The sequence below is a fragment of the Amblyraja radiata genome, chromosome 19 (assembly GCF_010909765.2).
Source record: "Amblyraja radiata isolate CabotCenter1 chromosome 19, sAmbRad1.1.pri, whole genome shotgun sequence".
Taxonomy (NCBI): Eukaryota; Metazoa; Chordata; class Chondrichthyes; order Rajiformes; family Rajidae; genus Amblyraja; species Amblyraja radiata.
This window is the reverse complement of record NC_045974.1, coordinates 2,496,615-2,568,703: the sequence shown is the minus strand read 5'-3', so window position 1 is coordinate 2,568,703 and position 72,089 is coordinate 2,496,615. Positions and strand designations below refer to the sequence as shown.

Sequence of the window (72,089 nt, the reverse complement as noted above, 5' to 3'; positions counted from 1 at the left end):
CCTTCTACTTCCTGTAACTTATTGACCTCTAATCGCTTACATGGATTATAGTAATTTATTACCACTATTTTCCTCCTCTCAGACCATACTTCTATTACCACATATTCCTGTTCCTGCTCAATTCCTAATACCTTGTATGGTATCCCTTTTTTAATGAAAGTGGCACAACCCCCTCCTCCCCCATTTCCCCTATCACATCTCACTGCAACATAATCATATAGAACAAAATCTAAACTTGGTTTCAACCAGGTTTCCTGGATACATACGACATCTGGTGTTTCCTTCCTACTGTCTATGAATTGCTTAAAGTCTTGCCCATTGGCTAACAAGCTTCTTGCATTCCATTGTAGGATTAACATTAATATTATTAACCCACACATGTTGACTCTTGGCTCGCCTGGATACTGAGACCATCATGTATTTCCTCCCACTTCAATCCTGCCATGCCCAAGTGGTGGACTGCAGCCTTTACAATGATTTGGATCCTTTCTGTTTTGGATTTTACTTCTGCTGTCGCATTTATTACTCCTGCTATAAATATAACCAGGTTTTTCTTTTCTTTCCATATACTCTTTTCTTTTTCTTTTATTGTTTCCATTATGCCCATATCTTGCTCCCTCCTGATCCTTCTTTCATTCATCTGTTTTGTAGGGTCAGCCTTTTTTGCTGCCTCTGCATAGGAGACCTTTTCCTTCACTCTTATGTTTTGTACTTCAGCTTCACGTTTCATCACCTCACAGCCCCAGTAAGCCACACTATGCTCTCCTCTACAATTACAGCACTTTGGTCTGACCCCCTCTCCACACTGACCATATTCATGGTCCCCACTACACCTTGCGCATGTCCTCTCCCCCTTGCACATTTTAGCTATATGCCCAAATTTCTGACATTTGAAGCACCTCATTGGTTTGGGTATGTACTCTCTTACACTATATCGCATGAATCCAAAATGGACCACTTTTGGAAGGGATTCTGTCTTGAATTCGACCAGGACTCACTCAGTTTCCTCTTTCTTTGCTCCTTTGGTCATTCTTTTGGCATTCATAATTAATTCACATTTCTTTCTGAGTTCCTGAACCAGTTCACTCATATTGACTTTGAGAGGGATTCCATAGATAACCCCTTTACACCCTGCCCTCCTCCGTTCTCCCACTCTCACTACTTTGATTCTTTTGATTTTGTCAATCTTGTTCATTTTCATTGCCTTTTCAACTTGAGCCTCACTGTTGCACCCTATTAGCATGTTTGCATCTTCCAGCACTCTTGCATACTTTTCTTCCCCAACCTGGGCTCTGATTATTGTTGTCAGCTTCATTGGCTCTATCTTCTTTACTCCTCCTTCTCCTTCAAACCTCACCACTACATTTAACGACATTTCCTTTTCTGGTTCCTTGTCTTCACTCTCCGATCCACCAATATTGCTTTTCCTTCTTTTACGGCTGCTCTTCCTGGGGCTACCCCGTGCTCCCACGGTTTCCCACTCCTTCTCAACATTTCCTTCATTATCCTCTCCTCCACTGGCCTCCATACCACTAGACCCACTCATGCCTGTCATTTTGTAACAGCAGGGAATATTGCCAGAGCACCGTTTACCGGACCTGTACAGGCCGTCGGCAAAATCGTGCCCTGTTCTGCCGATCCCAGGAACAAGTTCGAAATGAAGCGGCAAGGAAGGTTGCCGGAACCATCCCCTGATAAGGATTAGCAATGACTCTCAGCCTTATTGCTGTGTGGATCTTCTACACACGTGCTGGTAATCAGGTGGAGCACCTGTGCAGGGTGTCAAGTGGGAAGAACCACATCACTCACTGTTTATCAAAGTAACAATAACACCACTGACACCTTCACACTCTCACTTCTTCACCTCACTCAATAAAATATCCAGTTGTCACAAAATATACTTCAGCAGACAATATAGGTTGTTCAACATTATTTAATTACTTGTGATTCAACACATAAAATAACATCAGGGCATGGTGGCGGAGCGGTAGAGTTGCTGCCTCACAGCGAATACAGCGCCGGGGTCCGGGGTTCGATCCCGACTACCGGTGCTGTCTGTACGGAGTTTGTACGTACTCCCCCATGACCACCTAGGGGTTCCCCCGGGTGCTCCAGTTTCCTCCCACACTCCAAGGATGTGCAGGTTAGTAGGTATATTGGCTTGGAGTAAAATGTAAACATTATCTCTAGTGTGTGTAGGGAAGTGTTATTAGTGTGTGTGGGGATCGCTGGTTGGTGTGGGCTGAAGGGCCTGATTCCGTGCTGTATCTCTTATAGGACTTTGGTGTTTAAGAAGGAACTGCAGATGCTGGAAAATCGAATGGGTGAGGCAGCATCTATGTAGTGAAGGAAATAGGCAACGTTTCAGGTTGAGACCCTCCTTCAGACTGATGTGAGGGTGGGGCGGGAAGAAGAAGAAAGGAAGAGGTGGAGCCAGAGGGCTGAGGGAGAGCTGAGAAGGGGAGGAGAAAGTAGGGACTACCTGAAATTAGAGAAGTCAATGTTCATACCGCTGGGGTGTAAACTGCCCAAGCGAAATATGAGGTGCTGCTCCTCCAATTTACTGTGGTCCTCACTCTGGCCATGGAGGAGGCCCAGGACAGAAAAGTCGGATTGGGAATGGGAGGAGGAGTTGAAGTGCTGAGCCACCCACCGGGAGATCAGGTTGGTTATTGCCAACCGAGTGGAGGTGTTCGGCGAAACGATCGCCAAGCCTTACCTCTTGGTCACCTAAGCGGATGCAATAGATGAGGTTGGAGGAGATGCAGGTGAACCTCTGCCGCACCTGGAAAGACTGCTTGGGTCCTTGGATGGAGTCGAGGGGGGAGGTAAAGCGACAAGTGTAGCAATTGTTGTGGTTGCAAGGGAAAGTGCCCGGAGAGGGGGTGGTTCAGGAGGGAAGGGACGAATTGATTGCAATTTGGAGTAATCACTCCGTGACAGTGTACTACTGATGTGGAGGCTTTGGAGAGGGTGCAGAGGTGTTTGTCGGGAATGTTGCCGGGATTAGAGCGTATTTGCCAAAGGGAGAGGTTGGACAGACGGGTTTTTTTCTCTGGAATATCGGAAGTTGTAGAGAGACCTAATAGAAGTATATATAATCCTTAGAGGTAGAGTAAACAGTCTGGACCTTTATCCCAGCATGTCAAAAACTAGAGGGCAGAGCTTTAAGTTGCTCACCACTACACGGAAAGACAATACATAATGACAATACATGATTACAATGAAGTCCTCTGCAGAGTACAGATGCATGATAAAGGGAATAACGTTTAGTGCAAGATAAAGTCAGCTAAAAGATCGTCAGAGAGTGTCCAATGAGGTCGATAGTAGCTCAGGCCACCCTCTCTAGTTGGTGACAGGATGGTTCAGTTGCCTGAAAACATTTGGGAAGAAACTGTCCCTGAATCTGGAGGTGTGGGTTTTCACACTTCTGTACCTCAAGCCTGATGGGAGAGGGGAGAAACAAATCTAGTTTATTATATTGTTCACAGTGTACTATGTTTACATACCCCGTTGTGTGCTGCTGAAAGTAAGAATGTCGTTGTTTTATTGTCGTACGTCCAGGTAGAACAATCTGGACTCTTCAGAAGAGGGTGAGACTCATCCTGGATTATGCGGCTGGCAGAGTATGATCGATAATAGACAACAGGTGCAGGAGTAGGCCATTCGGCCCTTCGAGCCAGCACTGCCATTCAATGTGATCATGGCTGATCATCCCCAATCAGTACCCCGTTCCTGCCTTCTCCCCATATCCCCTGACTCTGCTATCTTTAAGAGCTCTATCGATTATGTTTTATTATTAATGTTTAACGTTTTATGTGTCATTCCTTATTGTCACTATATGTCATGTTGTCACTTGCGGGTAGAGCGCCAAGGCAAATTCCTTGTATGTGAATACTTGGCCAATAAGCCTATTCATTCATGTGTCTATGTGTGCCTGTGCAAAGCAAGGGGCGATGCACACTATAGATTGGTATCGTCAGGGTACAATTGCTCTACACACCTCTCCTCCTCCCTCACAGCTGGGTGAGGCCGAGGGTGAGATGGTGATTAGTTGTCCAGGGAATTCCTTCGACGGATTACAGCAAAGTGACGCTTCATTTCCCCATTGATTGTCGCACAGAGGGCAGATAATACAAAGCAGCCAAACTAATCAATGCACTCGATCCCAGCAATGGCGAGGAGCATTGCACAAAGCAGTCGCTGAAAGTGTTGAACGGTGCCTTAAACAGCGAGGCAGCCGTGTCTGATGATTGATTCACAGAAACAGCTTTTTGGACTTACCTTCATCAAGCTGTTGATTTTTGAGTCAAATTCTGTTTATTCTGTTATGCCTCTCATAATTTTATATCTTTCTATCAGGTCTATGTGAATGCAGGGTGACTTGGACAGGTTGGGGGAGTGGGCAGATGAAGTTTAATGCGGATAAATGTGAGGTTATCCACTTTGGTATCAAAAACTGGAAGGCAGGTTACTATCTAAATGGTGTCAAGTTGGGAAAATGGGAAGTACAATGGGATCTGGGGGTCCTTGTTCACCAGTCTATGAAAGTAAGCATGCAGGTACAGCAGGCAGTGAAGAAAGCGAATGGCATGTTGGCCTTTATAACAAGAGGAATCGAATATAGGAGCAAAGAGGTCCTTCTGCAGTTGCACAGTCTATTGTCATATCTACCTCCTCTAGCAGCTTGTTCCATACACACACCCACCACCCTTTGTGTGAAAAAGTTACCCCTCAGATTCCTATTAAATCTTTTCCCTTCACCTTAAAGTGAGAGAGCACAGAGGAGATTTACTAGAATGTTGCCTGGGTTTCAGCACCTAAGTTACAGAGAAAGGTTGAACAAGATAGGTCTTTACTCTTTGGAGCGCAGAAGGTTAAGGGGGGACTTGATAGAGGCCTTAAAAATGATGAGAGGGATAGACAGATTTGACGTGGATAAGCTTTTTCCATTGAGAGTAGGGAAGATTCAAACAAGAGGACATGATTTGAGAATTAAGGGACAAAAGTTTCGGGGCAACATGAGGGGGAACTTCTTTACTCAGAGAGTGGTAGCTGTGTGGAATGAGCTTCCAGTGGAAGTGGTGGAGGCAGGTTCGATTTTATCATTTAAAAATAAATTGGATAGGTATATGGACGGGAAAGGAACGGAGGGTTATGGTCTGAGGGCAGGTAGATGGGACTAGGTGAGAGTAATGCCCCTGTCCCACTTAGGAAACCTGAACGGAAACCTCTGGAGACTTTGCTCTGGCATGGTAGACAAAAGTGCTGGAGAAACTCCGCGGGTGCAGCAGCATCTATGGAGCGAAGGAAATAGGCAACGTTTCGGGCCGAAACCCTTCTGGGTTTCGGCCCGAAACGTTGCCTATTTCCTTCAGGGTTTCCGGCCTGAAACGTTGCCTATTTCCTTCGCTCCATCGATGCTGCTGCACCCGGTGAGTTTCTCCAGCACTTTTGTCTACCTTCGATTTTCCAGCATCTGCAGTTCTTTCTTAAACACTAATGCCCCTTGTCCCACTTAGGAAACCTGAACGGAAACCTCTGGAGACTTTGCGCCTCACCCAAGGTTTCCGTGCGGTTCCCGGAGGTTTTTGTCAGTCTCCCTACCTGCTTCCACTACCTGCAACCTCCGGCAACCACCTGCAACCAACGGGAACCGCACGGAAACCTTGGGTGGGGCGCAAAGTCTCCAGAGGTTTCCGTTCAGGTTTCCTAAGTGGGACAGGGGCATAAGTGTTCGGCACGTACTAGAAGGGCCGAGATGGCCTGTTTCCGTGCTGTAATTGTTATATGGTATGGTTAAACCAATGTCCTCTGGTCCTCGATTCCCCTACCTTGTGGACGCTCAAACGTATTGTCCATCGGGCAAGATTATCTTTGTACGCATTGATTGTAAAATGTTGTAATAAATGAAAATGCTGCCCGATTCTCTCACATGTGTGAGCGAGTGAAGATTAATTTCTCTTCTCGAGCGTGCCTTCCATTTTCTCTTTAGAGCTCTCCAAAGAACTGCTGGAAATTATCTTTCCATTTTACATCAACGCTACATTTCACAGATGAGATCGTCTGACATATTTGTTCCTGAGTCCTTTGAAGTGAGTCCCTTTCAATGGCAATTACAGTTGTTTACTACAAAGATGCAATTCTCAAACAAATCTTCCTGTCCTAACTGTTCCACACTCCCTTTGAAGAGTAATTCTATTAACCATTATCGCTCGCTGCTAGAGTTAATGTGCTACTCTGTCTACATTTATTGTACTGGCCACTGAATATATACTTTAATCCTTCTTGCTTGATGTCTTCCCAGACATTTATTTCCTTTAAGGCGCACTTTTTTGCTCGTAATATACAGACATCGGACAGGTTGTGCCTTTTTTTTTCAGAAGCAAGGAACTGCAGACGCTTGTTTACAAAGAAAGACACAAAGCGCTGGAGTAACTCAGCGGGTCAGGCAGCATCTCTGGAGAACGTGGATAGGTGAAGTTTCACAAAGTGCTGGAGTAACTCAGCGGGTCAGGCAGCATCTGTGGAGAACATGGATAGGTGACGTTTCACAGAGTGCTGGAGTAACTCAGCGGGTCAGGCAGCATCTGTGGAGAACATGGATAGGTGACGTTTCACAGAGTGCTGGAGTAACTCAGCGGGTCAGGCAGCATCTGTGGAGAACATGGATAGGTGACGTTTCACAGAGTGCTGGAGTAACTCAGCGGATCAGGCAGCATCTCTGGAGAACATGGATGGATAGGTGACGTTTCGGGTCGTGACCCTTCTCCAGACTGGAACAGTCAGATTTTTTCCCCCAGGATGGAAAAATCAACCACTAGAGGGCACAGCTATAAGATTAAAGGAAATGTGCGGGGCAAGTCTTTTTACACAGTGCCTGGAATGGTGGAGGCGGGTATGAGTGATAATAGTAAGAAAGTTTTGGAAAGCCACATGGATATGCAGGGAATGGAGGGATATGGATCATTGGCAGGTAGATAAGAGTTGGTCGTGCCATCGTGTTAGGCACGGACATTGTGGGCCGAAGGGCCTGTTCCTATGCTGTACTGTTCTATATTCTCTGTGGAATCAACTCCTGGGTCCTGTGTAAGGCATCACCAGCGGCGGGATGCCTTAAACAGGTCCTAAAGATCTGAGTTGGTAATATTCCCCTCATGAGTCCAGTACCCTCGCCTGAAGGTCTTGACCCGAGACGTCACCCAGAGATGCTGCCTGACCTGCTGAGTTACTCCTACGTTTTGTGTCTGCGCCCATCACCCAGTTCAATTATCTGCTTGTAGAATCTGCTTTAGGGTTTGTCTTTCAGCTGTGTTTTGAGCGACGCACCCCTTTCATTCCACAGAGAAGTGATCCATTAGTGTTGGGACCATCCCACAGGTCCCCAGCTTTGTCACCAGCTGCGGGGCTGTGGACGTTTATATGTTGAACGAGGTCTGAAGGAGGGTCTCGACCCGAAACTATTGAGGGAATGCAGCGTAGGTTCACAAGGTTAATTCCCGGGATGGTGGGACTGTCATATGCTGAGAGAATGGAGTGGCTGGGCTTGTATACTCTGGAATTTAGAAGGATGAGAGGGTTTTTATTGAAACATTTAAGATTATTAAGGATTTGAACATTGTTAGAGGCAGGAAACATGTTCCTGATGTTGGGGGAGTCCAGAACCAGGGGCCACAGTTTAAGAATAAGGGGTAAGCCATTTTGAACAGAGATGAGGAAATATTTTTTCACACAGGGAGTTGTGAGTGTGGAATTCTCTGCCTCAGAGGGCGGTGGAGGCCGGTTCACTGGATACTTTCAAGAGAGAGTTAGATAGGGCTCTTAAAGATAGCGGAGTCAACTTCCCTTATCATTATTAGGTAGAATAAATGCAATAAAAATGATCTTCCTACCACAATTACTATACCTATTTCAATCTATACCGGTATATATACCAAAATACTTTTTTTAAAAATTAGACTCTAATATTACTAATTATATTTGGGACTATAGATCACATAGAATCACAAAAAAACACTTATGTAAACCAAAAGAGGTCGGGGGACTTTCACTTCCGAATTTTATGTATTATTACTGGGCAGTGCATATTAAGAATATGATTTATTGGTTGGATAGTGCTACCCAACAGACAGAATGGATAAAAATGGAGAAGGAGGATTGCCATCCTAGTAATATAGGAACGATCCTCTTCTCCCCAAAAAAACTGAATAACACAATATATAAGAAGAACCCAATTATATATGGTACAATAAGAATTTGGAAACAAATAAAATTATCTTTAAAATTAAGAAATCTATCACTGTTAATGCCAATAGCGAATAACCCTTTATTTAAACCATCTCTTATTGATAAGACATATAACCAATGGGAAAGTCTCGGAATTAGAAGGATCGGGGATATGTATGAAATGGGAAACTTACTATCATTCCAACAATTACAATTAAAATTTAAATTGAAAAACAACCAATATTTTAAATATCTTCAGATTTGCGATTTTGTGAAAAAATATATACAAGGATATCAAAAAGTAACTCCTGACTTATTGGAAGAGGCAATGAATATTGAAGCTGACTCACAAAAATTAATATCATATTTATATAATAGTATTCTAAATATAGACCTACCATCGACAGAGGTACTTAGAGAAGAGTGGGAACGGGAACTAATGATAAAAATTACGAAGGTTAAATGGGAAAAATACCTGATATATATTCACAAATGTTCAATTAATGTAAGACATAATTTAATTCAATTTAAAATTGTACATAGATTATATTACTCAAAAACAAGATTGAACAAATTTTATCCAAATATATCCGCCACTTGTGATAAATGTCTAGCCCAAAAGGCAACTATAACACACTCCTTAGTCTCCTGCATAAAACTTTATAGATTTTGGAATGATATTTTTGAAATATTTACAAAATTATTCAAGACAAGAATGGAACCTAATACTGAAATTATTATATTTGGCGTAATGGAAGATGGGAATAAATTGAACACATCTCAAAATCTATTCCTTAACTATGGTTTAATAATAGCAAAAAAATTAATTCTTAAATTTTGGAAGGGTACATCAATACCAACGCTTAAAATGTGGATTGCAAGTATGTTGGACACCGCTCATCTTGAGGAAATGCGATTCCTCCTAATGGATAAATCAGACCAATTCATAACGAGTTGGTCTCCATTCGTCGTTTTTTTGGAATCATATGGTGCAACACAATTGTAAAAAAATAACAGTTTCAGGACTGGACGAGGGTTGGTCAAGACTATAAATAATGATCTCCTCTTTTTTTTTTTTTTTTTTTTTTTTTCTTTTCTTCTCTCTATTCTCTCTCTCAACCTTTTTCATTTACTCGTTTTCTTTTTTCACACACTATATATTTCACATCTTTCTATCCTTTACTATCTAACTTCTTTTTCTTATTCTAATCTTTTTTCAGTGTAACAAAAAAAAAAAAAAGAAGTTGTACATAAAATGTATTATGAAAATATATATTAGGCACTTTGGTGCCATATGACTGTACTTACTTCTAATAAAATAAAATATTTTAAAAAAAAAAGATAGCGGAGTCAGGGGATATGGGGAGAGAGCAGGAACGGGGTACTGATTGGAGATGATCACATTGAATGGCGGTGTTGGCTAGAAGGGCCAAGTGGCCTACTCCTGCACCTATTGTTTATTGTCTATTGAAACATTACCCTTTCCTCTCCAGAGATGCTGCCTGTCCCGCAGAGTTACTCCAGCTGTTTGTGTCTACCTTCGAAATCTTCATTCTATTTTGTTTAAAGTTGGAATTCTTTATTTTTTAACTACCTTCACTGTCAACGTTATCTTTGTCAGGCAGAGTGAAGTACATTCCCCAGCAATGTGTCTGCTCTGAAACGACTCATCTGACAATGATTATTATTCCAAAACTGTACTGGCTCAATGAAGTGGAGACAATTCATGCTGGTCTTTCACTGTCAGGATGACAGCACGCCAACCGAAACACAAATCCCCTGTTTGAAACAATACAGTAGATATGAGAGAGTGAACGATTCCTTCTCAAGTTTAGAGATACAGCGCGGAATCAGGCACTTCGGCCCACGAGTCCGCGCCGACCAGCGATCCCCGCACATTACCCTAACACACATTAGGGACAATTTACAATTATACCAAGCCAATTAACCTACAAACCTGTACGCCTTTGGCGTGTGGGAGGAAACCGGAGATCCCGGAGAAAACCCACGCAGGCCACAGAGAGAACGTGCAAACTCCGCGGCCAGGATTCTTCAGGTCTGAAGAAGGGTGTTGGCCTGAAACGTTGCCTATTTCCTTCGCTCAATAGATGCTGCTGCACCCGCTGAGTTTCTCCAGCACTTTTGTCGGCCAGGATCGAACCCGGGTCTTTGGCGCTGTGAGGCGGCAACTCTACCACTGCGCCACCGTGGATTTAAATGAGCAGTATCCAATGAGGCATGATCGGGCTAACTATTAGCTCAAGAGTGATGTGGGCAGCATCGTAAATAGTGATATGGTGATCACTAATTGCAGCAGGATCTTGAACAGCCGGGCAAGTGTGCTGAGGAGTGGCTAGTGGAGTTCATTGGAGGTAAGTGGGAGGTGGTGCATTTTAGGAAGTCAAACCTGGGCTGGACCTTCACAGGACCAACAACCACCAGGCTATTAAACACTACAACCTCCAAATAGGCTCCAAACTATATAGGCCCAAGGATATTATTTTTGACTTTGCAGTACTATATATAGTCTGTTTTGTTTTTTTAATATACACCAAGCTTTTTTTGTTGTTGTTTATTATGGGTTTTACAGAGTAACATGTTTACATCTCTGGAGAGAAGGAATGGGTAACGTCTCTGGTCGAGATCCTTCTTCAGAAAAGGAGGGTCTCGACCCATTCCTTCTCTCCAGAGATGCTGCCTGTCCCGCTGAGTTACACCAGCCTATTGTGTCTATCTTTGGTTTAAACCAGCATCTGCAGTTCCTTCCTGCACATGTTTACATATCTGTGGTGCTGCAGCAAGGAAGAATTTCAATTGTCCTGTTTCGGGACAAATTACAATAAAAACACTGGATTCTCTTGGCACTTGAATGACAGGGCCCAGGGCACAGTTGTAGAGCAGAGACATCTCGGAGTGAAGGTACATAGTTCCCTGAAGGTGACTCAACCGCCCGGAAAGATGTTGTAAAACTGGCAAGGGTGCAGAGAATGTGTAGGAACGAACTGCCCAATGCTTGTTTAAACCGAAGATACACACAGAAATCTGGAGTAACTCAGGCAGCATCTGTGGAGAAAAGGAATCTGTGATTTTTCAGATCGAGACCCTTCTTCAGAGATGATTTACGAGCACGTTGCCAGGACTCGAGGGCCTGAGCTACAAGGAGGGGCTGGACAAGCTGGGACTTTATTCCATGGAGCGCAGGAGGTTGAGGGGTGATTGTATAGAGGTGTATAAAATCATGATGGGCTTAGATTGAGTCGACCCCTTTTGCCCAGAGGAGGGGAATCGAGAACCAGAGGACAGGGGTTTAAGGTGAGGGGGGAGGGGAAGGGGGGGAGAGGGGGGAGGAGAAGAGGGGAGGAGAAGAGGGAGGGAGAGGGGGGGGGAGGGGAGGAGGGGGGAGGGGGAGGGAGAGGATGGGGAGGGGGAAGAGGAATGGGGAGGGGGGGAATGGGAGGAGGAGGGAGAGGAGGAGGGAGAGGAGGAGAGGAGAGGGGGGGAGAGGGGGGGAAGGGAAGAGGGGGGAGGTGGTGGGGGGGGGGGGAGATTTAGTAGGAGCAACAGCAACGTTTTTACAGAAAGGATGGTGGGTGTATGCAACAAGCTGCCAGAGGAGGTAGTTAAGTCATAGAATCATACACTACAGAAGCAGGCCCTTCGGCCCAACTCATCCATGCCGACCAAGATGCCTCATCCAAGCTAGTCCCATTGACCCACATTTGTCCCATATCCTTCTACACCTTTCCTATCCACGCCTTTTAAATGTTGTTATAGTTCCTTCCTCAACTACTTCCACCCATCGGCAGCTCGTTCCATACACCCACCCCCCTCTGTGTGAAACAGTTGCCCCTCAGGTTCCTATTAAATCTTTCCCCTCTCACTGTAACCTTTCCCCTTTCCCCTCTCACCTTAAACCTTCCCCCTCTCACTGTAACCTTTCCCCTCTCACCTTTAACCTTTCCCCGCTCACCTTTAACCTTTCCCCTCTCACCTTTAACCTTTCCCCTCTCACCTTTAACCTTTCCCCTCTCACCGTTAACCTTTCCCCTCTCACCTTTAACCTTTCCCCTCTCACCTTTAGCCTTTCCCCTCTCACCTTAAACCTTTCCCCTCTCACCTTTAACCTTTCCCCTCTCACCTTAAACCTTTCCCCTCTCACCTTAAACCTTTCCCCTCTCACCTTTAACCTTTCCCCTCTCACCTTAAATATTGCCTCCTCCCTCCAACCATTGCTCATATTTCCGAAGAATTGCTGGTTTTGTATTAAATGCTTTCTGTTCCACGACGGCAGTTTAAAATATCAATTTGCAACCTTTGTCAATGTCCTTCATCATTTGGAGTGTCTTGGTGCCACATTTGAATCATGTTAGTTATTCTCTCTGAAGCACCCTTTCTACGCTGTTCTGTATTCATGCCCCATCAGGCCGACATTATTGATCTAAGAATCGTCACCTTGTGTGAACTTCCTCCACTCGATCAGAGCCCAAGTGTGACAATGAAACACACCGAGGAACGAAGTTGTCACAAGGACAACACTGGCACCGTTTCCCACTGGGATTGTTCAAGTGCCTGGAGCCTCATTAAACATGCCCTGTGGTATTCTAAACTTCCCACCAGGAACACACATTAGAGCTGACAGCATCACTGTCTCTCTCCACCCCACCTCCCTTCCCAGTTCTCCAACCAGTCTCACTGCCTCCGACTACATTTTATCTCTGTTTAAGAAGGAACTGCAGATGCTGGAAAATCGAAGGTACACAAAAATGCTGGAGAAACTCAGCGGGTGCAGCAGCATCTATGGAGCGAAGGAAATAGGCAACGTTTCGGCCCGAAACCCTTCTGGGTTTCGGCCCGAAACTTTGCCTATTTCCTTCAGGGTTTCAGCCTGAAACATTGCCTATTTCCTTCGCTCCATAGATGCTGCTGCACCCGCTGAGTTTCTCCAGCATTTTTGTCTACCTTACATTTTACCTCTGTTTGCTTTGTTGTTACCTTCTCCCAAGTAACACTCATCTATTCTACATCTCCTTTGATCTCCAGACCCCTTGTCCTGTTTTCACCAGCCAGAGGAGGTAGTTGAGGCTGGGACTATCCCAACGTTTAAGAAACAGTTAGACAGGTACTTAGATAGGACAGGTTTGGAGGGATATGGACCAAGCGCAGGTAGGTGGGACTAGTGTAGGTGGGACATTGTTGGCCGATGTGGGCGAGTTGGGCCGAAGGGCCTGTTTCCACACTGTATCACTTTATGACTAGTGTAGCTGGGACACGTTGGCCAGTATGGGCGAGTTGGGCTGAAGGGCCTGTTTCCACACTGTATCACTTTATGACTAGTGTAGCTGGGACATGTTGGCCAGTATGGGCAAGTTGGGCCGAAGGGCCTGTTTCCACACTGTATCACTCTATGACTAGTGTAGCTGGGACACGTTGGCCAGTATGGGCAAGTTGGGCCGAAGGGCCTGTTTCCACACTGTATCACTCTATGACTAGTGTAGCTGGGACACGTTGGCCAGTATGGGCGAGTTGGGCTGAAGGGCCTGTTTCCACGTTATATCACTCTATGACTCCTTACTTCCTTATCTCTCTACCCTGACATCAGTCAGAACTTCTTTGTGTACACGGCGTGCACAGCCTAGTAGGACCACTTGTACTATTTGATCTCATTTGATTGTGCAATTTGATTGCAATTGTTGAAACAGGGCGGACCACGTGAAGGTTGCAATCTCCCACCCCATCAGTCAGAAGAAGGGTCTCGACCCAGAAACGGCACCCCTTCCTTCTCTCCAGAGATGCTGCCTGACCCGCTGAGTTACTCCAGCATTTTGTGTCTACCTTCGTCAAACCATAATCAGGCTGGAAACCGATGGGACCCAAATTGCAGATTATTTTTGTGGCCCAGGGGTTTTGAATGAAAATCAAACCTTTTGGTCACCTAGGTGTAGGAAGGATGTTAAGGTGGAAATGGTGCAGAGAAGATTTACGAGGATGTTGCCGGGACTCAAGGGGCCTGAGCTGTAGGGAGAGGTTGGGCAGGCTGGGTCTCTATTCCTTGCAGCGCAGGAGGATGAGAGGACATTTTTCACACAGAGAGTGGTGAATCTGTGGAATTCTCTGCCACAGAAGGTAGTTGAGGCCAGTTCATTAGCTATATTTAAGAGGGAGTTAGATGTGGCCCTTGTGGCTAAAGGGATCAGGGGGTATGGAGAGAAGGCAGGTACAGGATACTGAGTTGGATGATCAGCCATGATCATATTGAATGGCGGTGCAGGCTTGAAGGGCCGAATGGCCCACTCCTGCACCTATTTTCTATGTTTCTATGAGATCGTATTGAGGTGTATAAAATCATGAGGGGAATAGATTGGTCTTTCACCCCAGAGTAGGGGAATCAAGAACCAGAGGACATGCAGGTAGGTTCAAGGTGAGAGGGGAAAGATTTAATAGGAACCTGAGGGGTAACTTGTTCACTCAGAGGGCAATGGGTGTATGGAACGAGCTGTCGGAGTTGATCGTTGGGGCTGGAACCTAGGACACAGGAGCAGAATTAGCCTTTCATCTCCTCTAGCTTGGTTTGGGAACAGCTTTGCCTAAAAGCCCTGTCCCGCGGTACGAGTTCATTCAAAGAGTTCTCCCGAGTTTGCCCTGATTCGAACTCGGAGATTTACGGTAATGGCCGCTCGCTCTCCTGGACATTTTTCATCATGTTGAAAAATCTTCACGAGTCTTCCCGTGCTTACCTGCCGTTAGCGAGTCTTCCCGAGTACCTGCCGTTAGCGCTATGAGCCGCTAAGAGACGTATCCGAGCTCCGACGTACCCGCTACGTTCATTCTCCGTGCTTACCGCGAGTTTGATTTTTTTAAAACTCGGGAGAGCTCTTGGAATGAACTCGTACCGTGGCCCAGGGCCATAAGACCGCAAGAAATTGCAAGTTGTAGATGTAGCCCAGTCCATCACACAGACCACACTCCCCACCATTGTAGATGTAGCCCAGTCCATCACACAGACCACACTCCCCACCATTGTAGATGTAGCCCAGTCCCACACACACCACACTCCCCACCCAACATTGTAGATGTAGCCCAGTCCATCACACAGACCACACTCCCCACCATTGTAGATGTAGCCCAGTCCATCACACAGACCACACTCCCCACCATTGTAGATGTAGCCCAGTCCATCACACAGACCACACTCCCCACCATTGTAGATGTAGCCCAGTCCACCACACAGACCACACTCCCCACCATTGTAGATGTAGCCCAGTCCATCACACACACCACACTCCCCACCATTGTAGATGTAGCCCAGTCCATCACACAGACCACACTCCCCACCATTGTAGATGTAGCCCAGTCCATCACACACACCACACTCCCCACCATCGACTCCATCTACACTTCACGCTGCCTGGTAAAACCAGCCGACATAATCAAAGACTTGTCCCTGTCCCACCCCGGCCATTCCTTCTTCTCTCTGCTCCCGTCCGGCAGAAGATACAGAAGCTTGAAAGCGCGCACCACCAGACTCAGGAACAGCTTCTTCCCCTCTGTTATCAGGCTTCTGAACGGGCCTTCCATAAGCTAGGGCACTGTCCGATTCACCTCTACCCCATTGCGGACATTGGTCTGTGGAACTGATGCGCTACAATGCTGAGAACTATATTCTGCACTCTGTATCTTCCCCTTTGCTCCACCTGTTGTACTGGAGTTTGACTTGATTGTATTGATGTGTGGTATTTTTTGATCAGTTGGAACAGCGTGCAGAATGAAGCTTTTCATTGCACGTGACAATACTAAATCTGAACCTGAACCTGAGTTTATTTGTGTTTTTTGTATATATCCTCACCACCAACCAGTCTCTTCAGTTTCCATGGCGATGGAATCTCATTTCATTTTCACCGTGCTGGCATGAGTTTGGATACGAGGTTGAGATGGCGGTGTGTGCGTGAGAGAATGCTACGGTCAATGAGCGTTGGTATCAGAGATTGCACTGATATCCCGTGAACAAAGCTGATCACGGAAGGTACAACTCGGATGATTGCCAGCACAACAGAGAATGATCTGAAAGTCAAATGGTCTGAATAAGGGGGAGGGAGTAACTCAGCGGGTCAGGCAGCATCTCTAGTGAAAAAGGATGGGTGATATTTCAGAGGTAGACAAACGTGCTGGAGAAACTCAGCGGGTGCAGCAGCATCTATGGAGCGAAGGAAATAGGCAACGTTTCGGGCCGAAACCCTGAAGGAAATAGGCAACGTTTCGGGCCGAAACCCGGTAGGGTTTCGGCCCGAAACGTTGCCTATTTCCTTCGCTCCATAGATGCTGCTGCACCCGCTGAGTTTCTCCAGCACTTTTGTCTACCTCTGAAATATCACCCATCCTTTTTCACTAGAGATGGCGTTGCCTATTTCCTTCGCTCCATAGATGCTGCTGCACCCGCTGAGTTTCTCCAGCACTTTTGTCTACCTCTGAAATATCACCCATCCTTTTTCACTAGAGATGGCGTTGCCTATTTCCTTCGCTCCATAGATGCTGCTGCACCCGCTGAGTTTCTCCAGCATTTTTGTCTACCTTCGATTTTCCAGCATCTGCAGTTCCTTCTTAAACACTGGGTGATATTTCGGGTCGGGTCCGAAATCCCAACCGGTAAGATCACCCATCCTTCCTCTCCAGAGATGCTGCCTGTCCCGCTGAGTTACTCCAGCACTTTGTGTCTATCTTTGTGGTTACCAGCATCTGCAGTTCTTAGCTTGTACTGGGGCGATTTTTATTTATATGTTCTATTTAAATTAATAGGATTTAAAATTGGGTGGCGACTAATGGACTCCACTAACATAGTGTTTGCGATTGCCAAAAAAAATTAACAGCGCCCAAAGCACAAAATTAAAATTATTCTCAGCAATTCTATCCATTTAGAGTTTAAAGATACAGTGCAGAAACAGGCCCTTCAGCCCATCGAGTCCTCACCGACAACTGATTCACACTGGCTTAAGAAGGAACTGCAGATGCTGGAAAATCGAAGGTACACAAAAATGCTGGAGAAACTCAGCGGGTGCAGCAGCATCTATGGAGCGAAGGAAATAGGCAACGTTTCGGGCCAAAACCCTTCTTCAGACTGATGGGGGGGCGGAGAGAATTCAATGTTCATGCCCCCAGGATGCAGACTCCCCAAGCGGAATTTGAGGTGCTGCTCCTCCAATTTCCGGTGTTGCTCACTCTGGCCATGGAGGAGACCCAGGACAGAAAGGTCGGATACGGAGTGGGAGGGGGAGTTGAAGTGCTGAGCCACCGGGAGGTCAGGTTGGTTAAGGCGGACTGAGCGGAGGTGTTCGGCGAAACGATCGCCAAGCCTACGCTTGGTCTCACCGATATAGATCTGCTGACATCTAGAGCAGCGGATGCAGTAGATGAGGTTGGAGGAGATGCAGGTGAACCTCTGATTCACACTGGTTTATGTGTGGGATAGAATTAGTGTATGGGAGGTTGCTGGTCGGCACAGACTAGGTGGGCCAAAGGGCCTGTATCTTTAAAATTAAATAAATAAAACAGGTTCTGTGTGATCCCACTTTCTCATCCCCTCCCTACACACTAGGTGGCAATTCACAGCGGGCTAATTAACCAACAAACCCGCACGTCTTTGGGAAGTGCGAGGAAAAACCGGAGAACCCGGAGGAAACCCACGCGGTCACGGGGAGAACGTGCAAACTCCACCCAGACAGATTTGTTCATGAAAAAAAATCAGAATCACCAGCCGTGACTATGACATTGTAAATAATGACACAGACGGGACGGTTCACAGAAACGTAAATGCTTTATACCTATTTTCAAACACCATAAAAACTAAACAAAGACACAACACATTACATCAAAATCTACACAAATTGGTACAGTGCCATCATAGTTATGTGGCCAGCCCAGTCATCCAGGGACCTGGGCGATTCATCCAGTGTTTAACGTTGTTGTGCATGTGTGAATTCAGTTTTAAAGTAATGTGGAAATTAAAATCTGTTGCCGTTATTGGATAGAGTGGAGCTGGTAAATTGTCATCAAATCCTGCTGACTCAGCGCTGTCCTTTGGTCAACTTTCTCCTTCAACTCAGCCCTCTGCGATCTCTCCATCACACCCACATGAGTCCACTCACGCCATCACGTGGCACTGCGACTCTGTCATTACCAGCAGAAACCTTGTGGTGGGAGATTGCAACCTTCACGTGGTCCGCCCTGTTTCGACTAATGCAATCAACTCGACGTGCACAAACGGAAGATCAAATAGAACAAGTGGTCCAACAACTTTAGGCTGTGCACGCCACATGAAAGAAGAGGCAGAAATCTTCATCCCAGTGACGATGAACTAAATGCACTGGTTCTGACATTTTTTCTCCAACACACTGACACAAAAGAACTCGATTTGCAGAATAACAATGCAAAAATAGAAGAATTGCGTCCTGTTTTCTCGGGAGAGCGAGTGTTTCTGACTTGCCGTGTAGCACCCACCGAATATGTCCATGAGATATTCCACAGCAAACAACGGCAACTCATATAAACGGTGTAGAAACAAAGGAACTGCAGATGCTGGTTTACAAAAACACACACACACACACACACACACAAAGTGCTGGAGTAACTCAGCGAGTCGGGCAGCATCTCCGGAGAACATGGACAGGCGACGTTTCGGGTCAGGACCCTTCTTCAGTCTTAAACGTCACCCATCTATAATTTAACATTGTCACCTCATATAAGCTCTGAACTACACAGACTATTATTGTTAATATTGCACCATTATTGTCTGTTTGTTGTTATGTGTATGTGGGTGTGTGTGATCATTTACATCTGCTCTGTATGTAAGTGTATGAGTGAGTTTGTGTGTATATATACACACACTGAACCTTTTTCTCATTTATTATATTGTTTGCAGTGTACTATGTTTACATATTCTGTTGTGCTGCTGCAAGTAAGAATTTCATTCGAAAGAAACATGGAAAATAGGTGCAGGTGTAGGCCATTCAGCCCTTCGAGCCAGCACCACCATTCAATATGATCATGGCTGATCATCCAAAATCAGTACCCCGTTCCGGCTTTTTCCCCATATCCCTTGATTCCCTTAGCCCTAAGAGCTAAATCCAACTCTCTCTTGAAAACTGGGACATATGACAAAAAAACACTCTTAAGGTAATGTTCATAAGGAATAGTATAATTGGGCCATTCGGCCCATCAAGTCTACTCCGCCATTCAATCATGGCTGATCTATCTCTCCCTCCAAACCCCATTCTCCTGCCTTCTCTGAAACATGTACTAATGAATAAGTTATCTGTCTCTGACTTAAAAATATCCACTGACTTGGTCTCCACAGCCCTCTGTGGCAGTGAATTCCACAGATTCACCACCATCTGACTAAATAAATGTCTCCACATCTCCTTCCTAAAAGAATGTCCTTTAATTCTGAGGCTGGTCCTAGACTCTCCCACTAGTGGCAACATCTTCTCCACTCTTGACTCTTGATCCATGTTCTCTAGAGATGCTGCCTGACCCGCTGAGTTACTCCAGCACTCTGTGAAACGTCACCTATCCATGTTCTCCACAGATGCTGCCTGACCCACTGAGTTATGGTGCAGCAGCATCTATGGAGCTAAGGAAATAGGCAACGTTTCGGGCCGAAATCCTTCTGGAAATAGGCAACGTTTCGGGCCGAAACCCTTATGGGTTTTGGCCCGAAACGTTGCCTATTTCCTTGGCTCCATAGATGCTGCCTGACCCGCTGAGTTACTCCAGCACTCGGTGAAACGTCACCTATCCATGTTCTCCGCAGGTGCTGCCTGACCCGCTGAGTTACTCCAGCACTTTGTGAAACGTCACCTATCCATGTTCTCCACAGATGCTGCTGCACCCGCTGAGTTACTCCAGCACTCTGTGAAACGTCACCTATCCATGTTCTCCACAGATGCTGCTGCACCCGCTGAGTTACTCCAGCACTCTGGAGCTTTTTTCCATATAAATGACAGTGCCAGGTTTGACCAACCTGCTGTCCATTGAAGAACCGTGGACAGGCTACAGCAATGTTTGAACATCACAATCTCATTCCATGTTGAACCTAGATCCAATAACATTCTAGTCCCACAAACTACAGGCCCTATATTCTGTGCCATGGTTATGCAATGATAAAAAATAACTGATATAAATGTCTGTACATCATACAGTTTACATTATATAGTATTGTTTTGCTGTGTATAAATATAAGTTGTCATTCTTGCTCTTTTAACACATATAAATATGGTACATACAGATTTCTAACCAGTCCAGTAGTTAGTACACACAACAATCACTGATTTGAGATAAAATAGTATTCTTAAATTTATTATTCATAATTTATTAATCCTAAAGTTGAACGTTCCCTATTGATAACTGTGGAGTCATGAATATTTTGTCTTGTTCTAGTGGTTTGTCATTAATGTGTCATTTGTTAAAAGAAACTTCCAGTGTGCAATAATGTCCAGTGGGATATGCATCTAATGAGATTACGCATGTTCAGATTTACTTTTAAGTTTGTTATATTACTGTCACGTGTACCGAGGTACAGAGAACAACTTTGTTTTGCATGCGATTCAAACAGATCTCGTTCGATTGTATTTACAGACACAAAGAAGTGCAAATGCTGGTTTAAAAAAAGACACAATGTGCTGGAGTAACTCACTGGGTCAGGCAGCGTCTCTGGAGAACATGAATAGGTGACGTTTCCGGTCGGGACCCTTCTCAGACTGATTGTGGTGGGGGGGAGAGAGAAGCTGCAAGACAGTTGGGGGTAGCACAAAGCCTGGCGAGTGATGGGTGGATACAGGTGAGGGGGGGGTAGGCAGAGAAGATGAATTGAATTTACCCTTATGTTCAGCATGACATTGTTCCAGGTTCTGTGTTTTAACTGGGAGATGATAGAATGTTTTGTGCATGCATGCAGAGAGTGTTAATGAGCATGGAAATCGAATCATCATTCGTAGATATTAGTCTTCCCCTCTGTTATCAGGCTTCTGAACGGTCCTTCCATAAGCTAGGGTGCTGTCCGGTTCACCTCTACCTCATTGTGGACATTGGACTTTGTCTGTGGAACTGATGCGCTACAATGCTGAGAACTATAATCTGCACTCTGTATCTTCCCCTTTGCTCTACTGTGTTGACGTGGCTTTATTTAAGTGTAGTGTTATTTGGTCCGTTTGGATAGCATGCAGAGCAAAGCATTTCACCGTACCTCGGTACACGTGACAAAAATAACCCTGAACCAGTTGGTGTGGATCCGAGAGCGGGATGGTGATACTAAAGAGGTGTGAGCCAGGGTTGTGTTCATCACACACGTGTAAGGAAGAACTGCAGATGCTGGTTAAAATCAAAGGTAGACACAAAACGCTGGAGTAACTCAGCGGGTGAGGCAGCATCTCTGGAGAGAAGCAACAGGCGACGTTTCGGGTCTCGACCCAAAGATGTTGTTCTGTTCTTCTATTCATCACAGTGAAAATTATGTGTGTGCTTTTTAAAATTACGTTTTGGAATCAAATTATGAGAATAGTAACGACTATATTTCTGCAAATAGCTCTTGGCATTTCTTCCCAACATTTCGTAATAGGAGCTCAGATGTGAATGAGAATTAATTTTTTTTGGACAAGTGTGCTGCCCCCACCACCAACTGCAGAGAATGACAATTTTATCTCCGGTTTGCAATTTGGTTTGAAATCAGAGATGCTGCCTCACCCGCTGAGTTACTCCAGCATTTTTTTAATCTACCTTTGGGTTCATTACATTGAAGAGGGTTAGGGTTAGGGTAGGGTTAGGGTTTGGGCAAAGGGAAGACAATGATGTGGAACAGGAGGTGTGGAACACACATTATGTTAGCCCTATTGTCCACATGGTCATTCTCTTGTAAGATCTAGTTTATCATTCAACAGCCAGATAAAAACTATTTTTCCCTGTGACATATATTTGAATAAAATGATCTTCCTATCGAGCTCATTGTCGAACTGCGGGGCATTAATCATCGAAGAATCAATACTTACATATATTTGCAGGAAAAGAGTGTGTTGATCATTTGTACTGGGGAAGCTGTCGTCCATAATTTAACATAACATCTCATTTTATAATCGGGGATGATGGAGGCAAGCTGACGACAACATTACAAAATGCATCGCTTTCAAAGACAATCTTTTGCTCTTCGCTGAACTCAACATTCTCAACAAGTTGTAGAAATAACAAACTGCAGATGCTGGTGTAGACAAAAAAAGACCCAAAGTGCTGGAGTAACTCAGCAGGTCAGGCAGCATCTCCGGAGGATGTGGATAGGTGATGTTTCGGGTCAGGATACTTCTTCTGCGGGAGTAGGCCATTCGGCCCTTCGAGCCAGCACCGCCATTCAATATGATCATGGTTGATCATTCAAAATCAGTACCCCGTTCCCACTTTCTCCCCATATCCCTTGATCTTTGCTAAGAGCTATATCCAACTCTCTCTTAAATACCAATGAATTGGCCTCCACTGCCCTCTGTGGCAGAGAATTCCACAGATTCACAACTCTCTGGGTGAAAAAGGTTTTTCCTCATCTCAGTCCTAAATAGTCTACCCTCCCAGTGCACTTTCGAGTTCATTTCAAAATTCTTTTATTTGTTTTTAAATCATTGAATGGGCTCGCCCCGCCTTACCTCTCTGAGCTGCTCCACCTATATGCTCCTGCCCGGTGCCTCAGGTCAGCTGATCAGCTGCTCCTTGAGGTACCAAGGTCTAAGCGGAAGCTCAGAGGGGATAGAGCCTTTTCTGTTGCTGCTCCGGCACTCTGGAACACCTTGCCGTTGCACATCAGACAGGCCCCCTCACTGTCCATCTTCAAATCCTCCCTAAAAACATATTTTTATTCTTTGGCTTTCGACACTGGCTGAGGCATTGCTCCTGTTTTTAGTGCTTTTAATGTCTTTTAATTTTTAGTGTGTTTTTTATAGTCCTTCGTTGTACGGTTTTTAATGGTTTTTAATTGTTTGTAATAGCTTTTTGTTCATGATTTCTCATGTACAGCACTTTGTGGCAACTGTAGTTGTTTAAAGTGCTTTATAAATAAAGTTATTATTATTATTATTATTATTATTAATCTTAAACTGTGAGCCCTGGTTCTGGACTCCCCCAACATCGGGAATATTTTTTCCTGCATCTAGCCTGTCCAATCCTTTAAGAATGTTATATATTTCTATAAGATCCTTATAGGGTCCTTGAAGAAGGGTCACCGACCCAAAACGTCACCTGCCCATGTTCTCCAGAGATGCTGTCTGATCCGCTGAGTTACTCCAGCACTCTGTGTCTTATTCTGTGAGCCTGTGTGGCATTTTAACATCCATTTATAGGTGCCACTGTTCTGTACGTCTTAATCCAGAATATTGAGCCATACGTCTGGAACCAGAGATGTTGATTGTTCCTCTATTCATCACAGTGAAAATTATGTGTGTGCTTTTTAAGATTACGTTTTAGAATCCAGTTATGAGAATAGTAACGACTATATTTCTGCAAATAGCTCTTGGCATTTCTTCCCAACGTTTTGTTATAGGAGCTCAGATGTGAATGAGAATTATTTTTTTTTGGGACAAATGTGCTGCCCCCACCACCAACTGCAGGGAATGACAATTTTATCTCCGGTTTGCAATTCTCCCCAGAACAGGCGGCAGGTTTTAGAGAGACAGAAACAAGGCCATTTCACGCACTGCTTCTTTAGACTTTAGAGATACAGTGTGGAATCAGGCCCTTCGGCCCACCGGGTCCATACCGACCAGCGATCACCCCATGCACTGGCCCTATCCTACACACTTTACAGAAGTGTATAAAATCATGAGAGGAATAGATCGGGCGGATGCATAGAGTCTCTTGCCCAGAGTAGATGAATCGAGGACCAGAGGACATAGGTTTAAGGTGAAGGGGAAAAAGATTTAATAGGAATCTGAGGGGGTATTGAGGTGGTTGAGGCAGGGACTATTCCAACATTTAAGAAATAGTTACACCGGTCAATGGACAGGACAGGTTTGGAGGGATATGGACAAGACGTGGGCAGGTGGGACTAGTGTAGCTGGGACATGTTGACCGGTGTAGGCACTATATGTGAGTCACTCTATGACTCTCCATGACTTAGCCAATCAACGTACAATCCCGCACATCTTTGGAGTGTGGGAGGAAACCGGAGCACCCGGGGAAATCCCACCCAGGCAGATCACGGGGAGAACGTGCAAACTCCGTACAGACAGCACCCGTAGTCAGGATCGAGCTGTCCACATTGTACAGATATTAATAAAGGGAATAACATTTTAAACCTCAGCCTCAACCTATTTGTCGCGCACATCTCCTTTAGACTTTACACTATGCCCTCTAGTCTCTGACATTTCCACCCTGGGAAAATGGTTCTGACTGCCTGTAATTTCAGTCACAGTAGGTATACAATTTGTTGAGAGCCCAAGTTATTGTGAGGCGAGGCTGAGAAGTTAGATTTGTTTCTGCTTGGATTGTCTGTTTAGTTGTTTGTGGAGTTACCGCAGGGACATGGTGCATGGAACTGCCTGCCAGTCCACTGAGCCTTTGGCACCCCCCTCAAACGTTCTGCACCAACCAGTTTGTCCCAGATACAGGGGGGGGGGGGGGTTTGAATAAGCAGGGACCACAGAGAGAATCACATCGATCACACTGCCCACCATTGACTCCAGCTACACTTCACGATGCCTCGATAAAGCCCCAGCCGACATAATTAAGGACCCTTCCCACCCAGAAGACGTCATTACTTCTTCTCCCTGCTCCCTTCGAGCAGGAGATGCAGAGGTTTGAAAGTGCCCACCAACAGATTCAGGAACAGCTTCTTCCCCTCTGCTATTGGGCTTAGAGTCATAAAGTCACACAGACCCGAAATAGGCCCTTCGGCCCAACTTGTCCATGCCAACCAAGGTGCTCTATCTAGACTCGTCCCATTTGTAAACGTTTGGCCCATGTCCCTCTAAACCTTTCCTATCCAAGTACCTGGCCAAGTGCCGATCCTGACCTCGGGTGCTGTCTGTGTGGAGTTTGCACGATCTCCTTGTGATCTTATGGGTTTCCTCCAGGTGCTCTGGCTTCCACCCACATCCCAAAGACGTGTGTAGGTTAGTTGACCCGCTGTAGCTTGCCCCTAGTGTGTAGGGAGTGGATGAGAAAGTGGGATAACACAGAACTAGTGTGTATGGGTGATCGATGTTCGGCGTGGACACGGTGGTTTCCATGATGTATCTGGAAACTATAAACCTCACCTGCTTGAACCAAACTACAAATCAACAAAATGTCAACAAGAAGAAATTTGCAGCCAACTTCAAGAAAATAAGTCAGGATGTTATCAACATAAACCTTCAATAGTGGGTTGAGAGTAGACTTTCTGGTACATCATGTTCTTCCCTGGCCAATTAGTAGTGTGCTAGGCTACTGATTATTCCTCTCATGTCCTAGCTACATCGCGGATGCTACACAAATCTGTGTTGTTTGTTGCTTTGTGCCATACATTATTGACAGCATAACCATGAGGAGATCTTTGAGTAATCCTAGTGTTAGTTTGGTTGAAGGTAATCACTGCTGACTCACTCCCCTCGACTCACTCGCTAACAGCCAGCTTGGTAACCAGGAGGAGACCAAGGTTGGTTCGAGTCATCAGCTTAGGAGATTCAAGGAACCGCAGGCACCGCAGAACCTTGAGCAAAAGACGAAGTGCTGGAGGAACTCAGCGGGTCAGGCAGCATGTGTGGAGGGGAATGGACAGGCGACTCTTGGCGATAATGGGGGAAGAGAGGAAATTGTGCTGCGTGCGTTCGGCATCAATAAACACGGAGTGTGTGATGTCGGGCCTGAAGTGTCAATAGATTTACTGAAGCAGCAATTGGGATGCTAATTGTACAGGAGAGGGGTTCATTATTTGCTGCTGATGACAGCGGCCTCATGCTGCTAAAGGCATTGAAGAGCTGATTTGAAACGCTGAAGCAAAACTCGGTGCCAGCTCCTGCCAGCATCCTCGCATATCCGAACATGTCTGTGGAATTCTCTGCCTCAGAGGGCGGTGGAGGCAGGTTCTCTGGATGCTTTCAAGAGAGAGCTAGATAGGGCTCTTAAAAACAGCAGAGTCAGGGGATATGGGGAGAAGGCAGGAACGGGGTACTGATTGGGGATGATCAGCCATGATCACATTGAATGGCGGTTCTGGCTCGAAGGGCCGATTGGCCTACTCCTGCACCTATTGTCTATTGGAAGTTTTCTCAGGAATCAATGTGCTTTAATTCCCGGCAAGGTCAGACAGACGCAGGAGAAACAGTGAACAAAGCAGGACACAGGACACAGGTTCAAGGTTTAAGGTGAAGGGGAAATGATTTAGTAGGAATCTGAGGGGCAACTTCTTCACACTGAGGGTGGTGGGTGTATGGAACAAGCTGCCAGAGGAGGTAGTTGAGGCTGGGACTATCCCAACTTTCAAGAACAGTTAGACAGGTACTTGCCCACACTGGCCAACATGTCCCAGCTACACTAGTCCCACCTGCCTGCAAACGCGGGCAGGTGGGACTAGTGTAGCTGGGACATGTTGGCCGGTGTGGGCAAGTTGGGCCGAAGGACCTGTTTCCACACTGTATCACTGTAAGATTTAGACAGGTGCATGGATAGGACTGATTTGACCCTTCCTCGGTGTTAGACCGGTTAATAGACAATAGACAATAGGTGCAGGAGTAGGCCATTCGGCCCTTCGTGCCAGCACCGCCATTCAATGTGATCATGGCTGATAATCCACAATAATTGAAGGTTATTAACGTGGTGAAGATCTGTGTTTCTAGGGATTCCTATCAAGAATTTGTGGAATTCAGTTCCTAAAACCGAGGGCATTGATGGAATTCAGAGCTCGAGGTTGCTGTGTTCCAAGCTACGGAAAGGTAGGATTTAGTTTAGTTTAGAGCTTAGATATTCAGCGCGGAAACAGGCCAAGTCCGCGCCGACCACTAACACTATCCTACACATGTTAGGGACAATTTACAATTATGCCAAGCCAATTAACCTACAAAACTGTACATCTTTGGAGTGTGGGAGGAAACCGGAGCTCCCGGAGAAAACCCACGCAGGTCGCGGGGAAAACGTACAAACTCTGTACAGACAGCGCCCGTAGTCAGGATCGAACCCGGGTCTCTGGCGCTGTAAGGCATGATAACTGAGAGAGAATAGCAATCCACTAGGAGAACTATTCTCATGTCTTGCTACCAGGCTAGGACACAATAAAATGCTATGAATTATTGGATTTGAATGTTATTTTCTGGATAAAAGGAAAGATCTTTTTCTTGCATTAAATGCATTTTGAAATTAATGAGTGAATTAGAATGGATACCATTAAATCTGAATTCTTATTTACATTATAATAAAAGGTACGTTCAATAGATGCACAAAAGTATAGTTAATATTAAAAACGAAGCAAGGAACTGCAGATGCTGCTTTACAAAGAAAGACACAGAGTGCTGGAGTAACTCATGGGGTCAAGCAGCATCTGTGGAGAACATGGATAGGTAACGTTTCACAGAGTGCTGGAGTAACTCAGCGGGTCAGGCAGCATCTGTGGAGAACATGGATAGGTGCCGTTTCACAGAGTGCTGGAGTAACTCATGGGGTCAAGCAGCATCTGTGGAGAACATGGATAGGTAACGTTTCACAGAGTGCTGGAGTAACTCAGCGGGTCAGGCAGCATCTGTGGGGAACATGGATAGGTGACGTTTCACAAAGTGCTGGATAACCCAGCGGGTCAGGCAGCATCTGTGGAGAACGTGGATAGGTGACGTTTCGGGTCGGGATGCTTCTTCTAGTTGTTATCTTTGATACTGTAATATATATAAATGAACATCCCTGCTTTTTTTTATAATACTTAAATTTTAGACAGGTTCATCTTTTATCTCCTTACAGCAGGGAAGCGTACAACACAATGGTATGAACATTGAATTCTCTAATTTTAAGTACTTTTGGGCTGCATGGTGGTACAGCGGTAGAGTTGCTGCCTCACAGCGCCAGAGACCCGGGGTCAATGCTGACTCCGGGCGCTGTCTGTACGGAGTTTGTACATTCTCCATGTGAGCGCGTGGGTTTTCTCCGGGTGCTCCAGTTTCCTCCCATGCTCCAAAGATTTGTAGGTTAATTGGCTTCGGTAAAATTGTAAATTGTCCCTAGCGTGTGTAGGATGGTGATAGTGTGCGGGGTGATCGCTGGTCGGCGCGGACTCAGTGGGCCGAAGGGCCTGTTTCCGCGCTGTACCTCGAATGTCTAAAGGCTCTTGTAATGCTGCCCATGTCCGAGACACTGCATTATGTCCGAGACACTACCTTTGGAAAACATTAGGCTTGTCTTGGCGGGAAAAACAGATCAATTTCTCAAGACATGGACACCCTTCACCGAATTGTTACAAGAATAGCATGGTGCAACACAAATTTAAATTTAAATTCGATGCTGGGTTGGGTGAGGTGGGCGGGTGGGGGGGCAAGGTATATCTCCACCTTTATTTTTCTTTTTTCTTATTTCTATATTTTTCAGCCAGGGAACTTCCTTCTGTTATTTTTCGATCTATATTTTCACTTTTCACTCTTTTCCTCTCTTATTCTCGTTGCCTTTTCTTCTCTCATTTTCAGGTTATAAGGTTAAACATGAAGCTCTACAACAATTGTATAATTTTAGATGCCGAATGTTTTATCTTTGTACAGTTGCTTCTAATTAAAAAAATAAAAAAATGAAAAAAATAAATACTGCCCCACTCCAGCTCACTTCCATGTACCTTCCCCCCACCCTCCACTCAATACACACCCATTTCTGTCACGACCCCACCCCTCTGCTCTCCTCCCCCCTCCCCTTCCACCCACATCACTCTCTCCGGCTTTGCATTCCACACCTCCTCCCATTTCACCTCCCACCTGTGTCACTTACTCCACCCATCTGCCAACCAACCCACTCCTCACCTGTATCCACCTATCACTTGCCAGGCTTTGTCCTGCCCCCTCCTCTCTCTTCCAGTGCTCTCCCCCCACCCACTACAATCAATCGCAAAGAAAACATCATCTGTCCATTCTCAAGTTCTAGTGAGTTTATTGTCATGTGTCCCTGATAGGACAATGAAATTCTTGCTTTGCTTCAGCACAACAGAACATAGTAGGCATTGACTACAGAACAGATCAGTGTGTCCATATACCTCTCCACTAATGCTGCCTGACCCGCTGAGTTCTTCCAGCATTTTTGTCTACCTTCGATTTTCCAGCACCTGCAGTTCCTTCTTAAACGCTGAGTTCCTCCAGCACTTTGTGTTTTGCTCAAGATTCCAGCAGCTGCAGTTCCTCGTGTCTCTAACAACCGACGCACTCTTCATTTACAGCAGACCGTTAAAAAATTCATCGGACGTAGTTCAAATGTGCTTTCACCCTATTATGTAGAATGTCTACTTGAAATATGCTCTGGCATGGTAGACAAAAGTGCTGGAGAAACTCCGCGGGTGCAGCAGCATCTATGGAGCGAAGGAAATAGGCAACGTTTCGGGCCGAAACGTTGCCTATTTCCTTCAGGGTTTCGGGCCTGAAACGTTGCCTATTTCCTTCGCTCCATCGATGCTGCTGCACCCGGTGAGTTCATCCAGCACTTTTGTCTACCTTCGATTTTCCAGCATCTGCAGTTCCTTCTTAAACACTAATGCCCCTGTCCCACTTAGGAAACCTGAACGGAAACCTCTGGAGACTTTGCGCCTCACCCAAGGTTTCCGTGCGGTTCCCGGAGGTTTTTGTCAGTCGCCCTACCTGCTTCCACTACCTGCAACCTCCGGCAACCACCTGCAACCTCCGGGAACCGCACGTAAACCTTGAGTGAGGCGCAAAGTCTCCAGAGGTTTTCCGGTCAGGTTTCCTAAGTGGGACAGGGGCATTATTACTCCAGCACTTTTGTCTACCTTCGATTTTCCAGCATCTGCAGTTCCTTCTTGAACACTTAGTATACTCTGGCATGTTGCACTTATTACTTACATACATTTACAGAGACACATTGTGAAAGTCCGCTTCAATGGGTATAAAAAAACGTTCATTGCTTGCTTGGTTTGTGATTCTCTATCTCGTGGCGCCAATATTTTTGTACTGACACAAGAGGAGGTGTTTGAAGGTTTTCTTGAAGGTGGCGTTGCAGAGAGCGTAGCAGGCGGGGTTGATGGTGCTGTTTATGTAGCAGAGCCAGTAGCCGATGGTCCACACCGTGTTGGGGACGCAGACGGAACAGAAGGTATTGATGAGGACCATGACATTGTACGGGGTCCAGGTGACGATGAAGGCCAGCAGGATGGCCAGGATGGTCTTGGTCACCTTCCTCTCCCGCGACACAGCGCCTTTCTTCTTCGTCTTCTTGGCCGGCGTCTTGGTCATTCTGACGATCTTGCGGGCGGCGGCCAGTTCCCTCTCCCTGTCGCCGTTGTTGGCCGCCGCTGACTCGCTCCTCTCGGACTTGATGCAGGAGAACTTGGAGCCGTCCACCCTGAAGCGGCCGGAGGAAGCGGGCGTGGGCACGGCCGGGACCCTAGTGCCCCCATCCACCGCCCCCTCCTCCTCCTTCTGGATGGAAGCAGCAACACTGGCCGAGGTGGAGTCGTTGGACATCTCCTTCTCCTCCCCCGGACCACAGTTGTCGATCACCGCTTTGCCGTTTTGTACTTTGACCGGCGGCAAGCCGTCGAGGGGGCTGCTGGAGGAGACGTTGTTGTTGTCGGGTTTGGTGGTGGGCTTGCCCCGGGCCAGGCTGGGGGAGACGACCGCACCTTTGGTCAACTCCGGCTCTCTCTTGTCTTTCTTGATCCGGCTTTTGCTGGCCCGGGAGATGTGTACGTACAGGATGGTCATGATGATAACGGGCAGGTAGAAGGCAGCGATGGCCGTGCCGAATGTCACCACGGGGTTGGAGAAGAACTGGACGTGGCACTCGCCCTGCGGGACCTTGCGCTCGCCCACGATGAACTGCCAGAAGAGGATGGCCGGTGCCCAGAGGACGAAGGAGAGGACCCAGGCCACCGCGATCATCATTCCGGCCATCTTGTTGGTCCTCTTCACCGGGTAGCTGAGTGGTTTGGTCACACAGAAGTAGCGGTCGAAGCTGATGATGAGAAGGTTCATGACTGAGGCGTTGCTGACAACGTAATCTAGAGCCAGCCACAAGTCGCACACCACCGGGCCCATAGGCCAGGAGCCCATGACAATGTAAATGGTGTAGAGATTCATGGAGAAAACCCCGATGATCAAATCAGCGCAGGCCAGGCTGAAAATAAAATAATTGTTGATGGTTTGCAAGTGTCGGTTCACCTTGATGGAGACCATCACCAGAATGTTTCCAATGATGGTCACGAGGCTCAGCGAGCCAGCCACGACCACGATGAAGACCACCTCGACCGTCTCGTAGGGGCTCCCTGCATCATCAATGTCCGTGAAGTTGCCGACAGACCCGTCTGGCCCGCTCGTGTTGGCCATCCTTCCCCTCTCACCACCAGTTAGCGCCCGCACCGCCTAAAGGGCAGAGAATAAACGTGGAAGGAAAAAAAAAAATAACAATCACCAAACAAGGTTTAAAAGATCTCTAACTGAAGTCCCACCAGCAGGAACACGCGAGGCCATCTGTTAATATAAACCTGAAGATCAAAGCCGGGGGATTCAGTTTCAATCAGGATTTACAGAGGTCTTTACAGATAATTATGAATGAATGGTTAATTACTTGTGCTTGACTGGATGAAGATGTTGATGGCTGACATGATAAACGTGGTTTCATATTATTGATCAGGCATCGTGGATCAATGCACCTTTTGTGCATTTGAAATGAGGGGATGACTTTCAATTAAAGACACAGAGTGCTGGAGTAACTCAGTGGGTCAGGCAGCATCCGTGGAGAACATGGAGAGGTGACGTTTCACAGAGTGCTGGAGTAACTCAGTGGGTCATAGAACCATAAAAACATGGAAAATAGGTGCAGGAGTAGGCCATTCGGCCCTTCGAGCATGCACCGCCATTCAATATGATCATGGCTGATCATCCAACTCAGTATCCTGTACCTGCCTTCTCTCCATACCGCCTGATCCCTTTAGCCACAAGGGCCACATCTAACTCCCTCTAAAATATAGCCAATGAACTGGCCTCAACTACTTTCTGTGGCAGAGAACTCCACAGATTCACCACTCTCTGTGTAATTTTGTTTTTCTCATCTCGGTCCTAAAAGACTTCCCCCTTATCCTCAAACTGTGACCCCTTGTTCTGGACTTCCCCAACATCGGCAACAATCTTCCTGCATCTAGCCTGTCCAACCCCTTAAGAATTTTGTAAGTTTCTATAAGATCCCCCCTCAATCTTCTAAATTCTAGCCAGTACAAGCCGAGTCTATCCAGTCTTTCTTCATATGAAAGTCCTACCATCCCAGGAATCAGTCTGGTGAACCTTCTCTGTACTCCCTCTATGGAAAGAATGTCAGGCAGCTTCTGTGGAGAACGCGCAGAGGCGATGTTTCAGGTCGGGACCCTTCTTCAGGTAATTGAAAGAATATTTTCAATTCTTCGGTTCTCCTCCTCTCTCTGGTGGGAGTTCTGGGAGACCCCCTCTCACTGCCCCACCCCCACGCCACCCCCTCCGTTATTCCTACTGCTCCCCTGTTCTGCAACTTTGAGGCTGAAGAATGATCCCGACCCGAATCAGCACATATCCATGTCCTCCCGAGATACTGCCCGACCCGCTGAGTTACTCCAGCGCTTTGTGTTTCATTTCTCTGTGCAGTGGTGGGCGGCATGGTGGCACAGTGGTAGAGTCGCTGCTGCACATCCAGGGTGCTTTCATTGAGTCGTGGAGTGATACAGCATGGAAACAGGCCCTTCGGCCCAACATGTCCCAGCTACACTAGTCCCACCTACTTGCGCATGGTCCATATCCCTCCAAACTTGTCCTATCCATGCACCTGTCTAACTGTTACAGTGATACAGTGTGGAAACAGGTCCTACGGTCCAACTTTCCCACACCGGCCAACAATGTCCCAGCTACACTAGTCCCATCTGCCCGCGTTTGCGGGCAGGTGGGACTAGTGTAGCTGGGACATGTTGGCTGGTGTGGGCAAGTACCTGTCTAACTGTTTCTTGAAAGTTGGGATAGTCCCAGCCTCAACTACCTCCTCTGGCAGCTTGTTCCATACACCCACCATCCTCAAGTGTGAAGAAGTTGCCCCTCAGATTCCTACTAAATCATTTCCCCTTCACCTTAAACCTTGAACCTGTGTCCTGTGTCCTGCTTTGGTCACTGTTTCTCCTGCGCCTCTGTCTGACCTTGCCGCGAATTAAATCACATTGATTCCTGAGAAAACTTCCAATAGACAATAGGTGCAGGAGTAGGCCATTCGGCCCTTCGAGCCAGCACCGCCATTCAATGTGATCATGGCTGATCATCCCCAATCAGTACCCCGTTCCTGCCTTCTTCCCTGACTCCGCTGTTTTTAAGAGCCCTTTCTAGCTCGCTCTTGAAAGCATCCAGATAGAAACATAGAAAATAGGTGCAGGAGTAGGCCATTCGGCCCTTCGAGCCTGCACCGCCATTCAATATGATCATAGCTGATCATCCAACTCAGTATCCTGTACCTGCCTTCTCTCCATACCCCCTGATCCCTTTAGCCACAAGGGCCACATCTAACTCCCTCTTAAATATAGCCAATGAACTGGCCTCAACTACCTTCTGTGGCAGAGAATTCCAGAGATTCACCACTCTCTGTGTGAAAAATGTTTTTCTCATCTCGGTCCTAAAAGATTTCCCCCTTATCCTTAAACCGTGACCCCTTGTTCTGGATGTGACCCCTTGTACTGGACCTGCCTCCACCGCTCTCTGAGGCAGAGAATTCCACAGACATGTTCGGATATGCGAGGATGCTGGCAGGAGCTGGCACCGAGTTTTGCTTCAGCGTTTCAACTCAGCTCTTCAATGCCTTTAGCAGCATGAGGCCGCTGTCATCAACAGCAAATAATGAACCCCTCTCCTGTACAATTAGCGTCCCAATTGCTGTTTCACTCCAGTAAATCTATTGACACTTCAGGCCCGACATCACACACTCCGTGTTTATTGATGCCGAACGCACGCAGCACAATGTCCTCTCTTCCCCCATTATCGCCAAGAGAATATTTGGATGTTTACTCCATGTCCCCCGCCACTGTAAACAAACCTTCATCTTCCGTGCAGCAAGATGCTGGTTTACACCGAAGATAGACACAAACGGCTGGAGTAACTCAGCGGGACAGGCGACATCTCTGGAGAGAAGGAATGGGTGACGTTTCGGGTGGAGTCCTGAAGAAGGGTCTTGACCCGAAACGTCACCCATTCCTTCTCTCCCGCTGAGTTAAACCCCTGTCCCACTGTACGAGTTCATTCCAAGAGCTCCCCCGGGTTTGCCCTGATTCGAACTCGGAGATTTACGGTAATGGCCACTCGTCGGTACTCGGGGCTCTCGTGGACATTTTTCATCATGTTGAAAAATCTTCATGAGTCTTCCCGTGCTTACCTGCCGTTAGCGAGTCTTCCCGAGTACCTCCCGTTAGCGTTAAGAGACGTCCCCGAGCTCCGACGTACCCGCTACGTTCATTCTCCGTGCTTACCACGAGTTTGATTTTTTTTTTAACTCGGGAGAGCTCTTGGAATGAACTCGTACTGTGGGACAGGGCTATTACTCCAGTATGTTGTGTCTATCTTCATGTTCTGTCCCTCTATTTATTTTAGATGCTTTCTCTGACACCTCAGACAAGATGATCTCTTGAATAAAACCGGCTCTCGATGCTAATTCCATTTCCCACTGGTCGAGCCTTTGAGGAACTTGGTTTGACCGCATTCGGAGTATTGAGAGCAGTTCTGGTCGGCTCATCACAGGGTGGATGTGGAGAGGGTGCAGAATACGTTTGCCAGAATGCTGCCTGGATTAGAGGGCATTAGCTATAGGGAAAAGTTGGAAATACTTGGATAGTTTTCTCTGGAACGCCAGAGCTTGAGGGAGCCGCACACTCTGCACCAAAGTCCTGTAAAGCTGCAACATCACGTTCATGGACCTGAGAGAATTGTACACAATTATGAGAGACATAGATGGGGTGGCCAGTCTACACCTTTCACGCTGTGTGGAAATGTCAATAGACAATAGACAATGGGTGCAGGAGTAGGCCATTCGGCCCTTCGAGCCAGCACCGCCATTCAATGTGATCATGGCTGCTCATCCACAATCAGTACCCCGTTCCTGCCTTCTCCCCATATCCCCTGACTCCGCTATCTTTAAGAGCCCTATCTAGCTCTCTCTTGAAAGCATCCAGAGAACCTACCGCCGTGAGGCAGAGAATTCCACAGACTCACCACTCTCTGTGAGAAAAAGTGTTTCCTCGTCTCCATTCTAAATGGCTTACCCCTTATTCTTAAACTGTGGCCCCTGGTTCTGGACTCCCCCAACATCGGGAACATGATTCCTGCCTCTAACCTGTCCAAACCCTTAATAATCTTATATGTTTCAATAAGATACCCTCTCATCCTTCTAAACTCCAGAGTGTACAAGCCCAGCCGCTCCATTCTCTCAGCATATGACAGTCCCGCCATTCCGGGAATTAACCTTGTAAACCTACGCTGCACTCCCGCAATAGCAAGAATCTCCTTCTACAAATTAGGGGACCAAAACTGCACACAATACTCCAGGTGTGGTCTCACTGGGGCTCTGTACAACTGCAGAAGGACCTCTTTGCTCCGATATTTGATTCCTCTTGTTATAAAGGGCAACATGCCATTAACTTTCTTCACTGCCTGCTGTACCTTCATGCTTACTTTTTACTTAATTTGAGAAAATTCGAAAAAGTTAATAGAAACTGACAGGAAAAAAAAAGGAGAAGGTAGACACAAAACTCAGCGGGACAGTCAGCATCTCCGGAGAGAAGGATCGGTGACATTTCGGGTGCGAGACCCTTCTTCACACTCATAACTTCAGACACATAAACAGCACCTTGCCTCTTACATGTAAAATGCTGAGTGTTAAAGCAGTCACTGGTGTTCAGAGCGCATTCCTTGTCACAGTGAATGGTGGGCAGGGAGTTATTTTAACACTTGGAGTATTTCAGTATTATTTCATTATGAAGCGAAGCATGCAGTGTTCGGCTGCTTCAAGATACAAGTAAAGTTGGACGTGACAGGGTTACTTAAGGAGAGACAAATACAGGTGAAGCGATGAAATTGTACTTGGGTTGTTTCCCCTGGGACGTCGGAGGTTGAAGGGAGATCTGATAGAGGTATAAAAAATTATTAGAGGCTTAGAAACAGTAGACCGTCAGAACCTTCATCAAAGACTAGAGGGCATCGCCTTAGGGTGAGAGGGACAAAGTTTAAAGGAGATGTGTGGGGTAGTGCCAGGGGTGGTGGTGGAGGCAGATACCATAATGACGTTTAAGAGGCTTTTACACAGGCACGTGGATATGCAGGGAATGGATGGATATGGATCATGTGCAGGCAAATGAAATTAGTTTATGTAGACACAAGGAACTGCAGGAGCTGGAATCTTGTGTCGAACACAGAGTATTGGAGTAACTCAGCGGGTCAGGTAACATTCGAGGCAGTGGACAGGTGCATGCTTAGGAAAGGCTTAGTGGGAAATGGGCCAAATATAGCTTATATGGGGCATCTTTGTTGGCATGGACATTGTGGGCCGAAGGGCCTGTTTCCGTGCTGTATGACTCTATGGCTCTGTGAGTGGAGATTTGTTTAACTTGGCATCATGTTCGGCACGGACATCATGGGCCGAAGGGCCTGTTCATATGCTGTACTGTTCAATGCTAATCAATGGCTGTCAGCAATGTACAGATTCATCATTATCTAATGTGTTTCACCAATACAATGTTGTTGTACACACTGCTACATAAACAGAACTAGATGCAATAGACGTGCTTATTTTATCAATGCAAAGAAGCCTGAAATTCACTGCCAAATAACTGTGTCACGGTGGCGCAGTGGTAGAGTTGCCGCCTCACAGCACCAGAGACCCGGGTTCCATCCTGACTACAGGTGCTGTCTGTATGGAGTTTGTTCATTCTCCCCGGGATCGTGTGGGTTTACTCCGGGTGCTCGGGTTTCCCCCCCACACTCCAAAGACGTACACGTTTGTAGGCTAATTGGCTTCGGTAAAAGTTATAACTTGTCCACCGTGTGTGTGTAGGATGGTGTACATTGTCCCGGTGACCGTGTGGGTTTACTCCGGGTGCTCCCACACTGCAGCGACATGTGGGTTTGTAGGTTAATTGGCTTCTGTAGATTGTCCCTCGTGTGCAGAATAGAATTATTGAACGGATGATCGCTGGTCGGCGCGGACACGGTGGGCCGAATGGTCTGCTTCCACACTGTACCTCTAAGCTAAACGAAAATTAAAGTTGACTAGTACTAAGTTTAGTTTATGATACAGCATGGAAACAGACCCTTCGGCCCACCTAGTCTACACCGACCAGCCATCCCCGCATATTAACACTCTGCTACACACACTAGGAACTATTTTTTCTTAAGATTATACCAAGCCAATTAACCTACAAACTACTCCCCATCCCATTCCCCATCCGACCTCTCTGTCCTGTTTCTCCTCCATGGCCAGGGCGAGCAACACCGGAAATTGGAGGAACAGCACCTTATATTCCGCTTGGGGAGGAGTCTGCATCCTGCGGGCATGAACATTGAATTCTCCCAATTTTGTTAGCCCTTGCTGTCTCCTCCCCTTCCCCAGCCCTCGGGCTGTCTCCTCCCATCCCTCAGCCCTCGGGCTCCTCCTCCTCTTTTTCCTTTCTTCTCCCCGCCCCCGCCCCCCCCCCCCCCCACCCCCCCCCCCTCCCCCCCACCCCCCCCCACCCCCCCAACCCCCCCACCCCCCCAACCCCCCCACCCCATCAGTCTGAAGAAGGGTTTCGGCCCGAAACGTTGCCTATTTCCTTCGCTCCATAGATGCTGCTGCACCCGCTGAGTTTCTCCAGCATTTTTGTGTACCTAACCTACAAACTAGTAGGTCTTTGGAATGTGGAAGGCAGCCGAAGATCTTGGGGAAATCCCACGCAGGTCATGGGGAGAACGAACAAACTCCGTACAGACAGCCGGGTCTCTGGCGCTGCAAGCTCTGTAAGGCAGCAACTCTACCGCTGCACCACCGTGCCACCCTGGTTACAGATAGTGATGGAGGCAATGAAGAGTGCAATGTTCTATGAGATGGCAAGACTTGGTTATCAAACGCTGAACTCACACACTTAACATATTGCTATCGTCTGGTTACAGAGGCTGGTTTATGCCTTATCTTTGCAAAGGGCTGATTACTCCGCTCCTTAGAGGTTCCACCCATGCCCGAATAATAAAACTGGGAAAGATTATTCCAGAGAGTGTCCTTCGTGGAATTAACCTCTGTCAACCTTGTCTGCAATTAATTCTTTTTCTTAATTCCTTTCCTAATAAACAGTTCCTCAACTCTCAGGCTGAGAAGGTAGAATTAGTCTTTGACACTTTCCCCATGTGACTTCAAACAGTAATATTAGTTGAGTTTAGTTCAGAGATAAATATTTTAATACTTATTAACACGATATATTTTAATACTTTTAAGTCTAGAATTTTTTTTCAAAAGAAAAATAGGCAAATTTATTTTAAATAAGAATGGAAATTAAACAATATCTCACACTGTCAGTTAACTTGCATTGCCTGATTTATTGCTACAGGTGAATCCTGCATTTAGACTAAAGCTCTGGCTTAAATAAGGTGCATTATTTGAGTGTGTGGTACAGAATGGAAACAGGCCCTTCGGCCCACCGATCCAGACTGACCATCGATCATCCGTTCACACTAGCTCTGTGTCATCCCACTTTCTTATCCATTCCCTACACACTAGGGGCAACTTACTGAGGGCCAATTAACCTACAAACCCGCACGTCTTTGGGATGGGCAAGGAAACTGGAGCTTGGTTTTTGGAAGAAACACTTGGTTTAGTTTGTCACATGTATCGAGGTACAGTGAAAAGCTTTCTTGTTGTGAGCTATCCATCAGCGGAAAGGCTGTACATGATTACAATCTAGTCGTCCACAGATACAGGATGATGATGGTCCAATTCTACACGGCCATCCTAGAGTATATCCTCACCTTCTCCATCATGGTCTGGTTTGGCTCAGCCACCAAGCGCGACACCTGGAGGCTGCAGCGAATCGTCCGATCAGGAGAGAAGGTTATTGGCTGCAACCTTCCCTCCATTGTTGAACTGTACACTGCAAGGGCCAGGAAGCGAGTGGTTAAGATCATCTCTGACCCCTCTCACCCTGGCCACAAACTCTTTGAATCACTTCCCTCTGGAAGGCGACTCCAGACTGTCAAAGCTGCCACAGCCAGACATAAAAACAGCTTTTTCCCACGAGTAGTAGCTCTACTCAATAACCAAAAATCTGTAGCCTCCTTTTGCTCTGGTATTTTATTCAATTCACATGTTTCATCAATAATATTTTATTATCAATGTTTAATGTTTTATGTGTCATTCCTAACTGTCACTGTATGTCATATTGTTACTTGCGGGCGGAGCACCAAGGCAAATTCCTTGTATGTGAATACTTGGCCAATAAACTTATTCATTCATTCATAAAGGGAATAACGTTTAGTGCAAGATAAAGTCCAGTAAAGTCTAACTAAAGATAGTTGGAGGGTCTCCAATGAGGTAGATGGTAGCTCAGGACCGCTCTCTGGTTGGTGAGAGGATGGTTCAGTTGCCTGATAACAGCTGGGAAGAAACTGTCCCTGAATCTGGAGGTGTGCGTTTTCACACTTCTGTACATCTTGCCTGATGGGAGATGGGAAAAGAGGGAGTGGCCGGGGTGCGACTGGTTTTTGATGATGCTGCTGGCCTTGCCGAGGCAGCGTGAGGTGTAGATGGAGGCAAAGGAAGGGAGGTTGGTTTGTGTGATGCTGCTCTGTATTTATGCTTACAATATTCTGTTGTGCTGCAGCAAGCAAGTATTTCATTGTCTTATCTGGGACACATGACAATAAACTCTCTTGACTCTTGACTTGATGGTCTGAACGGTGTCCACAAACCTCTGCAATGTCCTGCAGGATTCGTCTTGTTGCAGGATCGAGTGGGAATTGTAACGTTGTGAACCGCAGTGGGATGTCCAGAGGAATCTCACATAACTGTGACGTGTAAGTCTGAGATAAATCTCTCTCCCCCCCCTCTCTCTTTCTCTCTTTCTCTCTTTTTCCTTCTTTCGCTCTTTTTCCTTCTTTCTCTCTTTTTCCTTCTTTATCTCTTTTTCCTTCTGTCTCTCTTTTTCCTTCCTTCCTTCCTTCCTTCCTTCCTTCCTTCCTTCCTTCCTTCCTTCCTTCCTTCCTTCCTTCCTTCCTTCCTTCCTTCCTTCCTTCCTTCCTTCCTTCCTTCCTTCCTTCCTTCCTTCCTTCCTTCCTTCCTTCCTTCCTTCCTTCCTTCCTTCCTTCCTTCCTTCCTTCCTTCCTTCCTTCCTTCCTTCCTTCCTTCCTTCCTTCCTTCCTTCCTTCCTTCCTTCCTTCCTTCCTTCCTTCCTTCCTTCCTTCCTTCCTTCCTTCCTTCCTTCCTTTCTTTCTTTCTTTCTTTCTTCCTCTCTCCCTCTCTCCCTCTTTCGATGCATGATTCCAGATTAGCCCTGCATCCATTTTATGTATGAAGAACCGATTGGAAACGTCGTCGCCTATTCCTTCTCTTCCTTCGGAGATGCTGTCAGACCCGCTGAGTTACTCCACCTTTTTGTGTCTATCTTCCATTTTATGCTTTTCCATTCCTCCAGTCGCAGTTGCCCGGATGTCATAATGAATGATTGGTGCAGACTAGTTAATCACTCAGAAGGAATGTTGTAAATTCTAATTAATCAACAAGCTGGTGAATTACAATTGATGTTTCCCCATCGAGTCCCTGGTGGCTGTCAGTGTGATGACACTATTGAGCTGTTCCTGTAACAGCATCTTAAAGGTCAATAACCTCATTGTGAAGCTTAATTAAGGATTGATGTGCCTGGGATTGTAAATCATTTATCGAGGTCCAGCACAGAAACAAGTCCTCCTTTGGCCCACCGAGTCCACGCCGACCATCGATCACCTGTTCACACTTGTTCTATTTTATCCCACTTTCTCAGCCGCTCCCTACACACTTGGGGCAATTTTACAGAGGCTGATTATCCTCACGGACACGTCTTGGGGATGTAGGAAGAAACCGGAGCACCCGGAGGAAAGCCACACGTTCAACGGGAGAAGGTGCAAACTCCACACAGACAGCACCCGAGGTCAGAACCTGACAAATTCTGACTGGGAGATAAGGGTTCGATGTGGGATATGTTTCTCCTGGGTGGGATGTCTCAAATAAAGGGATTACAGTCCCCGGTTACAGGGTATGAAATGTAGGATTAAGGTGAGGAGAAATTAGAAATCATTTGAATTTGGGTCATCATTTATAGTCTCCTGTTTCATGATATTTGTCAACCTTCTTAATTTGGTAACGGGCACAATCCTACCTTGGATGTAGACACATGGAACTGCAGATGCTGGTTTACAAGAAAAAACACAAAGTGCTGGAGTAACTCAGCGGGTCAGGCAGCATCTCTGGAGAACATGGATAGGTGACATTTCACAGAGTGCTGGAGTAACTCAGCGGGTCAGGCAGCATCTGTGGAGAACGTGGGTAGGTGACGTTTCACAGAGTGCTGGAGTAACTCAGCGGGTCAGGCAGCATCTCTGGAGAACATGGATAGGTGACGTTTCACAGAGTGCTGGAGTAACTCAGCGGGTCAGGCAGCATCTCTGGAGAACATGGATAGGTGATGTTTCGAGTCGAGACACTTCTTCAGACTGATTCTTTCGTAAACTAGTTTATGGAATCAGCCTGAAAAAAGGTCCAGACCCGAAACATCATCTATCCATGTTCTCCAGAGATGGTGCCTGACCTGCTGAGTTTCTCCAGCACTTTGTGTCCTTTTCTGAATGTGACTTGTACAATTCTCAAACAAGTCCCTAGACGACTGCAGTGAAATGTTACATTGAGCGGGGGCTGTTTAGCTTAAAATTAATAGTTCTGGCATGCATCTTGAGGTCAATTTCCATTTAACATTATCTCTTGTCTGAATTCTCTTTCAGCCTTATTCTTCCTGTTCACATTTTATCTTTTAAATCGTTGCTTTTATGACAGCAATCTTGCAAATGAGGTTCTATCTGCACTCACAAGACTTGTCAGGTTTTTATTTCCAAATCTCTTGTGCATTGACTAATGCTTTTCCTTTCAAATTGAAAATTATTCTCTTGAGGTATTAAATATGTCTCCAACCTGTCTCCGTGATATATGAGTATGTACATCTCTGGGCTCCTTCACCTATTGTATGCTGGAAACCACTCCTATACACTCAGTTTTTTTAACCTTAAGTCCATTAACACTGGAAATAACTTCAGACTCAATTTCTGATTTTGACCATGGTCCCTCCAGTCTTAAATAATCTGGGAATTTTTGCTATTGAGAATAGGTTCACGAGGTTAATTCCCGGGATGGCGGGACTGTCATATGTTGATAGAATGGAGCGGCTGGGCTTGTATACTCTGGAATTTAGGATGAGAGGGCATCTTATTGAAACAGCTTATTGAAACGTATAAGATTATTAGAAACTGTACTTGGAATCTGGAAGTGCAGTCTGATCAGTCTGTTCCCCAGGCATGACATAGGACAGCAGGGTGGCGCAGCGATAGAGTTGCTGCCTCACAGCACCAGGGACCCAGGTTCGATCCTGACCATGGGCGCGGTCTGTAAGGAGTTTGTCCCTGTGGCCGCGTGGGTTTTTCTCCAGGAGCTCCGGTTTCAACCGGCACTCCAAAGACGTACAAGTTTGTAGGTTAATTGGTTAAAAGATTTGTAAGTTGTAAAGTTGTAAAGTTTTCTCTGGTGTGCAGGATAGTGTTAGTGTGATCGCTGGTCGGCGCGGATTCAATGGGCCCAAAGGGCCAGTTTACATGCGGTATGTCTCAAATCTCAAGTCTCAAGCTTCGGAGAGACAATACTGGTGACATTTACCCTGTCAGACACATGTCCCCAGTCAAGCTCACATCGATCCACTGCCACTTATATAGGGGCCTCCTTCCTTATAGTTAAGTAACAAAGTGCTGGAGTAACTCAGCGGGTCAGGCAGCATCTCTAGAGAACATGGATAGGTGACGTTTCACAAAGTGCTTGAGTAACTCAGCGGGTCAGGCTGCATCTCTAGAGAACATGGATAGGTGACGTTTCACAAAGTGCTGGAGTAACTCAGCGGGTCAGGCAGCATCTTTGGAGAACATGGATAGGTGACGTTTCAGGTCGGGACCCTTCTATAGATTGCATATTCATGTTCCCCAGAGATGCTGCCTGACCTACTGAGTTACTCCAGCACTTTGCATCTTATTTTGTAAACCAGCATCTGCTGTTCCTTGTACCCTTCCTTACAGATACAGGTTGCATGGTGCTCAGATCAGAACCAAGTCACCTGTTGCTACATAAACTTAACAATAAAAAGCAGATGTACTATAGTTTTGTTGGCTGTGAAGTATTGACCAAGTGGTTGGTTATTTCAAGTGGAGAATTGCTGCCTCATTTTAATATGTAGCGTTTACTTTCATAGTCTCTGCATATATTCAGAACCCATGGCTTTGGCTCGGGCTGTACTGGTTTAGCTGAAAATACCTTTTTGCCACTCAGCCATGAAATGTGTTTACAGTTACGCAGAATGCAATTGTTCACCCCTGCTGCCCCCGGGAGGGATTAATCCACGTTATTGGTCCCAGGAACTCTGGCAAAAAAAGACATGACCCGCAGAAAACCTTCCAAGTGTGACTGACTTATTTTGAAGATTCATCATTAATTAAAAAATCTAATTACCTTCCATTCCTGGTTGGATCGAACAGACTTGATCGGATCATAAAAAATAAATGAGTTTAGTTTAGTTTAGAGATACAGCGTGGAGACGGGTCCTTCCAGCGCTGACCAGCCATCGCCCGTATGCTGCCACTATCCGTAACACACTCGGGTCAATTTTAAATTGTTATCATAGCCAAATTAACCTACAAACCTATACGTCTTTGGATTCTGGCGAGTGGCACCCCGGCCACTCCCTCTTTTCCCCACCCCCATCGGGCAAGAGGCACAGAAGTGTGAAACGCACGCCTCCAGGTTCACGAATAGATTTTTCCCAGCTGTTATCAGGCAACTGAACCATTCTACCACAACCAGAGAGCAGTGCTGAACGATTATCTACCACTTAGATGTCCCTCGGACTTTGCTGGCTTTACCTTGCTCCAAACGTTATTCCCTTATCAGGAGTCTAGGGAAGGGTTTCGGCCCGAAACGTTGCCTATTTCCTTCGCTCCATAGATGCTATTGCACCCGCTGAGTTTCTCCAGCACTTTTGTCTACATCCCTTTATCATGTACCTGTACACTGTAAATGGATCGATTGTAATCACGTATTGTCTTTCTGCTGACTGGTTAGCACGCAACAAAAGCTTTTCACTGTACCTCCGTACACGTGACGATAAACTAAACTGAAACTGTGGGAGGAAACTGGAGCACTCAGAGAAAACGCACGCAGTCACGGGGAGAACGTACAAACTCCGTACAGACAGCACCCGTAGTCAGGATCGAACCCTGGTCTCTGGTGCTGTGAGGCAGCAGTTCTACCCGCTGCGCCACCGTGCCGCACAAATTCTATACAGGCATAGCAAGATACTTAATTTTAACAATGACCACATGACAGGGTGTACACATTTAATAAGACTGAATAATAAGACTCAATATTTGAAGTGTTTTTGAGGATAGGGGATATGTGGAACTGATTTGCAGGTGAAAAAATAAATGTTATGTCTATCGAGACTTGTCTGAGGAAGGGTCTCGACTGGAAACGTCACCCATTCCTTCTCTCCAGGGACACTGCCTGTCCCGCTGAGTTACTCCAGCATTTTGTGTCTACCTGAGACTTGTTAATACAGTGTAGAATTGATTGAAAACAGGTCGTTAACAGGGGGTCGATAAAACTACAAACCCGCACGTCTTTGAGATGTGGGAGGAAACCGGAGCACCCGGGGAAAACCCACGCGGTCACATGAGGCACGTGCAAACTCCACACAGACAGCACTCGAGGTCAGGATCGAACCTGGGCCTCTGGCGCTGTGAGACAGCAGCTCTACCCACTGTGCCAGCCAAACATGTTACTCGGTTAAACTAACGTGCAAACTATACAGAGTTTATTCCCATCTGCAGTACAATAATATTCAGCATTAAGTGAAGTATTCTCCAGTGACGGTAAGCAGCTTTAATTAGGCAGAAATTCATGTCTACTGTTCACCTCGTACAAGCTTTCTACTGCCAATGTAGACAACATCAGTCTGGAAGATGAATGAAGATTAATTCTGGAGCTTACCTGCTCCTTATAGACAGCCTCGCCAAGCCTCATTGATGGATTGGCACGGTGGTGCAGCAGGTAGAGCCGCTGATTCACAGCGCCAGAGACCCGGGGTCGACTCTGACCTCGGGTGCTGCCTGTGTGCAGTTTGCATGCTCTCTCTTGTGGGTTTCTTACCAGTGCTCCGGTTTCCTCCTACATCCCAAAGACGTGCAGGTTTGTAGGTTGCTTGGGTTAATTAGCCCCTATAACTTGTCCCTGGTTTGTAGAGAATGGATGAGAAAGTGGAATAACTAATGCCGAACCACAGAGAACTGCAGAAGCTGGTTTACAAAAAAAGTGCTGGCGTAACTGGTTTGGCGTAAGTCAGGCAGCATCTGTGGAGAACATGGATACTGTAGGTGACGTTTCACAGAGTGCTGGAGTAATGCCCCTGTCCCACTAGGAAACCTGAACGGAAGCCTCTGGAGACTTTGCGCCCCACCCAAGGTTCCCGTGCGGTTCCCAGAGGTGTTTGTCAGTCTCCCTACCTGCTTCCACTACCTGCAACCTCCGGCAACCACCTGCAACCTCCGGGAACTGCACGGAAACCATGGGTGGGGCGCAAAGTCCCCAGAGGTTTCCGTTCAGGTTTCCTAAGTGGGACAGGGGCATTACTCAGCGGGTCAGGCAGCATCTCTGGAGAACATGGATAGGTGACGTTTCAGACCAGCGATCATTGGTCGGCATGGACTCGATGGGCCGAAGGGCCTGCTCCCATTCTGCTCCCATTCTGCTCCCAAACTGACTCTTGGTGAAAATTAATATTTAATGTTGAAAATCTAGAGGAAGAGAATTAAAGTTAGAAAAAGTTGCATGGAAAAGATAGAATTGAAGTGAGGGGGATAGTTGTGCAGTTATATCAACCTAAAGTATTAATCCAAATTGCTAAGTCAGGGAAATTATTTATTTGAGTGATTTAGCAAAGCAAAGTAGCAATTTCTTCTGAAATCACATTTTGGATTAAGGCTTTGTTATTGAGCGAGTGGCGGCTGTCGTTGGTTGATCAAATCCGTCTTTTCATTCCATGGGACTGCTGAAATTGTGAATTCATGAAAAAAACATCAATGCTGGCTCGAATCTGCAATCTCCAATGAACACTCACCACAATAATCATTTTTGGAGGAATCTAAATACGGAAAGATTGCCGTGGCTATTTTCAGTATTCACGTCGGAACAGATGGAAGTTGGGGGCTGCCGTGAGATCGGATCTCTCGCTCATGCCACGAGTGGAATGACTCCCAGCCCAAAGATGAACGTGCACATTATTCAGTGACGGACATCAGCTGCACCATTACTTGTCTTGTCAGAAACATAGAAACATAGAAAATAGGTGCAGGAGGAAACCATTCGGCCCTTCGAGCCAACACCGCCATTCATTGTGATCATGGCTGATCGTCCCCTATCAATAACCAGTGCCTGCCTTCTCCCCATATCCCTTGACTCCACTAGCCCCTAGAGCTCTATCTAACTCTCTCTTAAATCCATCCAATGACTTGGCCTCCACTGCCCTCTGTGGCAGGGAATTCCATAAATTCACAACTCTCTGGGTGAAAAAGTTTTTTCTCACCTCAGTCTTAAATGACCTCCCCTTTATTCTAAGACTGTGACCCCTGGTTCTGGACTCGCCCAACATTGGGAACATTTTTCCTGCATCTAGCTTGTCCAGTCCTTTTATAATTGTATATGTTTCATAGCAAAGGGATTTGAGTATAGGAGCAGGGAGGTTCTACTGCAGTTGTACAGGGTCTTGGTGAGACCACACCTGGAGTATTGCGTGCAGTTTTGGTCACCTAATCTGAGGAAAGACATTCTTGCCATAGAGGGAGTGCAGAGAAGGTTCACCAGACTGATTCCTGGGATGTCAGGACTTTCATATGAAGAAAGACTTGTACTCGCTAGAATTTAGAAGATTGAGGGGGGATCTTATAGAAACTTACAAAATTCTTAAGGGGTTGGACAGGCTAGATGCAGGAAGATTGTTACCGATGTTGGGGAAGTCCAGAACAAGGGGTCACAGTTTAAGGATAAGGGGGAAATCTTATAGGACCGAGATGAGGAAAACATTTTTCACACAGAGAGTGGTGAATCTGTGGAATTCTCTGCCACAGAAGGTTGTTGAGGCCAGTTCATTGGCTATATTTAAGAGGGAGTTAGATGTGGCCCTTGTGGCTAAAGGGATCAGGGGGTATGGAGAGAAGGCAGGTACAGGATACTGAGTTGGATGATCAGCCATGATCATATTGAATGGCGGTGCAGGCTCGTCGGGCCGAATGGCCTACTCCTGTACCTATTTTCTATGTTTCTATTTTTCTATAAGATCCCCCTCATCCTTCTAAACGCCAGTGAATACAAGCCTAGTCTTTTCAATCTTTGACAAAGGAAGATAACAGCTGGAGGCAGATTGAGCCGTGCTGTTTGCTGGCTTTTCACTTCTAAGATCACATTTCAGATCTGGCGCAGACTAAAGAGATGAAAATCTAATCTGTCTCTTTTAAGGTAGACAAAAGTGCTGGAGAAACTCAGCGGGTGAGGCAGCATCTATGGAGCGAAGGAATAGGTGACGTTTCGGCTCGAGACCCTTCTTCAGACTGATTTTTTTTTTTTAATTGTCTCTTTTAATGAGTCCCCTTCCACCCCTGCAACGGACTGTTCCAGCTGCTACGGTCAGGCAAACGCCTCCGTTGCCATACAGTGAGAACGGAGAGGTTGAGAAGGAGTTTCTTCCCAGAGGCCATTCGGACTGTAAACGCTTATCTCACCAGGGACTGACTCTACTGAACGTTTTTCCTTCCATTACTTATTATGTAAAAGAATATGTGTGTTATGATTGTGTTTATAGTTTGTTTGGTTGTTTGGTTGTTTGTCTTTTGCACAAAAGTCCGCGAGCATTGCCACTTTCATTTCACTGCACATCTCGTATGTGTATGTGACAAATAAACTTGACTTGACTTGACTTGACTTAAGGATCGTTTGTGATTTATTTGGCCACACTCTCCTGGTAAACACGAGTCTATGGAACCAGATTATACCAAATCCAAGTATTACAATGTTAATTCCCGGGATGGCGGGACTGTCATATGCTGAGAGAATGGAGCGGCTGGGCTTGTACACTCTGGAGTTTAGAAGGATGAGAGGATATCTCATTGAAACATGGGAGATTATTAAAGGCTTGGACACGCTAGAGGCAGGAAACATGTTCCCGATGTTGGGGGAGTCCAGAACCAGAGGCCACAGTTTAAGAATAAGGAGTAAGCCATTTAGAATGGAGACGAGGAAACACTTTTTCTTACAGAGGGTGGTGATTCTGTGGAATTCTCTACCTCAGAGGGCAGTGGAGGCCGGTTCTCTGGATACGTTCAAGAGAGAGCTAGATAGGGCTCTTAAAAATAGCGGAGTCAGGGGATATGGGGAGAAGGCAGGAATGGGGTACTGATTGGGGATGATCAGCCATGATCACATTGAATGGCGGTGCTGGCTCGAAGGGCCGAATGGCCTACTCCTGCAACTATTGTCTATCGTCTATTACCTGGATTGTAAAATGGTTCAATCCATCTAGTGATTTGGCCTCCACTGCCCTCTGTGGCAGGGAATTCCATAAATTCACAACTCTCTGGGTGAAAAGTTTTTTCTCACCTCACTCTTAAATGGCCTCCCCTTTATTCTAAGACTGTGGCCCCTGGTTCTGGACTCGCCCAACATTGGGAAAATGTTTCCTGCATCTAGCTTGTCCAGTCCTTGTATAAATGTAAAAATTGTCCCGAGTTTACGAATAGGTTTATTGGCCAAGTATTCACATACACGGAATTTGCCTTGGTGCTCCGCCCGCAAGTGACAAGATGGCATACAGCGACATTTAGGAATGACACATAAAACATTAATAATAGTGGGTGTAGGATAGTGCTAATGTGTGGGCACGAACTCGGTGGGCCGAAGGGCCTGTTTCCACGCTGTATCTCTAAACTAAACCTTTGTCAGGCTCTCTTTAAAACACTTCTTCCAACATTTCACAGTTCGCAAATTCATCAATAGCTCCGTATGTGAATTTGAACCTAGAACCGCTAGGAACTTTTTTATTTTTTATTTTTTTTTTAAATCAAATAATTTATTCAATTATTAAAAATAATATTTACCCAACAATAAAACAAGCCAGAACCCACCACCATAATACAATACAAACATGTATTCATAATAAACTACTATACAACTATGCTACAATCCTTATTGAGGATACATTCAACACCCTGCGGAGCCCAGCGGTCCAGGAACTCCGCTAGGAACTTTGGGCTATATTGTGGTGTTTTAATCATTGAAATTTTATTTTAGTCTGTTTTATACGTTAGTGGATAGAGTATTGTGTGTACAGATCCGTTACGCTACTGCAAGTGAGAATTTCATTGTCCAGTTGTAGATATGACAATTGATCATTCTTCTCTTTGCTCTTTGACGAGTTCAGACGCACATCCTATCGATCTCTTCTGGGTAATTCATGACATTGCTCTGGCTGTCTCTCTTGATATACACAAAGTATATGGAGTAACGCAGCGAGTCAGGCAACATCTCTGGAGAAAAGGGATGGGTGACGTTTCAGGTCGGAATCCTTCTTCAGACTGAAAGCAACTTTGGGAAATCAACTGGAGACAAGAAAGGGCCAGACAAATCAGGGCCGGTGACAAGGGACGTTGCTGCCTCACGGCGCCAGAGACCCGGGTTCCATCCTGACCACGGGTGCTGTCTGTACGGAGTTTGTACGTTCTCCCTGTGACCGCGTCGGTCTTTCGCCTGATGCTCCGGTTTCCTCCCACACTCCAAAGACGTAGAGGTTTGTAGGTTAATTGGTTTTGATAAAATTGTAACATTTTCCTAATGTGTGTAGGATAGTGCTAGATAGTGCTGGGTCGGCCCAGACTCGGTGGGCCGAAGGGCCTGTTTCCGCTGCTGTATCTCTGAAGTCCAAAGCAACACATGACCTCAGGAAGGGTGGAGCCCACAATGGCCCATTGTAGGCTGGGGAAGGTTGACTCTCGTGACTTGGTGTCAACCTTGGTTGATATTATTAATGCTGTGAAAAGTCTAGCTGGGCCAATTGACTTGACTCCTGCCTGAACGTGGCATCTTATCCCGTCCTTGCTATTAATGCCTCGGAAAATGCAGTAAATGTCGGAAACACGACACCAATCAGCATGCAAACGATGCATAACTGAGCAGTGATGTTCTTGACTTTCTCGGCATCCGCTAATAAACGATTTCACACAAGCCACCCACATGCCTCTCCCATTATGTTTTTATAACGTGTTAATTATTTTATTATCAATACTTCAGGTGTAAAACTATAATTCCCCTGTTGAGAGCCATACAAACACAGTTGATCACCCACCATAACTGTAATGCTGCTTCCCGGGCAGGCGTCTAACGGAGGAAGCCTCTCATTATTGTCGCGTGGACAGAGAGCTATGAAAAGCTTGGAGGTACAATGAACTACATATGTTGGTTTACAAAGAAAGGTGCCGAGTGCTGGAGTAACTCAACAGGACAGGCAGCATCTTTGAAGAACATGGATCGATGACGTTTTGGGTGAGGACCCTTTTTCTGACTGATTGTGGAGTGGGGGTGGAGGGGGGGGGGGGCTGGTGGACAATGTCCAGCAAGAAATGGGTCAGCACTTTGTGTCTTTTTTTGTAAACGGGCATCTGCACTTCACAAGCTCATATGAGATAGTAACAGCCATTCGGCCCATCAAGTCTACTCCGCCATGGCTGATCTATCTCTCCCTGTTAACCCCATTCTCCTGCCTTCTCCCCGTAAACCCCTGACACCCGTACTGATCCAAGTGATAGGTGAGTACAGGTGAGTGGACAAAGGCTAGAAGTGAAAAGGACAAAAGGACAAAAGGATGTTGTGTAAGGTGGTGGTGCAGCGGTAGAGTTGCTGCCCCGAGACCCGGGTTCGATCCTGACCACGGCTGCTGTCTGTACGGAGTTTGTACGTTCTGTGACCTGTTTTCTGTTTCCTCCCACACCCCAAAGACGTACAGGTATGTAGATTAATTGGCTTGGTGCATGTGTAAATTGTGCCCAGTGTGTGTCGGGCAGTGTTAAGGGTATGTCCCACATGGGCGTCATTTGCACATCATTTATGCAACATCCTAAAAATTGATTGGTGTGTCGTGACGCATGCATGGCGTGTGTTGAGGCGTGGTGGCGTATGCAGTGACGTGCGGTAACGCGAGGCGCCCCAGGATTTAGGGAAGCTCAAAATCCTCACGCGCCACCTGGGTGACGTATCCCTTGCGCACGCTGACGTACTGACGGTGCACATGTAACGTTTGGTGATGCAATGTTACGCATGGTGATGCACGAACATTGCCTATGCTAAATTATTATGCGTCAACGTACGCCGTCGGCGCGCCATTTGCACGTCATACCACGTGACCACCCGGGCATAAAGCGCGTGTAGTTTTGAACATTTTTCGCTGGGAACATCCTTGCCACGGAGATCGGACTAAGTACGAACGACATCACAAATGGCTCCCAAAAGAAGCAGGGCCCACAAGAACATTTGGCGTGCGACTGTCGTACTGCGAGACGATTTTCGCACGACTGTCGAGTGAGCTGTAGGGCCTGTTTCTGCGCTGTTTCTCTAAACTAAACTAAAGGAGAGGAGTGAGGGAGAAGGGAAATATAAAGCCAGTGGGAAGTATAAAGGTGCAAGGAGACATTTTAAACAATTTGGATTTATAGTCATATAATTTCAAACTCCTAAAATGCGTTTACTTTTCCCCACTGCATTATTTTAAGGTAAATGGCTTACCCACACACAACTCCACCCTCAACATTCACATCTGGACAGGATAATTAATCCCCCAATGATGACAGTTGATTGGTGTTTTTCACATTACTGCACAAACCCTTGGTCAAGATTCTGAAATATAAGCACCATTATCAAGGAGCTGCCGTGATTTATAGAATTGCCGAATCCCTTCATTATGCACCATGAAGCAACTGCAATTGAAAGTAACCTTTGATTTATAGAGAATAATATTGTAATTACAGACTCTACATATGGGAATAACAATAAGTGTGCTATAAATTTGAATTATATTCTGTTGGATTGTTTTAATAAAGACGTGCATGTACGGTATTTCCAATGACTTTGTTTTTAACACTTGTTTCCCTCTTCCTGTAGGTTTCTTGAGCTGCTGCTGTTGGTATAAAGAAATCTCATGTACAATGAGGGAAATCGAGAAACAAGTAATTGCAGGTGCTGGTTTACAACAACAAAAAAGACACAAAGTGCTGGAGTAACTCCGCGGGTCAGGCATCATCTCTGGAGAACATGGATAGGTGATGTTTCGGTTCGGGACCATTCTTCTGAAGAAGGGTCCCAACCCAAAATGTTACCCCTCCATGTTCTCCAGAGATGATGCCTGACCCGCTGGGTTACTCCAGCACTCTGTGTCTTAAGATGAGGGAAATGTTGTGCTCTTGTGGTGGTGCTTAAGATTGGGAACAAAACACAAAGGGTTTGAGAAAGGGGGATTGCCAGGCAACGTTTCAGGTCGGGACCCTTCACCAGATTGATGGCGTGGGGGGGGAGGGGGGGGGGGGGGAGAGAAAGCTGGAAAAAAGAGGTGGTGGTGGGACAAAGCCTGGTAAGTGATAGGTGGATACAGGTGAGAGGGGTTTGATGGGCAAATGAATGGACTAAGTGACAAAGGCTGGAGAAAGACAAAGGAAGCAGACTAAAAGGGTGTCAGATAAGGAGAGTAGGAGTGGAATGTAATGCTGGAGGGAGGAATATGAATGGTATGGGACTCCTCCAGGGTGGACATATTAAAGAGCAGGGAACATAGTGTGAAGGTGGAAGTTTTAAGGAGTTGTGCGAGGCATGGTTTTTTTTACATAGAGGGTGCCTGGAATGGGCTGCCAGGAATGATGGTGGAAGCAGATATGATAGTGGCATTCAAGAAGCTGTTGGATATGTAGGGAATGGAGGGATATGGATCACAGGCAGTCAGAGGAGATTAGTTTAGTTGGGCATCATGATCAGCATGGACATTGTGGGCCGAAGGGCCAGTTCCTGTGCTGTGCCGTTCTATAGGATCTGTACTACACGTGCTCTACAATTTCTACATATGCACCATGGTTGCATCATGGCTTGGTTTGGGAACAGCTCTGCCCAAGACCGCAAGAAATTGCAGAGAGTTGTAGATGTAGCCCAGTCCATCACACAGACCACACTCCCCACCATTGTAGATGTGGCCCAGTCCATCACACAGACCACACTCCCCACCATTGTAGATGTAGCCCAGTCCATCACACAGACCACACTCCCCACCATTGTAGATGTAGCCCAGTCCATCACACAGACCACACTCCCCACCATTGTAGATGTAGCCCAGTCCACCACACAGACCACACTCCCCGCCACTGTAGATGTAGCCCAGTCCATCACACAGACCACACACCCCACCACTGTAGATGTAGCCCAGTCCATCACACAGACCACACTCCCCACCATTGTAGATGTAGCCCAGTCCATCACACAGACCACACTCCCCACCATTGTAGATGTAGCCCAGTCCATCACACAGACCACACTCCCCACCATTGTAGATGTAGCCCAGCCCATCACACAGACCACACTCCCCACCACTGTAGATGTAGCCCAGCCCATCACACAGACCACACTCCCCACCACTGTAGATGTAGCCCAGTCCTTCACACACACCACACTCCCCACCATTGTAGATGTAGCCCAGTCCATCACACAGACCACACTCCCCACCATCGACTCCATCCACACTACACACGGCCTCGGGACAGCAGCCAACATAATCAAAGACTTGCCCGACCCAAGTCATTCTCTCTTCTGCCCCCTCTCCCATTGGTAGAAATACAGAAGCATGAAAGCGCGCACCACCAGACTCAGGATTAGCTTCTTCCCCTCTGTTCTCAGACTATCGAATGGACCTCTCCAAAACTAAAGATGCATTCACTCTATTCCCTGCGTACCCACGTGCCTATGTGGAAACATAGACAATAGGTGCACGAGTAGGCCATTCAACCCTTCGAGCCTGCACCGCCATTCAGCATGATCATCTAAAAGCCTCTTAAATGCCATTATCGTATCTGCCTCCACCACCCTCTGGCAGTGCGTTCCACCACCCTCTTTGTAAAAAAACTTGCCCCGCACATCTCCTTTAAACTCTCCCCAATGTCTGTAGACTGTGAGTGTTTCAGCTCTGCCGTCTGGTATTCCCGACACAAAATGATTAACATGTCTGAAGGTGATGCATGATTTATTGGCTAGCAGTGAACCCAGGGGGGACACCAACAAGACACAACTGCAGACACTGTCAAAGCTTGAAAACCTTCTGAAATCGAAGATCGGGATTACTTTGAAAAGCGATAACATACGTGAGGAATGTTCGTCAGCTTCAGAGGGAAATGGATGTTTCCATCAGTCCCAGTGGGGTTTGTTTTATGTCTTGTTGCTTAGTTTATGATCCTTCCTTTTTAATCAAATTGAGTTCCAAGCAGTGTCAATCATGTGGAACATAAAAGGGGGGGGGGGGGGGGGGGGATAGTCCCAAAGGATAGTCACTAGTCCCAAATACAGAATTATATATTATATCCACACAAAGCCAATTTATGAAACTATTGCATTTAAGTTCAAACTCAAGAAAATTCAGTTCAAAATTATGTGTTCATAAGGTCATAAGTGGTAGGAGCAGAATTGGGCCATTCGGCCCATCAAGTCCACTCCGCCATACAATCATGGCTGATCTACAGTCTCCCCCTCCTAACCCCATTCTCCTGCCTTCTCCCCATAACCTCTGACACCCGCACTAATCAAGAATCTGTCTATCTCTGCCTTAAACATATCCACTGACTTGGCCTCCACAGCCTTCCGTGGCAAATAATTCCACAGATTCACCACCCTCTGACTGAAGATTAAATGCAAATTTATGATTTTTTTTCATTTATGAGGCTTTTAGACAGGCACATGGATATGCAGGGAATGAAAGGATTTGGATAATGAGGCAGAGGAGATAGGTTTATCCTAGCATCATGTTCAACAAATATTGGGCGGGCCGAAGGGCCTGTTCCTGTGCTGTTCTTTACTTTAGACTTTAGAGCTACATCATGAAAACAGGCCCTTCAGCCCACTGAGTCTGCACTGACCAGCGATCACCCTATGTACTAGCATTACCCTACACACTTGGAACGATTTACAATTTACAGAAAGCAATTAAGTGACAAGCTTGTACGTCTTTGCAATGTGGGAGGAAACCGGAGCACCTGGAGAAAACCCACACGGTCACAGGGAGAACGTGCAAACTCCGTACAGACATAGAAACATAGAAACATAGAAATTAGGTGCAGGAGTAGGCCATTCGGCCCTTCGAGCCTGCACCGCCATTCAATATGATCATGGCTGATCATCCAACTCAGTATCCCGTACCTGCCTTCTCTCCATACCCTCTGATCCCCTTAGCCACCAGGGCCACATCTAACTCCCTCTTAAATATAGCCAATGAACTGGCCTCGACTACCCTCTGTGGCAGGGAGTTCCAGAGATTCACCACTCTCTGTGTGAAAAAAGTTCTTCTCATCTCGGTTTTAAAGGATTTCCCCCTTATCCTTAAGCTGTGACCCCTTGTCCTGGACTTCCCCAACATCGGGAGCAATCTTCCTGCATCTAGCCTGTCCAACCCCTTAAGAATTTTGTAAGTTTCTATAAGATCCCCTCTCAATCTCCTAAATTCTAGAGAGTATAAACCAAGTCTATCCAGTCTTTCTTCATAAGACAGTCCTGACATCCCAGGAATCAGTCTGGTGAACCTTCTCTGCACTCCCTCTATGGCAATAATGTCCTTCCAGACAGCACACATTCTATTCTATGTTCTACATTTTATGTTCTGGGCAATCCATGAATTCATGGACAGTTAGTAATCAGTTCCCATAGACAGAAGGTGAACCAACTGGAGAAAATCACCACCATTTTCTTTACAAAATCATTACTATCTTGACCTCATGACCTCATGATCTAATGTAACAACATCTAGCACACAATCATAGATTAATCTATCTGACCGCAATATTGATCCTATCCCACTAGCCCAGGCAATGGCACAAGGAAATACATTGACTTAAACATGCTGAATTGGGTACAGTGCATTGTAAAACATTTTGATATATATCCACAAGTCAACCGCAGAACACTAGCAAAGTGGGAACCACAAACAAGGAACTGCAGATGCTGGTTTACAAAAAAACAAGACACAAAGTGCTGGAGTAACTCAACGGGTCAGGCAGCATCGCTGGAGAACATGGACAGGTGACGTTTCAGGTCGGGATTCTTCTTCAGAGTACTTCTCGTGGGATGGGGAGGGGGAGAAAGCTGGAGGAGAGGAGGGGCAGGAGAACTGCTGCCGAGTGATAGGTGGAGTTGTGGAATTAATAAAAAAACATTACTCTCTGGTTGGCAATTCACCTTTGCTTCTTTCGTGGAGATATTGACCAAGATTAATGGGTGAATAGTCACTAATCTCGTGTTAGATAAACTGTGCTAATGTGCATTCTTACTAACACGAACTACAATCGGTGATTAAAATAAGAAGCATTTGAATTACCTACACATGTGTAAAGTCTTAAGGGCCTGTCCCACTTGAGCGTCATTTGGGCATCATTTACGCGACAGGCCAGGAGTGACCGACGCGCGACTGTCACGCGAAAATCGTCTAGCAGTACGACAGTCGCACGCCAAGTGTTCTTGAGGGCCCTGCTTCTTTTGGGAGCCATTTGCAATATCATTCGTGCTTAGTCCGATCTCCGTGGCAAGGAATTTCCCAGTGAAAAAATGTCAAAACTACGCGCGCTTTATACCCGGGTGGCCACGTGGTGCGGCGCTCTAATAACGCACAAACGGCGCGCATGGTTATGGACGTTGACACACGATGACGCATAATAAATGAGCGTAGGCAATGTTCATGCATCACCGTGCGTCACCACGCACTACACGTACGCCATCAGTACCTCAGCGAGCGCAAGGGATACGTCACGCAGGTGGCGCGCGAGGATTTTGAGCATCCCAAAATCCTGGAGCGCCACGCGTTACCGCACGTCACTGCATACGCCACCACTCGTCACAACGTGCCAACCAATGTTTAGGATGTCGCGTAAGTGACGCGCAAAAGACACCCAGGTGGGACAGGCCCGTTAGTGATTCACTTTTGGATGAAATCAAACACTGCTAAATGGGGAGAAAAAAAGATCAAGGAAGTGGCTCCAAAGCTATCGATTTCACCCTTTCAAGATAGTGCATCAACATGAAATTAACATTGAAACATAGAAACATAGAAAATAGGTGCAGGAGGAGGCCATTCTGCCCTTCGGGCCAGCACCGCCATTCATTGTGATCATAGCTGATTGTCCCCTATCAATAACCCGTGCCTGCCTTCTCCCCATATCCCTTGACTCCACTAGCCCCTAGAGCGCTATCAAACTCTCTCTTAAATCCATCCAGTGACTTGGCCTCCACTGCCCTCTGTGGCAGGGAATTCCACAAATTTACAACTCTCTGGGTGAAAACGTTTTTTCTCACCTCAGTCTTAAATGGCCTCCCCTTTATTCTAAGACTGTGGCCCCTGGTTCTGGACTCGCCCAACATTGGGAACATTTTTCCTGCATCTAGCTTGTCCAGTCCTTTTGTAATTTTATATGTTTCTATAAAATACCCCCTCATCCTTCTAAACTCCAGTGAATACAAGCATAAACATGTTAAAACCACATCTTTGAATTTTATATTTAAGACCTGTTTAGTTTGGTTTAGTTTAGTTTAGTGATACAGCGTGGAAACAGGTCCTTCGGCCCACTGAGTCCGCACCGACCAGCGATCACTACCCTACACACACCAGGGACAATTTTTTAAAAACATTTATACCAAGCCATTTAACCTACAGATCTTGTACATCTTTGGAGTGCGGGGGGGAAACTGAAGATCTCGGAGAAAACCCACGCAGGTCACGGGGAGAATGTACAAACTCCATACAGACAGCACCCGTAGTTGGGATCGAACCCGGGTCTCTGGCGCTTAAAGTGCTGCAAGGCAGCAACTCTACCACTGCACCACCGTGCCGGTCCTAATGAACCAAGTAAACTGCTGGAAGTGGGAGGGTTATTCCTCTAGACATCTTTGTCATGCAAAATATACTTAGAAATAAATCTCACTTTCATTGTCTATGAATTGCTTCCACTGTGATTTACTGCCACCCCGCTGTCCCATTACTGGGTATAATCCAGCTCCACTACTCACAAAGCACACCCAAACCAACATCAGGCTCAACGTGTGCTCTATTTAATGGCATGACTGTTCAAAGGAGGTCTGCAAATCAGATTAGCCGCACGCACCAGGCAAAATATCTTGGTGGCAATATCCTGCACTTTCATTAAACCATAGGGTCTTGACCCGAAACATTACCCATTCTGTCTCTCCAGAGATGCTGCCTGGCCCGCTGATTTACTCCGGCGTTTTGTGTCTATCTTGCCTTCCATTGAATCCATCTACACCTCACGCCACCTCAGCAAGGCCAGCAGCATAATCAAGGGCCTGTCTCACCCCGGTCACTCCCTCTTCTCCTCTCTTGCATCAGGCAAGAGGTACAGAAGTGTGAAAACGCCCACTTCCAGATTTCTTGCCGTCTTAGATGGAGCTGTTCCCAAACCAAACTGTGATGGATTCTGATAAAATGCTTTCTACGGCGCATCTGTAGAAGTTGGTGAGAGTTGCAGGGGACATGCCAAAACTCCTAAGCTTTCCAAGGAAGTAGAGGCGTGTGCCTTCCCAGCTGTTGGTCCTGAACTCCCATCTACCTCATTGGAGACCCTCGTACTATCTTTACTCGGACTTTATTGGCTTTATCTTGCAATAAACGTTATTCCCTTTCCCCTGTATCTGTACACTGTGGACGACTTGTTTGCAATCATAAAGGGGAGACAAAAATGCTAGAGAAACTCAGCGGGTGCAGCAGCATCTATGGAGCGAAGGAAATAGGCAACGTTTCGGGCCGAGACCCTTCTTCAGACTGCAATCATATATAGTCTTTCCACTGACTGGATAGCACCACAGTGAAAAAGCTTTGTGAGCGTGTGTGTGTGAGCGTGTGTGAGCGTGTGTGTGTGTGTGTGTGTGCGCGAGTGTGTGTGAACGACTGCCAACACTTAGATGTTGTATGAAGGAACTACAGATGCTGGTTTAAACCGAAGAGAGACTCAAAAAGCTTTTCACTGTACCTCGGTACATGTAACAATAAACTAAACTAAACTAAATTTCACTGAATAACAATACTCTAATGTTGCAAACAGCCAGCCTTTTGTACTGTGTCACCTAGATCCACTATTATATTGTTGGATCTTTTGTTAAACGATCACCACAGATGTAGCAAAACTTTCAGGGAGCCACAGACGGCTGTGGAGGCCAAGTCAGTGGATATTTTTCAGGCAGAGATAAATAGATTCTTGATTAGTGCGGGTGTCAGGGGTTATGGGGAGAAGGCAGGAGAATGGGGTTAGAAGGGAGAGATAAATCAGCCATGATTGAATGGCGATGTAGACTTGATGGGCCGAATGGACTGATTATGATCCTATCACTGATGACCTTGTGATCGAAGATTGCCCATTTTGGACAAGTCATGTAAATTTTGTGCGGTCCTTTGTGGAAGGATGCATGCATGCTTAATTTGAGGAAGGATGCATGCATGCTTGATTTGAGGAAGGATGCATGCATTCTTGATTTGAGGAAGGATGCATGCATGATTCATTTGAGGAAGGATGCATGCATGCTTGATTTGAGGAAGGATGCATGCATGCTTCATTTGTGGAAGGATGCATGCATGCATGCTTCATTTGTGGAAGGATGCATGCATTCTTGATTTGAGGAAGGATGCATGCATGCTTGATTTGAGGAAGGATGCATGCATGCTTGATTTGAGGAAGGATGCATGCATGCTTCATTTGTGGAAGGATGCATGCATGCTTCATTTGTGGAAGGATGCATGCATTCTTGATTTGAGGAAGGATGCATGCATGCTTGATTTGAGGAAGGATGCATGCATGCTTCATTTGTGGAAGGATGCATGCATGCTTCATTTGTGGAAGGATGCATGCATTCTTGATTTGAGGAAGGATGCATGCATGCTTGATTTGAGGAAGGATGCATGCATGCTTCATTTGAGGAAGGATGCATGCATGCCTTGCAGACCATTGCAGCTGTTTGGCGATCTTTTGGCTGGGAGATGTTTCATGATGTGTCTCTTCCCCTCAGATACTAAGTAACCTACACATCATTAGGATGCACCACATGATACAACCAGTCCATAGCCCCACTGTGTAAACAGCACTGAGTCAATCAAATCCTTACAAAAGAATCCTCTGAAACTCTGGAGCAGCAGCGAACAATGATGCAGATAGAATCGCAATAATCATTAGATAAGTCTGGAAATACTCAGCAGGTGTGTGTGGGAGATGAACAGAGATACATAGAATGTAGATCCCGGAACAGTACAGCCAGGAACAGGCCCTTCGGCCCACAATGTCCATGCTGAAAATGATACCAAGATATACTAAATCTACTCTGCCTGCATGTGATCCATATCCCTCCATTCCCTGCATGGTCATGTGCTAATCTAAAAGCCTCTCGAACACCACAATCAATAGACAATAGACAATAGGTGCAGGAGCAGGCCATTTGGCCCTTCGAGCCAGCACCGCCATTCAATATGATCATGGCTGATCATCCCCAATCAGTAACCCCGTTCCTGCCTTTTCCCTATATCCCCTGACTCCGCTATTTTTTAGAGCCCTATCTAGCTCTCTCTTAAAAGCATCCAGAGAATCTGCCTCCACCGCCCTCTGAGGCTGAGAATTCCACAGACTCACCACTCTCTGTGAGAAAAAGTGTTTCCTCGTCTCCGTTCTAAATGGCTTACCCCTTGTTCTTAAACTGTGGCCCCTGGTTCTGGACTCTCCCAACATCGGGAACATGTTTCCTGCCTCTAGCGTGTCCAAGCCCTTAACAATCTTATATGTTTCAATGAGATAACCTCTCATCCTTCTAAACTCGAATCTGACTCCACCGTATCGTATCTGCCTCCACCAGCACCCCTGGCAGTGCATTCCAGTCTGTAAAAAACACAAAAAACTTGCCCCGCACATCTCCTTTAAACATTGTCCCAAAGGTCCTTAGAAGGGACCTGACCCGAAACGTTGCCTGTCCATACCCTCCAACCCGTTGCCCAACCCGCTGAGTTGCTCCAACCCGCTGAGTTGCTCCAGCAATTTGTATTTTGCTCAATATTCCAGCATCTGTACTTTGTTATGTCTCCATAGAACATAGAATATTGAACAGCACAGCATTAGGCCCTATGGCCTTCATTGATCCAATGCCGCCAAGGATTTTACATTAGAAGATACACCACAGCGGTATGAATATTGACTTCTCTAACTTCAAGGAACCTTTGCTTTCCCTCACTCCATCCCATCCCCTTCCCAGTTCACCCATCCATCTGACTCCCTCATTACATTTTATCTCTGTTTGCTTTGTTGTTACCTTCTTCCAGCTGACAATCATCGATACATTTTCCTTGATTTTTTTTTTTCAAGTTCAAGTGAGTTTATTGTCATGTGTCCCTGTATAGGACAATGACATTCTTGCTTTGCTTAAGCACACAGAAAATAGTAGGCATTTACTACAAAACAGATAAATGTGTCCATATACCATGATATAAATATATACACACATGAATAAATAAACTGATAAAGTGCAAATAGCAGAAAGTGGTTATTAATAATCAGAGTTTTGTCCGAGCCAGGTTTAATAGCCTGATGGCTGTGGGGAAGTAACTATTCCTGAACCTGGTTGTTGCAGTCTTCAGGCTCCTGTACCTTCTACCTGAAGGTAGCAGGGAGATGAGTATGTGGCCAGGATGATGTGGGTCTTTGATGATACTGCCAGCCTTTGAGGCAGCGACTGTGATAAATCCCCTCGATGGAAAGAAGGTCAGAGCCGATGATGGACTGGGCAGTGTTTACTACTTTTTGTAGTCTTTTCCTCTCCAGGGCACTCAAATTGCTGAACCAAGCATCGATGCAACCGGTCAGCATGCTCTCTACTGTGCACCTGTAGAAGTTAGAGAGAGTCTTCCTTGACAAACCGACTCTCCGTAATCTTCTCAGGAAGTAGAGGCGCTGATGAGCTTTTTTGATAATTGCGTTAGTGTTCTCGGACCAGGAAAGATCTTCAGAGATGTGCACGCCCAGGAATTTGAAGTTCTTGACCCTTTCAACCATCGGCCCGTTGATATAAATGGGGCTGTGGGTCCCCCTCCTACTCCTTCCAAAGTCCACAATCAGTTCCTTGGTTTTGCTGGTGTTGAGGACCAGGTTATTGCGCTGGCACCATATGGACAGTTGCTCGATCTCTCTTCTGTACTCTGACTCATCCCCATCAGTGAGACGCTCCACAACAGTGGTGTCGTCAGCGAACTTGATGATGGAGTTCGCACTGTGGTTGGCTACGCAGTCATGAGTATAGAGTGAGTACAGCAGGGGGCTGAGCACACAGCCTTGAGGTGCTCCCGTGTTGATTGTTATCGAGGCTGACATATTTCCACCAATACGAACAGACTGTGGTCTGTGATCTCCTTGATGTCTGGTTCTCACACCTTGCACTTCCTTATCTCTGTGTTTCCCCTATCCCTTGACTATCAGTCTGAAGAAGGGTCTCGACCCAAAATGTCACCCATTCCTTCTCTCCAGAGATGCTGCCTGTCCCTCTGAGTTACTCCAGCATTTCGTGTCTGTCTTCGGTTTAAACCAGCATCTGCAGTTCCTTCCTTCCCATAAGAATTTGTGGATGTCCTTGGGCAAAGATTGGACTTTACTGAGACTCAGATTTTTTTTTTGTCTAATGTTTTCAAGAGAGAGTTAGATTTAGCTCTTAGGGCTAACAGAATTAAGGGATATGGGGAGAAAGCAGGAATGGGGTACTGACTTTGGATGATCCGCTGTCTTAGTATTCTTATCGATTCCACATCACAAGATTAGAAATTATTCAGCTCTGGGATATCGTGTCGTATCGTGTGCAGGATAAAACTAGTGTCCTGGAGTCGCTGGTCGCGATGTGATAAGGTCATAAGGAATAGGAGCAGAATTAGGCCATTCGGCCCATCAAGTCTACTCCGCCATTCAATCATGGCTGATCTCAGTGCCTGTTTCCACTCTGTATTTCTGAAGTAAAAAATATATTATCCTGTGTGTATTTGTCACATTGAGAGAACTGGTCACATATCTCCAGAGATGTTGCCTGACCCGCTGAGTTACTCCAGCACTCTGTGTTTAAAGAAAGAACTGCAGATGCTGGAAAAAAATCGAAGGTAGACAAAAAACTGGAGAAAAGCTGTGTGTGTGTGTGTGTGTGTGTGTGTGTGTGTGTGTGTGTGTGTGTGTGTGTGTGTGTGTGTGTGTGTGTGTGTGTGTGTGTGTGTGTGTGTGTGTGTGTGAGAGAGAGATGTAGATGCTGCCTCACCCGCTGAGTCGAGGAACTGCAGACGCTGGAATATTCAGTAAGACACAAAGTGCTGGGGGATCTCTGTGGCCGAGGCAGCATCTGTGGAGAGGAATGGGTCCCAGCTATAAGTCGCTGCTCTGGGTCTGATTCCAACCGCTGGATGTCGGCAGCTGCAACCGCCGGCTCCTGCACCTGCACTGCGTGCTCGAATGTAACCATAAAAGCTCCTGCACAACTTGGACAAAGGTCCCGCCGTAATGTGTAGGAAGGAACTGCAGATGCTGGTTTAAACCGAAGTTAGTCACAAAATGCTGGAGTAACTCAGCGGGACAGGCAGCATCTCTGGAGAGAGGGAATGGGTGACGTTTCATTGTTCTTTATCTCTCCACATCACCGTCTATATCTCTCGTTTCCCTCAGCCCTAACCTGTCTGAAGAAGAGTCTCGACCCGAAACGTCACCCATTCCTTTTCTCCAGAGATGCTGCCTGTCCCGCTGAGTTACTCCAGCGTTTTGTGTCTATCTTTAGACAAGGACCCGCCTGGACTGAAGCGCAAACAGGCAGCAAGGAGCGGCACACATTGCCCAAATAGTGCCAACACAGAATTGGTAATATTGTAAGGAAGTCAAAATATTTCACTAGATCCTAATGCCTGTTAACCATTTGACCCTTTGAGCCAGCAGCGCCATTCAATGTGATCATGGCTGATCATCCCGAATCAGTACCCCGTTCCTGCCTTCTCCCCATATCCCCTGACTCCGCTATTTTTAAGAGCCCTATCTAGCTCTCTCTTGAAAGCATTCAGAGAACCTGCCTCCACCGCCCTCTGAGGCAGAGAATTCCACAGACTCACCACTCTGTGAGAAAAAAGTGTTTCCTCGTCTCCGTTCTAAATAGCTTACTCCTTATTCTTAAACTGTGGCCCCTGGTTCTGGACTCCACCAACCAGATAGGCTTAAGGAATATTGGCAACGATCCGCTCTTGACTCTATGACTAGTTACATTATGCATGTGACTACACATACTCACCAACTTGCCCAGCGCAAGGGTTTAACAACGGAAACATTGCGTGCGAAACAGACACAAAGTGCTGGAGTAACTCAGAGGCTCCCGAGGCAGCATCTCTGGAGAGAAGGTCGACACCGTTCTTTAGACAGTCTTTCCACGCGAAACGTCACCAGAGATGTTGCCTGTCCCGCATTACCGAGTTACTCCAGCATTGTGTGTCTATATATAGTGTAAACCAGCATCTGCAGTTCCTTCCTACACGTTAGGCTGGTTCAGGACACCGACTATTTTGTTCCACAAACCATGAAAGTATTAATGAAAACGCGCCGGCGCTTTCAATTGAAGTTCACGTGTCATAGACTCAGACAACAGGCCCTTCGGCCCAACTCCTCCATGCCGGCCAAGATGTTCCATCTCCACTAGTCCCACCTATCCACATTTGGCCCACATCCCTATAAACCTGTCATATCCATCTACCTGTCCACGTGCGTTTTGAATATGATAGTCCCTGCCTCAACTACCTCCTCTGGCAGCTCGTTCCATACACCCACTGTGTGGAGAAAGTTGCCCCTCTGGTCCTAATTCAATCTTTCCTCTCTCCCACAAAATGCTGGAGTATCTCAGCGGGTCAGGCAGCTTCTCTGGAGACAGGGAATGGGTGACATTATTCTTAAGATTATTAAGGGTTTGGACACGCTAGAGGCAGGAAACATGTTCCCGATGTTGGGGGAGTCCAGAACCAGGGGCCACAGTTTAAGAACAAGGGGTAAGCCATTTAGAACGGAGACGAGGAAACACTTTTTCTCACAGAGAGTGGTGAGTCTGTGGAATTCTCAGCCTCAGAGGGCGGTGGAGGCCGGTTCTCTGGATACCTTTAAGAGAGAGCTAGATAGGGCTCTGAAAGATAGCGGAGTCAGGGGATATGGGGAGAAGGCAGGAACGGGGTACTGATTGGGGACAATCAGCCATGATCACATTGAATGGCGGTGCTAGCTCGAAGGGCCGAATGGCCTACTCCTGCACCTATTGTCTATTGTCTAAAGATCTTTCTTAAGACCTACAGTGTTGTCTGGTCTAGATCCTCCTAGTCTCTGTGCCTTCACCCAATCTATTCCCCTCATGATTTCATACACCTCTATAATATCACCCCTCAGCCTCCTGTGCTCCATTGAGTCAGGACCTGGGGGGCGGCGGGGGAGAAAGACAGCGCTCTTTCACGGTGTGGTTAGACTAGATTCCTGGAAGTCTGGGAAACCCCGCCCGGTGGTAGATTAGCGTCACGCAGCAAGATCTGTCATCACAGGAGTGGTTTCCGTGGCTGAGCCCTGGAGGGATGTTCAGGAGGTGTGCATTATTGATGCCCCGTCATGCATAATGCAGCGTAATGCAAGCCAAGAATCACAGCCCGGAAAAAAACACACACACACACACACACACAGTGCTGGAGTAACTCAGCGGGTCAGGCAGCATCTGTGATGGGAATGGTCAGGCGACGTTTCGCGTCAGGGCCGCTGATTGATTGAAATATATAGCATGGGAACAGGCCCTTCGGCCCAACGAGTCCACGCCGACCATCGATCACCCGTTCACACTAGTTCTATGTTATCCCTCCCTACACACTAGGGGGCAATTTACAGAGGGCCAATTAACCTATAAACCCCCTTGCGCGTCTTTGGGATGTGGGAGGAAACTGGAGCACCCGGAGGAAACCCACGCGCTCCACATGGATAACGTGCAAAGTCCACGAGGTCGGGATCGAACCCGGGTCGCTGTCGTTGCGAGGCGGTGGCTCTACCCGCTGCGCCGCCGTGTCGGGTTCAGGCAGCATTTGTAGAAGGAAATTGATAGGCGATACCTCGGGTCGGTACACTTTTGCCGAAACATATTGTGGTGTGCATGTGCGTGTGAGTGTAAGTGTGAATGTGGGTCTGGGTGCGCGTGCACAAGTGTGTGTATGTGTGTGCGTGAGTGTGCAAGTGTGCGTGCTTGTGAGTGTGTGTGTGTAAGTGTGCGTGCATGTGAGTGTGTGTGAGCGTGCATGTGAGCGTGTGTGAGTGTGCGAGTGTGCGAGTGTGCGAGCGTGCGAGCGTGCGAGCGTGTGAGCGTGTGTGTGCGAGCGTGTGTGTGCGAGCGTGTGTGCGAGCGTGTGTGTGCGAGCGTGTGTGCGAGCGTGTGTGCGAGCGTGTGTGCGAGCGTGTGTGCGAGCGTGTGTGCGAGCGTGTGTGCGAGCGTGTGTGCGAGCTTGTGTGTGTGAGCGTGTGTGCGTGCGAGCGTGTGTGCGAGCGTGTGTGCGAGCGCGTGAGCGCGTGTGTGTGAGCGCGTGTGTGAGCGTGTGTGTGAGCGTGTGTGTGAGCGTGTGTGTGAGCGTGTGTGTGAGCGTGTGTGTGAGCGTGTGTGTGAGCGTGTGTGAGCGTGTGTGTGAGCGTGTGTTTGTGAGCGTGTGTGTGAGCGTGTGTGTGTGTGCGTGAGCGTGTGTGCGAGCGTGTGTGTGCGCGTGTGTGTGTGTGAGCGTGAGTTTGTGAGCGTGTGTGTGAGCGTGTGTGTGAGCGTGTGTGTGAGCGTGTGTGTGAGCGTGTGTTTGTGTGTGTGTGTGAGCGTGTGTGTGCGTGTGTGCGTGTGTGTGCGTGCGTGTGTGCGTGTGTGCGTGTGTGCGTGTGTGTGAGCGTGTGTGTGAGCGTGTGTGTGAGCGTGTGTGTGAGCGTGTGTGTGAGCGTGTGTGTGAGCGTGTGTTTGAGCGTGTGTTTGTGAGCGTGTGTGTGTGAGCGTGTGTGTGTGCGTGTGTGCGTGTGTGCGTGCGTGTGTGCGTGCGTGTGTGTGAGCGTGTGTGTGAGCGTGTGTGTGTGAGCGTGTGTGTGAGCGTGTGTTTGAGCGTGTGTTTGTGAGCGTGTGTGTGTGTTTGAGCGTGTGTGCGAGCGTGTGTGCGAGCGTGTGTGCGAGCGTGTTTGTGAGCGTGTGTGTGAGCGTGTGTGTGATACGCTGTGAGCGACTGCCAACACTTAGATGTTGTATGAAGGAACTACAGATGCTGGTTTAAACCGAAGAGAGACTCAAACAGCTGGAGTAACTGAGCAATGTTCACACCTTACACTTCCTTATCTGTGTATCCCCCTCTCCCCTGATTCAGTCTGAAGAAGGGTCTCGACCCGAAACGTCACCCATTCCTTCTCTCCAGAGACGCTGCCTGTCCCGCTGAGTGACTCCAGCTTTTTGCGCTAACCCGAGGAGTTCGGGGAGGATTGAAATGACAGACAAGTTCACGGAAAGCAGAACGCGCGGGGCTCGCCTTTCCACATCTGCAATTACAACTATTAATAATGAAGATATTACCCGGCCCACAACACCTACAAAATAAATCTCATTACAACTTGCCAATAGGTCATTTGTTTCAGAGTGCAACGATATCCCGTGGCGTTAATGAGTTAATTCTCTTACCTACTGTAGCGATGCTGTGGTCTTGGCCATTGCCTCGGGCGCTCTCCGACCCACAAGGAAAGTATCGGTTTTCCGCCGAGCTGGATGGAACAGAAGGCAGTGAAATAGCGTTGGAGCTGATTGTTTCCACCCTGTCTTCCTGCCTTGTTTTTAAGAAGGAACTGCAGATATGGTGGATATTGTGGATAGGGCGAGCTGTTTTAAATACCTGGGAGTCCACATCCCTGAGGATCTGACATGGACATCACACGCTGCAGCACTGGTGAATAAGGCAAGGCAGCGCCTTTACATAGAAATATAGAAAATAGGTGCAGGAGTAGGCCATTCGGCCCTTCGAGCCCGCACCGCCATTCGATATGATCATGGCTGATCATCCAACTCAGTATCCTGTACCTGCCTTCTCTCCATACCCCCTGATCCCTTTAGCCACAAGGGCCACATCTAACTCCCTCTTAAATATAGCCAGTGAACTGGCCTCAACTACCTTCTGTGGCAGAGAATTCCACAGATTCACCACTTTCTGTGTAAAAAATGATTTTTTCATCTCGGTCCTAAAAGACTTCCCTCTTATCCTTAAACTGTGACCCCTAGTTCTGGACTTCCCCAACATCGGGAATAATCTTCCTGCATCTAGCCTGTCCAACCCCTTAAGAATTTTGTAAGTTTCTTTAAGAGACAAGACAGCAACTGAGACAGGCAAGAGACGGGCAACTGAGGAAATTCAGAGTGTCTCTGAGGATCCTCCAGTGCTTCTACTCAGCGGCTGTGGAAAGCATCTTGTCCGGAAATATCACAATTTGGTTTGGGAACTGCTCTGCCCAGGATAAGAAGGCTCTGCAGAGAGTAGTGCGTTCGGCCGAACGCACTATGGGAACTACACTCGCCCCCCTGCAGGAACTATACATCAGAAGGTGCAACTCCAGAGCCAATAAGATCATGGGAGACCCCTTCCACCCTAGCAACGGACTATTCCAGCTGCTACGGTCAGGCAAACTCCTCCGTTGCCATGCTGTGAGAATGGAGAGGTTGAGAAGGAATTTCTTCCCAGAGGCCATTAGGAATGTAAACTCCTATCTCACCAGGGACTAACTTTTACTGTTCCACTCTAGTGCTTTTTTTTTTTTTAATTGCTATTTTTTTCCCTTTTTCCTTCCGCCCACAATATTTAATATGTAAAAGAATATGTGATTCTGTTTGTAGTTTCTTTGTTTGTCTTTTTGCACAAAGTCCGCGAGCATTGCCACTTTTCATTTCACTGCACATCTCGTATGTGTATGTGACGAATAAACTTGACTTGACTTGAGATGCTGGAAAATAGAAGGTAGAAAAAAGTGCTGGAGAAACTCAGCGGGTGCAGCAGCATCTATGGAGCGAAGGAAATAGGCAACGTTTCGGGACGAAACCCTTCCGGGTTTCGGCCCGAAACGTTGCCTATTTCCTTCAGGGTTTCGGCCCGAAACGTTGCCTATTTCCTTCGCTCCATATATGCTGCTGCACCCGCTGAGTTTCCCCAGCACTTTTGTCTACCTTCCAGCCTTGTTTGACGGCCGAGTGGTGGAAAAGAACAAAGAACAGCGCGGCCGACTGGCTCACAGCAGGAGTGTGAAAACAGGGACGAAATCAGAGGGGTTTAGCTCATTAGTGGGTCCCCTGTTAGAGACACTCCGACAACCTCGCACGGCATCTATCTTCCCCTATAAGACATCCCCTATCTATCCCCGCTCCGACAGGACTTGTATCTCAGCCAAGTAAGTGTGCGGGTTAGTGATCCTGGTCTCGCCATAGCGAAACATATAAAATTATAAAAGGACTGGACAAGCAAGATGCAGGAAAAATGTTCCCAATGATGGGTGGGTCCAGAACCAGGGGCCACACAGTCTTAGAATAAAGGGGAGGCCATTTAAGACTGAGGTGAGAAAAAAAACGTTTTCACCCAGAGAGTTGTGAATTTATGGAATTGCCTGCCATAGAGGGCAGTGGAGGCCAAGTCACTGGATGGATTTTAGAGAGAGTTAGACAGAGTTCTAGAGGCTAGTGGGGTCAAGGGATATGGGGAGAAGGCAGGCACAGGTTATTGATAGGGGACGATCAGCCATAATCACAATAACCATATAACCATATAACAATTACAGCACGGAAACAGGCCATCTCGACCCTTCTAGTCCGTGCCGAACACGTATTCTCCCCTAGTCCCATATACCTGCGCTCAGACCATAACCCTCCATTCCTTTCCCGTCCATATAACTACCAATGAATGGCGGTGCTAGCTCGAAGGGCCGAATGGTCTCCTCCTGCGCCTATTTTCTATGTTTCTATGAACACACAAGGCGCTCTCTGCCAACCGGCCCAATAACTCACATCAAGACAGTGTGTCTTGTGCTTCAGTAAGTACACCCACTGATGTTTATGCATGCGGGTGACAAGATGGGGTGCGGGGAGGGGGAGGTGGTGGGAAGAGGGGGGGTTGGTGTTGGTTGTGGACCTGCGGGCGCAGCAACGCTGAGATCAGGGTGAACAAATGTGGCGACTTGTGCGTAGCCAGAAGCGTAGAGCGGCCCTTCCAATCCTTACTGCCAGAAGCCAGCTAGCTCCACGCCATGAGGTGAGATTTGACAGCGCTATAGCCAGAACGAGAGCATCAAATTCAGTTACAATTAATCTAACCGGCTCACGAACTCATTGATGCGTATGTTTACCATTGCAACACAGAACGGTACAGTACAGCACAGGAAAAGGCCCTTCGGCCCACAATGATTATGCTGAACATGATGTCAAGATCCATATTCCTCCATTTATCTCTGTCTATCCAAAAAATACCGCTATCTAATCTGCCTCCACCACCATTGTTTAATCTGGATATAATTTTATTCTGAAATAAATGACATCCTATGATGTTCCAATGAATACACTAGGTGTGATGGGCTGAGGAATATTATCATTTTAATTATTATCATCTCCACACATTATTCCGGCCCATATGTCAAATTCTCCGTGGGTTGTCACCTTGTCGTGGTGGAGAAGCTTGTGTGGACCTGAGATCCTGAGAGCGATGCCGTCTGGAGCTACGCTCCTGGTAGGGCCACCCATGGCGGCAAGGTCGAGGGGGGAGGTCTCTGACAAAGAGCAATCCAACCAAGACCTCAACGGTGGAACAGGCGGAGTGCGACGGCTGACCTTAGTGGAGCGTCACAACGGCTGGGAAGGCGGATGAAGGCTGCAGCAGAAAAGGGTCTCCGGTCGTCTTGGACTCCATGCCCACTGGATCCTGACCCAGATCTGTCAAGGACCGTGTCTGTGCACCAGTCTCCCCACGTTAAACAAAGTCACGCACAGGCGTCCTCCAACCCTGGGGACACCCATGGTCAGCC

The 72,089-nt window shown here is 46.7% G+C and overlaps 1 protein-coding gene across 1 annotated transcript; it reads right to left on the bottom strand.

The window, feature by feature from the left end:
* Positions 1–30,180: 30,180 nt before the first annotated feature.
* Positions 30,181–68,826, bottom strand: chrm2 (cholinergic receptor muscarinic 2). Its single transcript, XM_033037451.1, has 2 exons — positions 68,722–68,826; positions 30,181–31,769 (listed from the first exon to the last, which is right to left on the bottom strand). The coding sequence occupies exon 2, from the start codon at positions 31,731–31,733 to the stop codon at positions 30,333–30,335; it is 1,401 nt and encodes a 466-aa protein (XP_032893342.1). The 5' UTR covers positions 31,734–31,769; positions 68,722–68,826; the 3' UTR covers positions 30,181–30,332.
* Between the last annotated feature and the right edge of the window lie 3,263 nt (positions 68,827–72,089).

Bases quoted from the DNA above. Each gene is read 5' to 3' on its own strand.
- chrm2 (XM_033037451.1), bottom strand. From the start codon at position 31,733: ATGGCCAACACGAGCGGGCCAGACGGGTCTGTCGGCAACTTCACGGAC.